We start from the raw sequence: 72,089 nt of genomic DNA on the forward strand, positions 1-72,089 counted from the left end.
TAAATAATGTTTACAGATTTAGAAAATAAAAATATATTAATAACTTCTGAATTAATATTAGGAATTAACGTTTCTCAGTAACAGAGAAAATTATAATTAGAAATAATTTTTTTCCACAAGAAATGCTTCTTCTTTCTTTCTTTTTTTTTTTTAAATAGCTGTCATTGTCATACCTACTGTTTAGTGCAAGATATCTTGCATTAAATATATTGAACAACATAAAGCAATTAATAAAATTTAGAATAAATCTAATAATAGCTCTTCAAAAACTGACTGTAATTGTCAAAAAGAATCAATTTTAAAATCTTAAAAATACGTCTTGTGACATACTTTTTTGCATCATTTTTTTTTTTTTCACAGAAAACAAAAAATTCAGATATCAAGTTCAAAAATATATTCTTTTAACAACTAATTAACATTAGATATTAATTGGAAAATTTCAAGGAGGAGGCAAAAAATATAAATGTAAGAAATATAAAGTATTGAAAAGATTTTTCTCCTTTTTCAAAATATTTGTAAAATAATGCTTCCAAATTAAAAAAATTAAACATTTCATGGCACAATTCTGAAATATTGAATTTTAGGAATTATTCATTCTGAATAATAATTCAATTCTCAATATTGAAATTACAAAGCATTATGTTGTTATTTAGTGCTCCTAATTTACACAGAAATGCCAAATTAAGTTGCAATTTTGCAAGCAGAAAAACATGATCAGATATAACAACAAATATCAATAACAAAGACAACACATATCTTGGAGATTTTTTTTTGTCTTTGTGACAAGTTTCATCTTTATCTCCCGATTTCTTAGTTTTCTAAATCAAAATAATTATAAAAATAAAAGAATTATATATAATTTCATATAATATAAATTTTTAAAATGTTAAAAAATAGAAAGTTATTTTAAATATGAATGTTCAGAGCATTAAATGTTTATCAACAGCAGAAAAAGTTAATAAAAATTAACTTCAATATTTAAATTGAAAATTATACAAGATAAATTAATTTAAAAAAATTAATTATTTATTTATTAAATACACAAAATTATTTGCCTTGTTTAACATATTCATATATTCACATTTCTTTTTTTAATTCATTTACACAAATTTTCTGTAAATGTTTAAATACTACAGATCACTGGGGAGTGATGAATTTGTCACAAGCATCAGTTATTTAACACAATAGAAAAAGATAATAAATGCAAATACTCATTGCCATCATGTACTTGTATCAAGTATTAATACTACAGAAGCTCGAAATACATACAGTTTCTCCCACTTAAATACTATGGGATCTCAAAATACAGTTTCTCCTGCTTAAGTAATGTTAGAAATACATTCTAAGTATTTCTGTCAGCAGGAGCAAGGTAACAAACATTTGAACAATGCAGACTGCAAGTCCTGAGTTAAATAACAAATAAGTGTTGTCTTTCATAATAAGTGTCCTTGCTTTTCAGGTAGTAAACTTAGAAAGGTACTGCTACGAAAACACACACAGTGAACTTACAAACTTAGGCAAATCACAGCTACAGTGATACTTCGCAGACATTCAAAGTGTTCCTTATGGAGTCTGAGAGTGAAAAGTATCTGATTTGCTATCTCTGTTGGGGGGGTATGAAAAATTAATATAGATAGGCAATTCTTCCATGTTTGCTCAGGAACTGTCCAGGCGAATCATTATTATGGAAATTGTGGACACCTTTACAGTTTTTTCTCGAAACAATTTGCCAAGTGAACACAATTTTACAGTCTCTAAAATTTTGCACAGAAAGTCCTAAATAGTGGAGATCCTGTAAACCAAAATTTTGGTCAAATTCCCTGTTTTTAAATTGTTTGACAAAGTTTGGCTCGATTTTCGGGAGTCGTTTCGATAAAAGTCCAAAACTCTAGCTTTCAGTTGAAGCTGGAATTTTCCTGCCTATGGCTGTGATGGAAAGGACATTTTGTAAAAGTCACCAATTTTGTCTGAGTTACGTTTTATGCAGGTATTCTGCATCTCCTGGGAACTTGCAAGTATATTATAAACAGTAAAGACATCCAGAATGTTTAGGGCATCCAGTTTGCATATGCCCAAAGTACTGACACCTGAAACAGCTGCTGGTTGTTTGCTTCCCTGATCTGTATTTTGCTTCTGGTGGAGTCAGAGTTTTCATCCACTGATTAAGTAAGCCACATACAAAAACCTTAAGTGGAAGTTGTTCTTTTGCACTGAAAGGCACTGACAGCCCGTTTTCTGCTGTGCCAGTCATGGAACATTCAGGAATATTCTCCTAAACATTTACGATTTTGTAGAGTCTCACCTTCTTTGGGAACATATAAAGGTGACACTGCAGAGGAATGGCAGCATCGATATTATTTTTGACGAAAACAGATTTCTTTCCACATGACTTGAGGTCGCAGGCACATTACGGGAAGCAGACAAAATTTCTTTTCCACGGGAGGTGGGACGCTGTATCCAATCAATCCATCTCCTCTAGGCAATAAAAGGAGTTCATAGAAATGTTGAAAGCTCGTGGTTAAGAAGTTCATTTTTGAGGTCCAAAAGATCTCTTTTGGAAAGAGAAGATTTAAAATCATATCACACAGTGTTGGCACTCAATAACTCTCATCCAGTTTTAAAAACGATGTTGAAGTCATAATTAGTAAACTGCTGGAGCTGGCAGTCCTGTGAGGTTGATGATTTCTAACATCAGAAAAAAAGTCAGAGACAAGAATTAGTGACTTAATTTTAATGCACCAGTAATATCTCTCATTTCTGGCTGAGCTTAAAAGTTTTTTTTTTTTCTCCTTGCGGTCCAAACTTGTGTATTACAGCTGATGAGTGTCTAATGCATATACGCGAGGCCATGAGCAGTGTGCCCTATTCAGTGACCCCCCCCACATGCTGGAGAAGCAGTAGTTCATAAACTGTAAACACAAATGGTAGAAAATTTATTCATTATTGTGATAGGTCGCTATTGTGAAAATATGAATAACAGTTCAAGTGCACAGAGGATCATTTAAAAGCAAAATGCTTAGATTTTATCCTCAAAATATAACAGAAGATGAAACTACAGAATTAAGCAGAATATACAGAGTTAACGTGTCAAACAAATACACAGAAATATAACCTAACATAGATGAAAGTTATAACAGTTTATGCCAGAATGGTTCAACATAGCCAAGAACTCTGTATAATTTATTCTTAATTACAAATGTTAAATAAAATGAGGAAGATGTATTAAAATACATAAAACAAAATATTTTTGCATGCAAATGTAGTTTGGCTCATCAATATATAAAGAAAAAACAATTTAAAAAAATACTCAGTTCTAATAAAATAGAACTTTTAGAAAGTTAGCATTTCTGATAAAATATTTTTAGTTGTAAGAGACACACAAAAAATAAAGATGGACATAACTATCTCAATAAAAAGTAAATTTGTTTTTTTTATATAAATATAATACAAATGCATGTTAAAATTTCAATCAAAAATTGTATTTATGCATCTTCATAATACAATAATTTCGCTAATTATTTCAAACAATAAAATCTGGTATATTCACAATTTTTTTATAAAAAACCAGATTTCCTTAAACAGTCATGTTTCAACTAAGTGCAGTCATGTTTTTATATTTTACAGAATTAGTACATTCTTGCACATAAAAATAAGAAAATGCACAAATTAAAGCATACAATTTTATTATTTCCCTCCTCATAATAAAATGACATTTTTTTTTCAACAAACATTGATATTATTAAATTGATTAAAATTTCCCCAGAAAAGGTTTACACATTTCTATATATTGTCCTAAGCAAATTTTCTTCCTCTAATAGCCTAATAACTGACTTCATGAACTACTTTGCATCTATTTAATAATTTTTTAAACATGAAGATTTTTTAAAACAAAAATATTCACTTAGAAATTATATGCATAAAAGAAAAGATTTTTACTAAATAATTATTGTATAGATTTTCAATAGCCTTAACACAATAATTTTTTTCTTTAAAAAATTTTCTATGATGAATTGTATTTAAACATAGTGTCAAGAATTATAACAGTGTGCTTTGACAACTGTTTTAATGCACACACAAATTTAAAATGCCTAAAATGTATAAATTATATAATTACAGTTTAAGCTTTACACAAAAGACATGTTAACATATAAAATTTAAATTAATTAAGGATAAAAGGATTACATTTATAAGTGACTGAATAGTATAAGAGGCTTTCAAATTAAAGTATTAGCTCAATACTCTGAGGTCAGCAAGACCATAGAGAAGGTAGTTTAATAATGTCATGAATAATATGAAATTTTTGTTCCACTTCATGTTTAATAAAGTGAAATAAACAGTTTGAAATAAAAATATATCATCAACCTTCATAAAATTTGTAATTTAATTCTCATAAAATTTGTAATAAATTCTCAGATGAATACTTTATTGGAGTAGAACTCAGACAGTCTTGCATATTATTACTATATTATTATTATATTAGTTTCTTATGATATTAAAAAAATATATAAGAATGCAATTTTACATGCACAATAAATTACTTAAACCAGACTTGAAAAATTTGACAGAAAGGTATTTTTTTATAAATTTTGTCAGTGTTTTAAAAGAAAGATTTTGGAGAAGGCAAAGATTTCCTACACAAAATTAAAAGTGTTCTGTTGCAAAGAAACCAGAACTTAGTATTAGTTCTGGTGAATTGGGGGGGAGGGAGTTTAAACATAATTTGTCTGTTTTTTGAATGACAATAATTTTGTCCCAGTCTTTTAGATGGTTTAGTGAAGCATGTGAATCTGATATAAAATAATTTTTTATGAAAAACTGGTTACACAATTATAATATTTTATTACAAAAAATAATAGTAGGACTGGAAGGGAATTAACTTTTTTCCCTTCCTAGGTATGTAGTGTGAATATGATCTGATTTGCATAATGTATTTAGCCACTGAGTGAATAAATTCCTACTAGTGTATGTAATTCTGCAAAACTCAGGAATCATGCAAACATGTGCCACAGAAAGTGGCCTAAAATGCTTGGTATGGGGATGAAGTAACTTCTTTTAGATATTTCACTTGTCACACAGAAAAAGAAAACTCAAAATAATTTTCAATTTTTTTTCTTAAATTTATCCACTTGCCTTATAAAATAAATATTTAATTAAACTAAATTTTAAAATTTACATTTCCATGTGCATATTATGAAATTATTATTATTTTACATATACATACTGTATATATAAAATATGTAGACCCAGATTAAGACTAAGCCTCATATACATTTACTTCTCCCCCCCCCATTTCTTCTTTCTAGGTCTTGGTTCATTCCACAATAAAACTGGCAATTTCCCCCCCCCATCCTTTCCTCGAGTTTCTAACGACGTTTTGTTCCTAATGACCATTTCCTTGTTGCCCTAAAACATGCTTATTTTGCTAAATGGTTAATCCAGTTCTAACTGTTTGCATATATCATATAATAACAGAGCTGTGACAAACACATATACTAGTGTTAAAATATTTTGTTCTTGATGTGAAATGCCATTCATGTTACAATACTGAGGATAATAATAAAATTTACATGTCTTTTTTTATTCTATGCTTGCCTACCTACTGAATTTAATTTTATATTATCATTTTTATTTTTCCAAATTGTATTTTAGAATGCCCCTCTCATTCTTTAACTTCATTTTTCTTTACTTTGAAATTCTTCTTTGAGACATATATAATTTCCTCCAATTTTAGTACAAAATGGAGAAAAAAAAAGTACCTGGAAAATCTCAGTAACAATGGCGAGGTCCAGATTAAGTTAGAAATTAAACAATTTATTTCACAACTGCAGTTTTAGCAGTGAAATTTCTTTTAAGGGAAACTCATAATTCACTTCTTTAAATCAACAGCTGACCTTCTATGTATAACATCACGAATAAAGAATTAAAATTAACTGTTATGTTTGCTTTAGTGAATAAGCTATTTTACTTTAGTGTATGTTTCTAGTTCCCAGCTTAGATGAAAATAATTTAAAAGACATTAAAGTTACTCATATCAGGTTCTAATTATTGTAATATTAAATCTGAGTATTCCATATAACACAAATTTCACAGATAGCATAAAGGAAATAAAATAAAATATAAAAACAAAGCCTATAATGGTAGCAGAAATTTTTGCAAAATAATACATATGAGGAAAATATATGATCACTGATATCACTATATTGGTGTCGCTAAGCACAGTTTTACTGCGATTATTAAATGCCCCTCTCTCTCGTCACTATGTAAAACAGACCTGGTACATTCCATACATAAATTCCATACGTAGATTTTCAGATACTGTTCTAAGATCTGGGATTCTAAGCCTCCTTACCTGCACATCACCTCCTAATATCACTAAACTCAGTTAAAGTATGATACCGACATAATTTTTTAAATTCATTGTCTCACTAAAAATCGTCATACTTTTTGTGGATAACTCTGCCACCACCATAAAATTTGATCAACGGAATCACCTGCATAAAAACTTCAATCTCACCTGGGATCCTTATGCGAAAACCAAAAATCTAATAATTAAGTCTCTTATCAGCGAACACAGATTCCAACCATGGCAATGTGAAGTCCATCAGCTTAACTTAGATGACAGTTCCTTTTGTAACTACGTTGGACAATTTAATTTGACCGAACATTACTCTCAGCCAATCAGAAACAAGAATACTGCTTGCACTGATTAAGAAAAAGCAGAGCTTTTTGCCAACTCTCTCGAAAATCAGTTCAAGCCAAACGTTTTTCCAGCTAACAACCCTCTGGATCAAGAAATTACGAACTTCATGACTGATGGGATTTCCTCCCCAAAGAATATCACACTTTACCTCACCACCTGAAGACCTCATGCAAATCATTAAGTTAGATAAATTAATTACTAATATATTCCCACATCTAATGATGAACTTGCAATGAGAAATTAATTTTCTCATAGCATGGACCTGCTGACAAAATTCCTGTGACTTCAACCTTCCTGATTCGCCACTATAATGCTTCTGATTCATCAGCTGAACATATCAGCATTGTTCTGGCCCCTTCTGCCCCATGATTATCTTCTCCTTTCCAATCAGCGGATGGAGCCACATGTGCCACCTGCTTCCAGTTCTCACCATTGTTTCCTATGTAGTGGATGGTTTTTGTGTTGTGGACGTTGATGGATAAAGTGTCCTTGCTTCCCACCTTATTTCTGTGATCTTTCCTGGGAAATTCTGTTAGCGAACTGGTGACCTTTTCTGGGAAATTCTGTTAGCGAACTATCACTTTTGTCATGGCCTTCGGTGACTCTCTAAAGAGCTTGTAAGAGGTATTTTATAATAGTTGCATGGCAGTATAACAACTAGTTCCAAGTTCCAGTTGTACTGCTGATGTTAATGGAAATTGCTTTTCGTTGGCATTACTTTCCATTAACTTGCACTACTTTCCATTTATTACTTTCCAATTTGAGTTTTACAAATTTCATTCCCCACTTTTAGAGGATTTCAGAACGATTTTCCCTTTTATTTCAACTGATTTTTTTTAACTGATTTTTTTTCTTACAATATATTTAAAATTTTTCGTAAATTTCATTTGATCTGAAAAGTCTCATTCTACAGTAGCTATTTATAGACTTTTATATGAAGATTCAAGCACTGTTCAATGTGTTAATATTCGCACTTTAATTTGTTTTGCTCCAATATAATGTACTTCAAAGAAGTTTACCCACATCAGCACTGTGTACATTCATTATTCATTTTATATTCCTCATTTTCTTACTCCTTCAGAAATTAATGCTTTCCTACCCTACTCACAATTTCCTCTGTATAAAAGTGCAAGAAATTGTATCCTTAGTGATAACCCAACAATATTTTTTAAAATATAGAATTTAATCATCATTCGTATTTTTATTAACTTTGAATAGTTGTACATATATTTAGCTACTTATCCATTTTTAATCTTGTATAATCCTTTTAGGTGCAATCAAAGATTATAAATATATCAAAGATTATAAATATAATAAAGATTATAAATATATATCAAAGATTATAAATACCTGAGTAAATTGGTTCATAAAATGCATAAATAAAATAAAATAAGAATGCTTAATCAAGCATGAACAAAAGTAAGAAATTATCACCGATGGCAGTATATTGGTGAAGATCAGCTCAATTTTACTGTTGTTACAGCAAGCACCACAGATGCTAACAGGTGTTTTACATGAAAAATTGGGAATTCTTGGTTGAGAAGGAGCCCACAGAAGAAGTTTCTCCACTATTCCAACAGGAATGGACTGGGAGCTGCGTCATTAGTTTTGCGAAAAATTTTGGAAGTTAATGGGAAATCCAGACAGAGGAGAAAATTAATACAGACAATAATTCCACCCTCTAAAAATTGAGCTTTGCCATTTTTACCCAATAAAGGATGTAGTACTGAGAATTTTCTCCCCTTAATTCTAATCCAAATGCTGGTTATACATTCATTGATTTATCCTGAATTTTAGAGATCAGCCTGTTTGTCCTGTGTATGATTATGTGCTCAGTTTCAAAGATCTCTTTAAATAACTAGAGAAGATAATTCTCATTCACATGCAGGGAAGGGGGAAAAAAACACAAATCGTGAACTTTTTACACTCTGTCAATGCTGTGTCTAGCTCGAAGGTACAACTCTTCATAGTTTTTCGCATTTTCATTGCAGAAGCACTGTCTGACATTGATGCAAAGTTCACCAGATTGTCTTTTTGCTTTAGAATGTCACGTACTGCTGTTTCTACGATTCCATAATCCAATTCCATCTCTTGCCTTGTAGCACCGTTTGCGACTTTGGTAATTAATTATAGTTTTTGCGCAATTCTCAACACAACCTTCTTTCCTTTTCCTGACATTTTAAATCGGTAGCGAAAAACGCAAAACCAAAAAGCACAAGCACTGAACACAATAAAAGATAAGAAATTAACTCTGACCGGTTCTCAAACACTATCAGGCTTAAACTAAAAATACCGAGTGGGAGGAAGTGGACGTGTCAGTAAGATTAAGACGACAGAAGGCTGTCGAGCGGGCACTGCAAGGGTGAGTAAGAAATAATTGACTCATCAGAGGGGAAGGTTCAGAGAAGGCCTGGGATATTTTTGCCATAAATAAACACGATGTTAGCAAATTTAACATTTCGTTCAGTTTTCTGGAACATTTTTATTTTCTTTGCTTTACGCTTGTTTAAAAAAAAAAAAAAAACTTTGTGCGGGAAGCGCTTATAATCGGGAGTCTACTGTATAATGTACCTTATTTCTTTCACATTATGCATATTGTTATTAATAAGAAAAATATTTTTAAATTGAGCAAATTATTCAAAATATAATGGAAACGAAGCAACATAAGTTTTTGGACACTAAAAGATGCCATTTGCATTTATGAAAACTCAAAAAAGAACACTGCCAGAATTTCTCACAATACCTCCAAACGTTATTCATTCTTTTATCATGATCAAATTCCCACGTTCCAGTTTTGCTTTTACCAGTTTCAGCAATCACACCAGAAGCTCCACTCATATTCTCATACACATACTTTTCCACAAAAACTCTTCCAATCCATGACACACATCTCCCAGACATCTCAAAAGAAATTAAATCACAAATGTCCAGATTTGTGCTGAGCTCTTTCAATGGAACTCCACAAATTCTCAACCAACTTTATGTGAGCCCCAGAAATAGGGTCTTTAAATGCCACACTATGACTGAAAGACAATTACATGCTTTCCAGCAATATCAGACAATTATAGCAACCTGCTTTATGTTCCTGTTCATAAATTCAAAGAAGTGGGGGACATCACACTCCCTTTTAGTGCCAACAAACACCCAAGCTCCATTCACTCTTTTATCACAATTTGAAATTTCCACTTTTCAAACTTGCTTTCATGAACTTCAACAATTACACCTGCACCTAAAATCATACTTTGATTTACACACAGTATGACTCATACTTCTCTGCTAAAACTTCTCCACTGTGTGATATATTTTGTGATGCTTCAAAGTAATCTACATCAAAACAAATAAAATCACACGAGGTGAGTTCCATGCACGATCTGACTGACTGAAAGACAATTACATGCCTTCCAGCAATGTCAGACAATTACAGGAACTTGCCTCTTCATACCGTTAAAGAAGAGAGGAAACAATCACCCTCCCTTTTAAGTGCCAACAAACACTCTTATCACTATGAAATTTCCACCGTTTTCAAACTTCCTTTCATAAATTTCAACAATCAAAACAGCACCTTCAATCATATTATTTTCACTCACATATATTTCTATTTTCATTTCTCTCCTTAATCTCTTGCATCTGTGTTACATATCACCAAAGCTTCATTATGAAATTAAATAATGCCTGCCCAGTTCTATGCAAAAGCTTTTAATGAAAATCCACAAGCCTTCCGTGAATTTTGTGTGAACCCTAAGAACAGAACCTTACATGTCACATTATCACAGCTTACATGTGACACAATGAAGAATGTCTTCTTCCTTGTAAGAATCCGAGACATTTATAGGACCTTGCCTCATATTTTTCTGTGTAACTTGAAAAACAGTTTTCAATTCTTTCCAGAACCTCAAAAAATATTTTTTTTAAAATTGTCAGTGCCCATTTACAGTTTACATCTTGTAACGGTTAAATTTTAGCTTTTCACACTTGCTTTCGTCAGTCTTAAAAATCCCACTACAACCTCCAATCATGCTGTTTTTCATCATTGCATACACATTCCTACACATAACTCTTTGGAAAACGTCATCCAGTCTGTGACAAAGTTTTCAAAGTAATCTACATCAAAATAAATTAAACCATCGATGGCTTTTGTACCCATGTATGGCATTACCAAATGCACTATCTCCAAAAAAGGCATATTTAATCATAGACATTCTCACATGATGCCCATTCATTTTGCTATTAGGAAACTTCCCAGAAGAACCATTATTTATTTCTTTTTTTCCCCCTACTAAGTACATCTCATTCTTCTATACATAATATTAGCTTTATTTGGAATGAAATCCAATTGCCATACGTGGCAAATAAATAAAGGTAACACACAAAACATTTAAAAAATTCCTATTGGGGCATAATGTAAAATCTGAAAGCTTTCAGATTTTTTTTATATTTCCTTTCATTATGTTTTTTTTTAAATTTTATTTCGTTATGCATGTTTTGTATTTTTATGCAAAACACGCATAAAAATTTTAATTAAATAAAGCATCTTTTTGTGCTCTTAAGGTCATATTAATCAATATAAATCATACTGTTACTTTTTTTTTATTCTCCAGACACCAGTTAATGCGTTATTTTCTTCTTTCACGTTCGTACGGGGTTCGTGAGGATTTGGAGTGACTGAGGATGAAGACACTTGATAAAGTATCGATACACACTTTATTGGCCAGTATTGTCAGGACAGCTCCAAAACACATTTAACAGTCATCGATGAACTACTATAAACATGATCAGCGACACAGCCTACAGGTTAACAGGCACAGTGTCACACAGCCTCACATACTCTCAAGACTCTCCACACTACAACTCACGATGCACTCGAGAACACACGAGCACAGCTCCCAACTCTTCGGTTTTGTCGTTCCTGGAGCTCAACACGCTCTCTCGACGATGCACTAACCACGATACACTAACAGACTCCTTTGGTGCACTTGCCGACACACTCGGCACACTCTGCTCGGCTGTCAACTCGATCGACTCCGCAGGGATTGACTCACTAGACGAGATACCAACTCGATACTAACTCACACTCTAGACGAGGCACACACTCGCCCTCTCGATGAAGCACACACTCACTGCAGACCAGCAGGTTTTATATAGCTTTCGGCTTGTGTTCGGGAACATTTTGGGCAAAACTGGTAAGAATTCGTTCCAGAAAGTTCTCCACCCGTCCATGATATATCGCCAAATTTGTCGCCAAATTGGGCGATTTCTCACCAAATGTGGCGACCCTGTCTTCCCTTGCCATTTTATGGCAATTTTAAAACTGCTTTGTGGGGAAGCCATCTTACCGCGCTTGTACATTTCGTAGCAATATTATTCATCTTAAGGTCACAAATATTTAGATTATTTCATAAATCACTATTTCATATTTTCAGATTTATAATTCCTATATGTCATCTTATCAGATTTAAACTGATGATGTAATATTGAGAAAAGTCTCAAATCTAGAATACCTGATGTTATGACAAATCCAGGTCTTGAACTTTCGAACCTGTATGATGCAGCAGCAAAATAAATTCAAAATGGTATGCATTTTCCAACATCTACAAATTCCACAATATTTAGCACATTTAGATTCAACAAAGATAATTTTGCTACCCAATGGTGGAGGCATAATAGTTTGGGTATCTTTTACTGCCTCCAAATTAAAAAACTTAAAATTTTCGTAACAAACACTATGGATATACAAAATACAAAAGTTTCCTAAATAAATATACAACATATATGAACATACAAATATGAATAAGAATATGAAAATACAAAAGTTTCCTAATGACCTAAGACCTAAAAATAACTGCACATTAACTCAAATAAAAAAATTCTTCCAGGTTAAATATCCAAATAAAAGTTCTATGTGCTCATTTATAGAATTGCATATATAGAAGAACTGCACACATGTTGGCAAAATTCCTCCATATTCTGTGCACTTAAATGAGTTGCCCAACATGTAAACACTTACCCAACATGTAAAATGAGTTGCAAAACAGAATAAGGAAAGAATATAACTCTTGAAAAGTAATTTTCAATGGGTAGAAAAACTGAACCTCATGCCAGAGCATACTTTAAAGTGCAATTTTAGCTAAAATATATGCATTTAATTAGTCCTTTATTTGTACATTCTTCTTAAATGTAAAATGCAGCCTCCAATGCCCAAACATTTAAGTTATATCTTTAATAAATTATACAACTTAAAAATTCTTTTATTATTTATAACAATAAGCAGTATGTGACAGAAATAAGCAATATTATATGTGTTGGAAAAGGAATCATTTACTTCTTTAACATTTTCTAGGGCTGTTTAGCAAGAAAAAAAGTAAACTTAAATATTTAAAAACAAAACAAGCCACTGCATGAATTCACTGTGGCTGCAGTTTCATTAACAATGAAATATAATATTTTTATAAGGCATTTTATTCTTGTTAATACATACCATAAAGTTCATGATTTGTGTTTTCCCCCTCCCTGCACGTTAACGAGAATTATCCATTCTAGTTATTTAAAGAGATCCTTGAAACTGAGCACATCACATAATCATACACAGGACAAACAGACAAATCTCTAAAATTCAGGATAAATTAATGAATGTAACAAGCATTTGGAATAGAATTGGAAGGGGATCCTCAATACTAACATCTTTTATTGGGTAAAAGTAGCAAAAGCTTAATTTTTAGAGGGCAGAATTATTGTCTGTATTAATTTTCTCCTCAGTCTGGATTTCACAGGAACTTCCAAAATTTTCCTCAATAATAATGCTAATGATTGCAGATTCTAGTCCATTCCTGCTGGATAGTGGAGAAATGTCTTCTGTGGGCCAAAGAATTTCAAACTTCCATGCAAAATACATGTTAACATCTGTGGTGCTTACAGTAACAACAGTAAAACTAAGCTGAGCTTCACCAATTTATTGCCATCAGGTGAACATCTCTTACATTTCTTCATGCTTAATTAAGCATTATTATTTATTTTGTTCATGCATATCATGAACCAATTTACTCAGGTATTTATAATCTTTGATTTTTGATCAGAATGCACCTAAAAGGATTAAAAATGGCTTAGTAGCTAAATATATGTACAAATGTTCAATGTTAATAAAAACCAATGATGAATAAATTCTATATTTTGAAAACTATCATTATCATTATGGTTGTCGATTTTCACAATCAGCATTTTTGTTCATAAAAAAATTTGCATCATTTGGTGTATGGAAATCAATAATTAAACCAATTAATTAAACCAAATAATTAGTTCAGTGTGCTTTTCAGGATACAATTACTTGCAATTTTATAATAGAAAAATATTTTCCTTGCTAAAAACATAAAAACTAAGGCATATGTTGTTTACCAAATCACCAAGTTTACCAAATCTGCAATTCTTACACCAATTCCGGTGTCAATGATGGCCTAGGTTCTATCCTCCTCGTTCGGAATGATTTTAACTCTTTACAGGTCCAGTTGGCTAGGATCTGTGAGACATTCACACCTGGTTTTGTCAAGTGCCTAAATAAAAAATTGATATCTTTAATTCAGATGCTAGTTTTTACATCACATTATATTTACTTATGTCATCCAAATGAACTAATTTTAAGCTATAAACTTGGTAGTTAAGATGTACTATATTACTCTAGCAGCAGTCATGCTAACAAAATTATTGAGGCCCTCGGTAAAACTGAAACAATCTATGACCAATAAAAATTTTTGCAATGAAATCAAATGATGGTCACAAGGGTCCTCCATTATTTCTTGACTTTGTATAGTACCTCATTTAGTTTGCAATCTTAACATGTTACAACACGTTAAATATACAACAGAATTACTTACATTCAATGAGTTTGAAATCAGTTCTCGAAGAAAGATTTCTTTATTGGAATAGAAGGTGTTGATGCTGATGCTCAATGAGTGGCCTTCTCAGCTTGGAATGCAAACTTTTCCGCATCACTGTGATCATCCTGCATACAAACTTCGTTCTTGTCTTGGCATCTAAAATAAAAATTAAAAATTTCAGCCATTTTGCCTCATGCAATTTTCTGATCATGTATCAGTTATTTTGTATCAGATATTAAATACTAATGAACATTCATCCACTAATTTATAAACTTTGTTGTACTTCTGTACATTTATCAGTGTACAGAAATAATTTTCTCAATATAATTGTTTTCACATTTATCTAAAAGCATTTGTTTGCTGATCATTAAAAATAAGTTAATACGTTTCAACTACAAGCAGTAAAAGAACAAAAACGAACATGACGTGAATGAATTATTTTCATCAACTGCACATATTGTGTTAACAGAAAAAAAAGCCAATGCTTTAAACTATGACAAATTTGGAATAATTGTAAAAAATATTGCAAAGTCATGTTAAAGACTTCAAACAGCCTCTGTTAGTAACATTAAGGGTAATATCGAACTTCCTACCAAACAACTGTATTCCCCAGTATCATGAGATTTTGTCCCTCAATTGATATTAACGCTCTTGCGTCATGCTTGTTTGCTCAATCGCTCTTCCATCATGCTTGTTTGCTGGTCACTCATAATCAGCTTGAGCTTTGAAAAGCTTCGTTCAGCAGACGCGACAGTTACTGGAAATGTCAAAGCTATAAGCAATGCAACAGAGACGTTTGGGAAAGAATTTAATGAACTGCAGATTTTTAAAAGCAGCAGTACTTTGTTGCACTAAACCTGTTAAGTTGCCCAATTCAGCACATGAATCATGAGCATCAACAACCGACCCAGAAATTTTATCTGTTAAGGTAACGCTCAGAACATCACAGGTCAGTTGCGCTCATTCCCGTAATGCATCGGAAATTGAGCAAGAAACCAAACTTGTCATAACTCTTTAGCTGCATCTTGGGCCAAATCGAAACCTGTTTCTTTGTAGGATTTCAGGAAGTTGATTGTGTTCTGAATACAATTCAAAGTGACATCAAATTGCATAGCCTTACTTTACAACATTTTGCTCACAATATTAACTTTCTCCAAGAGATAGTACCCTATTACTAACAATACCCAGAAAGGGTAGCATTTAATTTGGTTTGCCAAACTGGCAGCCTTCATTGTTACCTTTGGGTCGTTTCTCTCGGAGACCTCAATTAATAATGCACCATAAATCAATTCTATCTGAAACCTCACAGATTTAACGGAATCTCTTCGACACTGGCAGCATGTTTCTGAGGTTGGCTTCACTGTAAACAATTTAACATATCGCTTGAGCAAATACCATAACTGAGTTGTTGCAGCAAACAGCAAAAAATCCAAAAAAAGGTCGATAGTAGTAGTCGAAGATTTCACCATATCTAAGAACCGCATGGAAGGTAAAATGCTTTCGGATTTAGCTCAAGTATGCGTTTTTGTACCCCACTGTTCTGTCCTCTCGTATTGGATCCATTATCAAATCCTTGCCATCTGCAGTTTTGTATTTTCTGCAGCAAATTTAGTTCATCAAGCTTTTTCAAGCATGCTTCTGTCGAACCTGTGCTACTACCTACTGCCAAAAAGCCTACAAATCACAATTTTTGTCACATAAACATTGGCAATTCATATTATCATAGTCATTTGCTCCTGATGGCTTGCATCAGGAGTATAATCTACCATGATGGAGACATATTTGATAGTGTGAGCATCTGCAATTATTTTCTTGAGAACCACTTCACCCATCAGATGAAGGTGTTCATTTTGGATGTGATTCCGTAGATAATGGTCATGTATCTCAGCGTTTTTGATATGTTCTGTCAGCCTTTTTGATAACACAAATCCAGCAAAATTCCTTCCCCGGCCTTTACCTGCACAACTGTTTGTCTGTTTATCACAGATATACATACTTCCAGTTACAAAAATGTTTTAATTGACCCAAATACTTTTATTTTGGTATTTTTAAATTTAAGAGATTATAAATTACAAAATCTAACATTTCATTCATTTCTTCGCACTACATTCATTTACATTTTCTTCCTCCCAAAAATTAAGTACATAGCATTATTAACATTATTATTGCCCATATCATTATTAACAAAGTGCCACATATGAGACTGACCACCGATACCCACTGAATGAAATGCTGCTTCCAAAATTTTAACTTTCAGAAACTATAAATATTTCATAGCAAAATCAACTAACAATAATTGTATTCGTAACATTAATGACATCCCTACTAACAACGGGACTCAGCCCCTGCCACTCTTCCAGCCCTTCAATGGATTTAAATAAGCAATCTTGCTGGTTTTTCAATCTGGCTGAGGATTTGTAGTGTAACGTTAATAGGAACAGAATTTTAAAAAATCATTCTTTGGAGAATTCCTAAAATACTTAGCTTTGGAACTTAGTTGTCTAGTAAACCTAAGAATGGCTAAGACTGGGGCAGGTTCACACTATTGGAGAAAACCTCACATTACCAGCAGCTAAAGATATCGTTTTAAAATTATTAAACGAAAAAGGAGCTAATGAAATTAATAATAACACGTTATCAAATGATCTAGTAAAGTTGATGAATTCATGAAATGGCAAATTCATACCAAAGACACTTGTTCAGAAAGTAAAACACAGCAAGTATTTCGCATTACAGTTGGATGAAAATACTGATATAACGTACTCTGTTCAATTATTAGCTTAAATACGTTTCGAAGAAGATAAATGAATTGCCGAAGAGTATTTATTTTGAGAATATCTTCATTACAGAGCAACTGTAAATGATATTTTCAAAATACAGTACAAAGTCTTTAATTTAGACATCCATAATCCAGAATGATCTTAATACTCAAAGCTGCAAACTTCCTGTGCATGCCTAAATGCATTATGCGTAAACGTATAATGCATTTACGAATGCGCTTAATACATTTACACATGCACGTTTAATGTATAACGGACGGTATAAGCTAGGCTAAAATTATCTAATTATCTATTTCAGGTAATGTTGCAGATTGTGTTGTTCCTTAATCTTCAAATTGATCCAGCTTATTATTTTTTTGCAGACTTTTCGAGCAATTTATAAAAGTAAGCTTGAACTTTCGATTATCTCAAAAAGAGTTTCTGATTCTGGAGCTGCCAAAGGATCTACAAAGTGAAAGCATGTTTCGATGTCCATCAAACAAAAATTGGAATTGCTGCAAAACATGGATAAAGGCATATCCTTTGTTTTCTCTAACCATTCCGAAATCTGTTTATCAATTTCACGCTGCTCTGCGGGGAGGAAACGTTGCTTTTTGCAAATTTTGATACCCTTTAGATCATAATTGTTCTTTATTTCATCAATTACGGTTTCATATTTTTAATTTTGGAATTTCTGCATGCCATCTTACGAGATTTAAACTGATGATCTATAATCCGGAAAAATCGATAATCCGGAATCGCCGAAGTCCCGACGAGTCCGGATTAACGACTTTTGACTGTATATATTTTTTGTGTTCTTCGCAACATAGTGGTAACCTCAAACAGGACCGGGTGCTATGAATTGGAATTTTCCGATTGAACTTTTGATTTTGACCTTTTTGAATATACTTTGAAGATGGATTTGATCGCTTTAAAGGCTCAAAGAATGTCCCAATTTTGAGAGGTGTGGTCTTCAGGAATTAGTCCCTCTGAACCCCGACATGTTTCTTATCGAGAACAGAAATTCCAATGTTGAAGATCTTGATGAATTAAATTCGTCAAGTCTTAATAAGAGATTAAAGTATAGAACTAAATGGTTAAATGATCTGAGACAACGATTTAGAAAAGAATACCTTAGTCAACTGATTCAAAAGCATAATGAAAATTGATCTTGGGAACCTGTAGTAGGAGAAAAAGTACTGATGGAGGATGATAACAGAAAACGTTTATTTTGGTCCTTAGCCCGAATTACAGAATTGACCCCTGGACGTGATGGAAAGATTTGTACGGTTAAACTTAAGACCCGGCATGGAACAGCTGTACGACCAATACAATGCATCTTTCCTCTGGAGATACAGGCCAATCATAGAAACATAATTCCTGATAAAAAAACTGGGTGCAGAGGAATCTAATTCTAGTGCTGGATGTATGTTAAAAAGGGGAATTGCACCTGATAAAATGGTGATGCAACAATATTCCTCCTCTGGACGACATGTGAAAGCTACAAAAAAAACTTGATCTTTTAAGTAATGTTTGTTATGAGCTTGAAACTTAACCTGAGTCTCAAAGGGAGGGGGGGATGTTGTGAAATGGACTGAAGTAATAAATGGTGCGAAGCGCTGCTGTTTGTGAAGTCAGCCTGCGTGCTGAGTTTTTCGAATGTTTTGCTTTTAGACAGAACGAAAGCTGATCTCGGAAGAGTGAGAATGTTGTGATGAAAGAAAAAAAGAATGGCTTATAACCCCTTCGAGCCGGGTAGCGAAAACGCGCGCTTATCGCTGAGGCCGGCAGTTTCTTACGAGAGCGTCTCTCCAGGGACGGGGGCTTGTTTGCTACTAAGCCTAAATCCATGAAATTTCCGAAGTATCAACGCATTGTTTAAAAATGCTCTATAGAGTATTTAAACGGCTTATGCTTTATAGATACTTTTTTTTATATGCATATTTTAATTACCTTATTTCTTGTTTAAATGCATATTTTACACATTTTATTTTAATTACTCACCATTTTATGAATTTTAACATTATACATCTGAAAACTAAATATATTACTTAAAATTCTCTTTTCGTATGAAAAATTTGAAAACAGGGATCTACACACAGTCCTACATTACATTCCTTGCACTTCACACTGACAAAGATATCTGGAGAATACATCACTCCAGACACTTTATCAAACATTCAATATCTGAGTCACTTCTACAGCATCTGCCATTCATGCTGCCAGAGGCATTTACTTTGGACATTACTGGGTGGTCTTAACTACATAAATTACAATATTGAATCAAGTTATCATATATTTTTTGTCCATTTATATTTTGTGATTAAAATTAACTTTAAAAAATTTCTATCGCAATAACTTGCAAATATTTTTATTGGGAAATATAATGACAAAAATCCAAGAAATGACTAACCATACACAGAATAATTAAACAACATATATATCAATAATTCATTTCTCTTTTTCTTTAAATTCAGAAATTTCAAAAATTTAGAAAATTACTCATTTGAATGATGCGAATATTAATACCATGTTTGATTAAAGGTAAATTCATATTTTTATTCTCTGAAAAGCAAAAACTGCTTTCATAAATAAATTTTACTTTTATAATTATAGAGCATCTTACCAAGAATTGTTACTTACTTGTTCTTTTCCTTCTCTAAATCTATTGAGAATGGCTATTCAACTAACCAAGATGCAGTCTTCCTGGTATAGCAAAATATAATAGCCTGTCCTATTGACACAGTACCATATATATGTTACACAAAGCTTGATATTTCTTTATCTCTGCATACTATGTAATACTGATCTATATTATCCAAACTGTCTTCTTCCTTTTTCATTATAATAGGATCAGAAAAAATCAATTCTGCAAATTCCATGACTTCTTCAGAACAAGTAGCTGAGAACAGCAGCATCTGACAGTCTTTCAGTAGCTGCTTATGAATGCGAATAGACTGGTCTTGATATCCTTGAGTCGAGATCATAACATCTGCTTCATCTAAAACAAATACTTTTATTTTCCTGAGATCAAAAAACTTATAGCGCATTGCCCAATCATAAACTTTACCAGGAGTTCCAATCATAAAATGAGCAGTAATTTTTTCTCCTCTTTGCAAAACCTCACCTCTAACAGCAAAACAAAATTCAATGTTAAGACAAAATTTTGCCATTTGTTTTGTCATTTTTGCTGTCTGCATGGCTAACTCATATGTTGGGGACAAAATAAGCACGTGAGGATATTTCAAATTTGTGTCCACTCTGCTCAAACTTCCCTAAAGAAAAGCAGCAGTTTTCAGGGTACCACTCTGAGACTGAGCAATCATCTTTTGTGGAGGATCTGCAATAAGAGTAGGAAGAGCAATCTCTTGTATTTTTGAGGGTGAATTAAATCCCATACCACACACACCTTTAAGAAGTTCAGGTTGCAAATTCAATTCTTCAAAACATTTCACAGAATAAAGAGGTGAATTCGGGTTTGTCTGGATATCTATATCATGAGAAACTTCAATTAAATGAGATCTTATAAGTTTTTTCATCAGAGATATCTCAGCAGGATTTAATTCAAGTCATCATCTTCTTCATCATCGTCTTTCGATGCTTCATCAGGAATCTTTGGATGAGGTATTGGAGGTGACACGGGTGGTGGAATAGGATCGTCCAAATTTAAATTGTCAACTAATTTTGAAATTCCTTTCTCTTGTATATCAGAAGAAAGACCCCAATCATCAACATCTGCCTTCATAAAGCCTATCAAAAATGTAAATTTCAAAATTTAGATTTCTGTAAATTCTAACATATGCAAAGACAAAGACATACTTAGAAAAACTGAAATCATAACAAATATAATGAAATTTAGATTTCTGTAAATTCTAACATATGCAAAGACAAAGACATACTTAGAAAAACTGAAATCATAACAAATATAATGCCTGTGTCCCAAATAATTAAAATGTATGAAGATCATAAAAAGTAGTTATTTTACTTATGTCAAATTACTTTAAAGTGATAACTCTATTGCTGCACGAAAAAGTCTCATTGTAGTCATTGTACTCATAGTGTAGTCATTGTACGACCAATACAATGCATCTTTCCTCTGGAGATACAGGCCAATGATAGAAACATGATTCCTGATAAGAAACTGGGTGCAGAGGAATCTAATTCTAGTGCTGGATGTATGTTAAAAAGGGGAATTGCACCTGATAAAATGGTGATGCAACAATATTCCTCCTCTGGACGACATGTGAAAGCTCCAAAAAAAACTTGATCTTTTAAGTAATGTTTGTTATGAGCTTGAAACTTAACCTGAGTCTCAAAGGGGGGGGAGGATATTGTGAAATGGACTGAAGTAAAAAATGGTGCGAAGCGCTGCTGTTTCTGAAGTCAGCCTGCGTGCTGAGTTTTTCGAATGATTTGCTTGTAGACAGAACGAAAGCTGATCTCGGAAGAGAAAGACTGTTTTGATGAAAATAAAGAATGGCTTATTAAGAATTTTTTGTCTTTATTCATAACGCACCCAGCCTCGGGTAGAGGCAGCCTGCAACTGAATGAACTGTTTTGAATATATTTGATTGATACAGTCAAAAGTCGTTAATTCGGACACCCATAATTCGGAATGATCTATAATCCGGACATCAAAACTAAAAACTTTCTGCGCATGCGCCGCGTTGACACATGCGCAGAGGCGTTCACGCGTGCGCGTAAGACCTTTTACGACTGCACATATGAGTGTGCGCAAGTGCAGAATACGTTTTCGCGTGCGCATTTTATGTATAATGGGCGTATAAGCTAAATAATTATCTATTTCAGTTAATGTTGATGATTGCGTTGTTCCTTAATTTTCGAATTGCATCCGGCTTATTATTTTTTGCAGACTGTAAGAGCAATTTTATAAAAGTAAGCTTAAACTTTCGATTATATCAAATAGAATTTCCGATATATATTTGTTAATATGTAAAGGATCTAAAGTGAAAGTATGTTTTGAAATCCGAAATCTGTTTATCATTTTCATGCCCCCTGGCGCTGGCGCGTAATGAATTGGAAGTTGATTTGTCAGCACTATCCTTATCTTCAGCGCAGATGTTTTTATTTTATTTGGCTTATAATTCCTTACCAAATGTAGTATTTCATCTCGATATGCTCTGTCTTTGATATGATTTAAAACGTCTTTGATATGATTTAAAACAAGTCGCTTCCCATAGGGAAGAAAAGTGACAGAGGTTATTGAAAACAAAAAAAGTTCGATTGACAAATTAGTCGGTGTTCTTGACACAGCAATTATAGGACTTGAACGGCGGAACTTTGAAACTGAACAAGAAATTATGTCTGTTTAATAGAATTAAAGAGAAAGTATTATCACATGAAACGAAGCAAAACTTAAACAACTTACATTGAAAGAAATGTTTAATAAAGTAAACAAATAAATATTAAGCTTTTTCTTTTTGCAAATTTTGATACCCTTTAGATCATAATTGTTCTTTATTTCATAAATTACAGTTTCATATTTTTAATTTTGGAATTTCTGCATGCCATCTTACGAGATTTAAACTGATGATCTATAATCCGGAAAAATCGATAATCCGGAATCGCCGAAGTCCCGACGAGTCCGGATTAACGACTTTTGACTGTATATATTTTTTGTGTTCTTCGCAACATAGTGGTAACCTCAAACAGGACCGGGTGCTATGAATTGGAATTTTCCGATTGAACTTTTGATTTTGACCTTTTTGAATATACTTTGAAGATGGATTTGATCGCTTTAAAGGCTCAAAGAATGTCCCAATTTTGAGAGGTGTGGTCTTCAGGAATTAGTCCCTCTGAACCCCGCCATGTTTCTTATCGAGAACAGAAATTCCAATGTTGAAGATCTTGATGAATTAAATTCGTCAAGTCTTAATAAGAGATTAAAGTATAGAACTAAATGGTTAAATGATCTGAGACAACGATTTAGAAAAGAATACCTTAGTCAACTGATTCAAAAGCATAATGAAAATTGATCTTGGGAACCTGTAGTAGGAGAAAAAGTACTGATGGAGGATGATAACAGAAAACGTTTATTTTGGTCCTTAGCCCGAATTACAGAATTGACCCCTGGACGTGATGGAAAGATTTGTACGGTTAAATTTAAGACCCGGCATGGAACAGCTGTACGACCAATACAATGCATCTTTCCTCTGGAGATACAGGCCAATCATAGAAACATAATTCCTGATAAAAAACTGGGTGCAGAGGAATCTAATTCTAGTGCTGGATGTATGTTAAAAAGGGGAATTGCACCTGATAAAATGGTGATGCAACAATATTCCTCCTCTGGACGACTTGTGAAAGCTCCAAAAAAAAAAAAAACTTGATCTTTTAAATAATGTTTGTTATGAGCTTGAGACTCAACCTGAGTCTCAAAGGGGGAGGGAGTATGTTAGGAAATGAACTGAAGTAATAACTGGCGCAAGGCGCTGCTGTTTGTGACGTCAGCCTGCGTGCTGAGATTTTCGAATGTTTTGCTTTTAGACAGAACGAAAGCTGATCTCGGAAGAGTGAGAATGTTGTAATGAAAAAAAAAAGAATGGCTTATTAAGCCCTTCGAGCCGGGTAGCGAAAACGCGTGCTTATCGCTGAGGCCGGCAGTGTCTTACGCGAGCGTCTCTCCAGGGACGGGGGCTTTTTTGCTACTAAGCCTAAATCCATGAAATTTCCGAAGTATCAACGCATTGTTTAAAAATGCTCTATAGAGTATATAAACGGCTTATGCTTTATAGATACTTTTATATACATATTTTAATTACCTTATTTCTTGTTTAAATGCATATTTTACACATTTTATTTTAATTACTCACAATTTTATGAATTTTAACATTATACATCTGAAAACTATTTATATTACTTAAAATTCTCTTTTCGTATGAAAAATTTGAAAACAGGGATCTACACACAGTCCTACATTACATTCCTTGCACTTCACACTGACAAAGATATCTGGAGAATACATCACTCCAGACACTTTATCAAACATTCAATATCTGAGTCACTTCCACAGCATCTGCCATTCATGCTGCCAGAGGCATTTACTTTGGACATTACTGGGTGGTCTTAACTACATAAATTACAATATTGAATCAAGTTATCATATATATTTGTCCATTTATATTTTGTGATTAAAATTAACTTTAAAAAATTTCTATCGCAATAACTTGCAAATATTTTTATTGGGAAATATAATGACAAAAATCCAAGAAATTACTAACCATACACAGAATAATTAAACAAGATATATATCAATAATTCATTTCTCTTTTTCTTTAAATTCAGAAATTTCAAAAATTTAGAAAATTACTCATTTGAATGATGTGAATATTAATACCATGTTTGATTAAAGGTAAATTAATATTTTTATTCTTTGAAAAGCAAAAACTGCTTTCATAAATAAATTTTACTTTTATAATTATAGAGCATCTTACCAAGAATTGTTACTTACTTTTTCTTTTCCTTCTCTAAATCTATTGAGAATGGCTATTCAACTAACCAAGATGCAGTCTTCCTGGTATGACAAAATATAATAGCCTGTCCTATTGACACAGTACCATATATATGTTACACAAAGCTTGATATTTCTTTATCTTTGCATACTATGTAATACTGATCTATATTATCCAAACTGTCTTCTTCCCTTTTCAGTTTAATTATAATAGGATCATAAAAATTCAATTCTGCAAATTCCATGACTTCTTCAGAACAAGTAGCTGAGAACAGCAGCATCTGACAGTCTTTCGGTAGCTGCTTATGAATGCGAATAGACTGGTCTTGATATCCTTGAGTCGAGATCATAACATCTGCTTCATCTAAAACAAATACTTTTATTTTCCTGAGATCAAAAAACTTATAGCACATTGCCCAATCATAAACTTTACCAGGAGTTCCAATCATAAAATTAGCAGTAATTTTTTCTCCTCTTTGCAAAACCTTCCTCTAACAGCAAAACAAAATTCAATGTTAGGACAAAATTTTGCCTTCTTTTTTTTTTTTTTTTTTTTTTTTTTTTTTTGTCACTTTTCCTGTCTGCATGGCTAACTCATATGTTGGGTACAAAATAAGCACGTGAGGATATTTAAAATTTGTGTCCACTCTGCTCAAACTTGCCAAAAGAAAAGCAGCAGTTTTAAGCGTACCACTCTGAGACTGATATTTTGTGGAGGATCTGCAATAAGAGTATGAAGAGCAGTCTCTTGTATTTTTGAGGGTGAATTAAATCCAATACCACACACAACTTTAAGAAGTTCAGGTCGCAGATTCAATTCTTCAAAATATTTCACAGAATAGAGAGTTGAATTAGGATTTCTCTGGATATCTATATCATGAGAAACTTCATTTAAATGAGATCTTACAAGTTTTTTCATCACAGATATGTCAGCAGGATTTAATTCAGGTTCATCATCTTTTTCATCATAGTCTTTTGATGCTTCATCAGGAATCTTTGGAGGAGGTATTGGAGGTGGCACAGGTGGTGAAATAGGATCATCCAAATTTAAATTGTCAATTAATTTCGAAGTTCCTTTCTCTTGTATATCAGCAGAAAGACTCCAATCATCAACATCTGCCATGATAAAGCCTATTGAAAATGTAAATGTCAAAATATAGATTTCTGTAAATTCTAACATATGCAAAGACAAAGACATACTTAGAAAAACTGAAATTATAACAAATATAATGCATGTGTCCCAAATAATTAAAATGTATGAACATCATAAAAAGCAGTTATTTTACTTATGTCACATTACTTTAAAGTTATAACTCTATTGCTGCACAAAAAAAAAAAAAAAAAAAAAAAAAAAAAAAAAAAAAAAACTGATTATTATGCCTTTTATTAAATGGTATTCAAATCCATGTCCAAAAACTCATGAATATACAAGTTACTTACTAACTATGTAAGGATCTTAAGTTTTACTAACGTTTATTTTATTTTAAATATTTACTATCACTTCTTATTTTCTACTTCCGGCCAGAATTATAAGCGTGAAGGTTTTTATGCAAAGTTTGTCTGGCGAACACCAAGTATTTAAGTGTGGCCTTTTTGCCAAGCGAAAGAGAGGAAGCAGTGAGTTCGAAGCAGGCCGCTTACCTTAGAAGTTACGCAGTTGCTATTTGCCTTCCAGGCCAGAGGTTTTAATCCTCTTAATAAATTAAACATATTGTAATGTTCACAGTCTCTGTGCTACATACGCTTCCTGTTATTATAAGGCCAATCTTCCACGTGTGTTATTCTAAAGTTAAATTAGAGTTTAGTTTTATTTTTTATACCTTTTACGTTAGACCCCGAGCGGAGGGTCATTGCATTCCGAAGTACGGAAGTCATTGTATATAAAGAAAAATAAAGGGTTTTGTATACCCTTCGTCTGTATCCTGTCTACTTACTACAATTAGTGAACATAGCTTTAGTAAGCTCTCTGTTCCTAGTCAGGTCATTGTATGTTTACGAAGAAGGTTAGAAGAAACATTGAACCAGATAGTGGCGCCCGACGAAGAACAACCATGGCCGAATTTCAAGAAGAACCTGTGCTGCCTGCAGAAACGGCTCAGAATCCAGAAATGCCAGCTGCCGCCCTGGAAGGATTTGGGTACATCGTCCAGACCATGCGCGCTTCGATGAAACCAGAAGCAACATTTAATGGAAACTCACCGGTAACCAGTTTTTTGGAAAACTTGGATGACCACTTCATGCTCTACCCCGTGCACGAGTTTCAAAAAGTTACCTTAGCTACCAGCGCTTTGAGGGGCCAAGCGCTTAACTGGTTCAAATGTATCGGCAGAAGTCTCTTGGGTCAAGCAGGAAGTCCCACCTATACTTATGAAAATTTCAAGACTGCCCTACTAAAAGCCTTCCCTGTTGTAAGGGATCGTGCGAAATTAGAAACGGAACTTTTTAGCATATATCAACAAAGAATCGAAAACCTGTCGAGCTTTATTTTAAGAAAAATTCATGTTTTCAAGCTCTTGTTTGGAAACCGTCCGGATCCTGAAATAATTCAAGTGATTTTGCCGAGGTTACTACGCCAAGTGCAAGACTTTATTGAATTAAGAAATCCCACTACACTGGAAAAGTTATTTGAGCTAGCAATCCAGTTTGAAAGTAGAAGAACGGCGGACGTTGAAAGAAGACGCCAATATCAACAGCGAAACCAATTTGGTACGCCAAGACTACAACAAACTCAAGCACATGGCTACGGAGAAAAAGCGAATCAGTGGGCAAGGAAACCCGAGCATTCAAAAACAGCCGGCGAACGTCGACAGTTCAATAGCAACCCAGGAAAAAAGTCTCAAGGCCAGGGGAAAAAGAAGGAAAGCACGGAAAGGAAAAATAATTTAAACTAAAACGGATTTCTGCTGACGAGAGGGTGCGGAAATCCGAAGGCCACGAAAACCCCTCTTCCTTCAAGTTAAATACAGTAATGGTGAAAAATTTGACTCTTCCGAAGATTGAAGTGTTGGTAAATAATATCCCGGCCACCGCACTCCTGGATACCGGCGCGCAGTGTTCCTGTGTGGCAGAAGTCTTTTTTAGAAAGTATTTTCGCAAATACCGCATATATAATGCGGATAATACGACAGTATTAGCAGCGCAAGGAAAAGAATGTAAGTGCGTAGGTAAAGTACCTTTATATATCCGTATCAAGGACGAACAAGTAAAGGTGATGTTTTTTATAGTAAAGAATTTGCAAGCACATTTAATCTTAGGAATAGACTTTCTTTCAGACGCACAAGCTACACTGGATTTTAATGAAGCATCCCTTAGGCTGACAATGAAACCAGTGCGTGTAAAAAGGTTGAACCGCCAAGGTTAAATTTTGACCACCTGCCTAATGACGAGCAAGATAGAATCCGACAAGTGGTAAGTGAATTTGCTTCCTTATTTAGTGATATTCCAGGATTTACTCAGGTTACTAACCATAGTATTGACACCGGAGATGCATTGCCGGTTCGTCAAAAACCATACCGGTATGATAAGAATAAGGAAAAATTATAGAATGGCATATTACCGATATGCTACGTAAAAAGATCATAACGCCCATCTCAAGTAGTTATGCTAGCCCGGTGGTTTTATATAAGAAAAATAATGATTATCCTTTGGAGCATCCAAAAAGGTGGAGATTCGCTATTGATTACCATAAATTAAATTCCATAACAAAATATCCGGTATATCCGTTACCGATCATAGAAGAAATTTTAAGGAACATAAAATCAACCAAATTTATGACGACTTTAGACTTAACGAATGGTTATTTTCAAATAGGGGTCAGGCCTGAGGACGTGCCTAAGACTGCTTTTATAACCAAGTCTGGCACTTATGCATTTTTGTGTATGCCGTTTGGCCTTTCTGGGGCCCCAGCAACATTTCAGCGATGCATGGACATTGTGTTAAGACCTGTTCTTGGAAAGTCCACATTTATCTATTTAGACGATATCATTATTACTAGTGATAATCTCGACCAACATATACAGGATTTAAAACAGGTGTTTTCTTTATTAAATGAGGCCGGTCTAAAAGTTAATGTCGAAAAGTGCAAATTTGCAGCCCCTGAATTAAAATATTTAGGTTACAAAATATCGCAAAAAGGGATCGAGACAGATGAATCAAAAATAATCGCTGTACAAAAGTATCCGACTCCAAACACGGCAAAGAAGCTCTCTTCTTTTCTAGGACGTTGTTCATATTATAGGTCCTTTATAAAAGATTTTGCGGCTATCGCTGAGCCATTGTTAAAATTAAAAAGGAAAAAGGCAAGATTATCGTGGACGGCCGAAGCCAATAGTGCTTTCGAAAAATTAAAACAAGCATTAACGCAAGCCCCTGTGTTGAAATTTCCTGAAAAATATGAAAATTTAGAAATTTCAGCGGATGCTTCGGATTATGCGGTAGGAGCGGTACTTTCACAAAATCAGCAGCCCGTGGCATTTTTTAGCCGAACTTTAAATCAAACACAAAGAAACTATTCCGCGACCGAGAGAGAGGCACTTGCAGTTCTGTTAGCAGTGCAAAAGTTCCGAGTCTATTTTGGAAAGGCGCCGATAACAGTATATTCTGATCACGCGGCGGTAACTAGATTGTACTCAGGGAAAAATTTATCCCCAAGGTTAATAAGATGGGCACTCAAGCTGCAAGAATATAATCTGGTAATCAAGCATACCCCCGGAAAGGAAAATATCGTAGCAGATGCCCTATCACGAATTAAATTAGACGAACAGGGTAATACCGTATAAGTTGCAATGCTTACAGCGTGTACAATAAATTCCCGAGAAACTGTAATAACCGAACTGGGTAAGGATCCTGAGTTTGGAAGTATTTATGAGTATTTGAAGGATCCTGAAAATTTTAGCCACCAAGATATTGTGGCGATAAGAAATAGGGCGGCCCATTACGAACTAATAGATGGTCTATTATTCTACACAAAAACTACGAATTCCAACGACGAATTTCGACCTGTTATCCCAGCTAGTCTTAGATTAAATATCCTGCAAGAGCTCCATGACAGCCCTTTAGCTTCTCATGCTGGTATTCGAAAAACTAACCAACGCGTACGCGAGTCTACTTTCCTGAACTGCAAAAGTTAACAAGGGCGTATGTCCAGTCCTGCCCAACATGTCAAGCCATTAATTATATTAATTTCCGCCCGGCCGGGTTTCTAAATAGTATTAAATCCGAATTTCCAAATGAAATAATTGGCATCGATTTATTGGGCCCTTTCCCAAAAAGTCAGTTAAATAAAAGTCGCTATCTCCTTGTTATGGTTGATCATTTTAGTAAATGGACCGAAATTGTTCCATTAAAACGAGCCTCCGCGAAATTAGTTACTGATTCTATTTTAAATAAATATATTTTAAAATACGGGGCGCCCCTAAAAGTTATATCGGATAATGGTCCTCAATTTGTAAGTAATATATTTGAAGACATGTGCCAAAAACTGGGCATACGTCATTTAAAAATGGTCCCGTATCGGCCGCAATCAAATATAGCGGAACAGGTCAACAGAAATATAGTGAAAATTATCCGTAGTTATGTTAAAAATTTTCATAAAAGCTGGGATAACTATGTCAATGAATTTGCTTTCGCCCTTAGGACCGCAAAACATGATACAACGGGAAAAACTCCTGCTGAGTTATTTCTAGGCAGAAAGATTATAACACAGTTAGATAAATTATTTTAAGTGCAACAAAGAGCCCCAGAGTTTAAAATGGGTGATATAGAAAAACTAATAAAAGAAGCAAAAAAGAATACGGAAGTAGCACAAAGAAAACAGAAGTTATATTACGATCTGAAACGACGGGGAGTAACTTATAAAGTAGGGGATGAAGTACTAAAAATTAAGCATTCACTTTCTTCAGCACCAGAAGATAAAACTGCCAAATTTTTTCCACGATTTGAAGGACCATATGTTATAGAAAAAATAACTCACGCTGTTGTAGTGTTAAAGGCCAGAAATGGTGAAACTTTTTCCGCAAATATTGATCAAATTAAGTCCTACTTCGATCGTAATAAAATGCAAACCTTTTCAGATCTTTTGCAGGATCCGGCACGGCAGACACCGCAGGTACAAGTTCCAGAGGTGGGAAAACGACAAGTACAAGGGCAAGCCAATGAGAGACAGAAGCAAGTGAAAAGAAAATTGCCCCGCGGAAAAATTGAAGGTAAAAAGAAAAAGAAGCCGTTCCACCGTCGAGAAAACAGAGTTCACGAACACCCCCAGAATGAAGAAGGGAGAAGAATGACGTATGTGAAGAGGACCAGGAGAAAGGACGGCAACTATAACCCGGCTTTAAAACGGAGGATCGACTCATCCGACAGAACTCTCCGCAGCAAAAGTCGCCGAACTGCGGAAGGGCCATCAGCGGCGGAGGAAAAAGTACAAGAAAAATTTGAACGGCCAACAATGAGGTCCAAGCAGGATCACGACAGAAGTTTCCCGGTTCTGCCAAGACCAGCTGCCTTCAAACGGCCAAGACCACAAGCAGAGGGGAAAAGGAAGGTGTTCAAGGGTGGCCGTACTGGTGAAAAACGGAAGCTTCCAGAGGAAAGCACTGAAGGGCGAGCCCGTACAAGAAGGAGGATAAACCAGGCTACGGTCTGCAGTACCTTTGTCCGAATATTACAAAGATAAGTAAAATTTTATGTTACGTTGCAAACTTAAGTTAATCTTTCATTCTTACTGCAAGTGGCAGATTTCAAGAAGTTTTACCTCATGCGAGGTCTACCTTTATCGCCAAAAGGGCGAGAAATGAGTTGTGACCAATTTTCTTATTATGTTTTTCAATTACTCGCGCGTAAAACTAAAGTTGATGTATAATAGCGTTGTGTAAAGACTTAAATATTGTAAAAAGTTATTGTATAAATTTTATTTAAAACATTCTAGCAAGAAAGAAGTTTTAGTCTGAAAGACTTTTTGAAATGTAGTATTATTTCAATGTAAAAAGAATTGGCACTTGCTTTGATAAGAATAGAAGTTAACTGTACTACTAATGTATGTTTTCAAATGTGTAAAATTAACGGCATGTTGATATGTTCTTATATACATGTGTTCTGTTATTTTAAATGTTAAGAAATACCGTGATATGGTAAAAGTGAAAGTAATGTTAAAAATTTGTTATTCGTGTGACTGTAAAGACTAAATCATGGCGAATATATGTTAAAGGTTGAATGATGTAGTTAGGCTCTCTGACGCTACACTTTAGAGTTAGCCACTTTTAGAATAGTACCTCAGGGTTTAGAGTTGAAAGTAGGGTGTGTTAAGAGGTCTCGTTATGTTGAATTTTAACAGTTAGTGTTTTGATTTTAGGAGGAAGTGTTGAACACATAGACATAAACACATTCGTGTTTGGTGTTCTTTTACAACACATGTCAGAGAGCAAGGGGAGAGATAATTAAAATAGTCATGAATGAAATAAGAATGTTAAGAGAAGTATATTCTATATGTTATTTGCAATGTCATTGTGTAACATTTCATTAAACTAGTTTTCCTTCCAGATCTCTGGAAGGAACCAGAATTGAATAAAGCTCTTGTTTAGATGCAGTACAGATGAAAAAAAAAGATTGTTGTAGATCCTGGGAGCTGCTATTGTAACAAATTTCTTTCTTTTAAATTTTCTAGTTTCTAACGAAGTTATGATTGTAAAAGGTTGGCCTCGCGTTATATTCTAGAGCTAAAAGTTTTCAACAAGGTCGTTTTAGACCTCAGTTTCAAACTAATTAACTCTGGCGGGAAGTATGTAAGGATCTTAAGTTTTACTAACGTTTATTTTATTTTAAATCTTTACTATCACTTCTTATTTTCTACTTCTAGCCAGAATTATAAGCGTGAAGGTTTTTATGCAAAATTTGTCTGGCGAACGCCAAGTATTTAAGTGTGGCCTTCTTGCCAAGCAAAAGAGAGGAAGCAGTGAGTTCGAAGCAGGCCGCTTACCTTAGAAGTTACGCAGTTGCTATTTGCCTTCCAGGCCAGAGGTTTTAATCCTCTTAATAAATTAAACGTATTGTAGTGTTCACAGTCTCTGTGCTACATACGCTTCCTGTTATTATAAGGCCAATCTTCCACGTGTGTTATTCTAAAGTTAAATTAGAGTTTAGTTTTATTTTTTATACCTTTTACGTTAGACCCCGAGTGGAGGGTCATTGTATTCCGAAGTACGGAAGTCATTGTATATAAAGAAAAATAAAGGGTTTTGTATACCCTTCGTCTGTATCCTGTCTACCTACTACAATTAGTGAACATAGCTTTAGTAAGCTCTCTGTTCCTAGTCAGGTCATTGTATGTTTCCGAAGAAGGTTAGAAGAAACATTGAACCTGATAACTAAATGTAGAAAATGGTTCCCAGTGGAGAAATAGTATCTATTTCAATTTGGAACCATCTTGTTTAGTTACCATCTAGACTTTGGTTTGTAAACATGACAGACTAAATAATCATATTTTGTGAAGTTTTTACATCAAGAATATGTTTGTATCAACAGAGCCAGGTTGAAGAAAGGCCAGCACCTGGGTAATCATGTAGCATGTGATCTAATCACTTAGCTATTTATTTTCAGAGGGTGACCCTAAAATTTGCTGTCTTCTCACCTTTATTTTATTGCGTGCTCAAATTTAAAAAGAGTGTTTTAGTCTAAGAAATAAATAACTAACTAAACGCAGTAGATCACATACTATATGATTACCGGAACCTGTACATTCTCGCAAGTATACTTCCAACCTGGCTTTCTGTCCCAATTTTGAGAGGTGCGGTCTTCACGAATTAGTCCCTCTGAAACCCACCATGTTTCTTATTGAGAACAGAAATTCCAATGTTGAAGATCTTGATGAATTAAATACGTCAAGTCTTAATAAGAGATTAAAGTATAGAACTAAACTGTTAAATGATCTGAGACAACGATTTAGAAAAGAATACCTTAGTCAACTGGTTGAAACATAATGAAAAATGAACTCGGGAACCTGTAGTATGAGAAAAAGTACTGATGGAGGATGATAACAGAAAACGTTTATTTTGGTCCTTAGCCCGAATTACAGAATTGATCCCTGGATGTGATGGAGAGATTTGTACGGTTAAACTTAAGACCCGGCATGGAACAGTTGTACGACCAATACAATGCATCTTTCCTCTGGAGATACAGGCCAATGATAGAAACATGATTCCTGATAAGAAACTGGGTGCAGAGGAATCTAATTCTAGTGCTGGATGTATGTTAAAAAGGGGAACTGCACCTGATAAAATGGTGATGCAACAATATTCCTCCTCTGGACAACTTGTGAAAGCTCCAAAAAAAAAAAAAAACTTGATCTTTTAAATAATGTTTGTTATGAGCTTGAGACTCAACCTGAGTCTCAAAGGGGGAGGGAGTATGTTGTGAAATGAACTGAAGTAATAACTGGCGCAAGGCGCTGCTGTTTGTGACGTCAGCCTGCGTGCTGAGTTTTTCGAATGTTTTGCTTGTAGACAGAATGAAAGCTGATCTCGGAAGAGTGAGAATGTTGTGATGAAAATAAAGAATGGCTTATTAAGAATTTTTTGTCTTTATTCATAATGCACCCAGCCTCGGGTAGAGGCAGCCCGCAACTGAACAAACTGTTTTGAATATATTTGATTTATATATTTTATGTGTTCTTCGTTAACAGTAGCTCTAAATGGCACTTTAAACTAATTTGGTGTCCATCCTTGACAATCAAGTACATTCATGCAAGCTGACAATTAATATATGTAATCTTTCCATAAGATAACACAGCCACAATCGAAGATATGATTTTTGCCATCCCATGTCTCCTAAAATGCTACTGGTATAGCTGCATTGGCTCTGGCCTTGAATATAGCATGTCATACCATCTGAATTGCTTTCAAATAGTCTCCCTGCAAGAACACTACTTCCAGGTAAGTCCTCACACTAAGTGCGAAAAACGTTTGAGATTACTACAAGTTCAATAACCGGATTCTCTAAAAAAACACCAAATGTCATGTTGCACAAAATGTGAGCAATTTTCACACTGCCAAAGATATCTGGAGAATACATCACTCCAGACACTTTATCAAACATTCAATATCTGAGTCACTTCCACAGCATCTGCCATTCATGCTGCCAGAGGCATTTACTTTGGACATTACTGGGTGGTCTTAACTACATAAATTACAATATTGAATCAAGTTATCATATATATTTGTCCATTTATATTTTGTGATTAAAATTAACTTTAAAAAATTTCTATCGCAATAACTTGCAAATATTTTTATTGGGAAATATAATGACAAAAATCCAAGAAATGACTAACCATACACAGAATAATTAAACAACATATATATCAATAATTCATTTCTCTTTTTCTTTAAATTCAGAAATTTCAAAAATTTAGAAAATTACTCATTTGAATGATGCGAATATTAATACCATGTTTGATTAAAGGTAAATTCATATTTTTATTCTTTGAAAAGCAAAAAATGCTTTCATAAATAAATTTCACTTTTATAATTATAGAGCATCTTACCAAGAATTGTTACTTACTTGTTCTTTTCCTTCTCTAAATCTATTGAGAATGGCTATTCAACTAACCAAGATGCAGTCTTCCTGGTATGGCAAAATATAATAGCCTGTCCTATTGACACAGTACCATATATATGTTACACAAAGCTTGATATTTCTTTATCTCTGCATACTATGTAATACTGATCTATATTATCCAAACCGTCTTCTTCCCTTTTCAGTTTAATTATAATAGGATCAGAAAAAATCAATTCTGCAAATTCCATGACTTCTTCAGAACAAGTAGCTGAGAACAGCAGCATCTGACAGTCTTTCAGTAGCTGCTTATGAATGCGAATAGACTGGTCTTGATATCCTTGAGTCGAGATCATAACATCTGCTTCATCTAAAACAAATACTTTTATTTTCCTGAGATCAAAAAACTTATAGCGCATTGCCCAATCATAAACTTTACCAGGAGTTCCAATCATAAAATGAGCAGTAATTTTTTCTCCTCTTTGCAAAACCCCACCTCTAACAGCAAAACAAAATTCAATGTTAGGACAAAATTTTGCCATTTGTTTTGTCACTTTTCCTGTCTGCATGGCTAACTCATATGTTGGGGACAAAATAAACACGTGAGGATATTTCAAATTTGTGTCCACTCTGCTCAAACTTGTCAAAAGAAAAGCAGCAGTTTTCAGGGTACCACTCTGAGACTGAGCAATCATATTTTGTGGAGGATCTGCAATAAGAGTAGGAAGAGCAGTCTCTTGTATTTTTGAGGGTGAATTAAATCCCATACCAAACACACCTTTAAGAAGTTCAGGTTGCAGATTCAATTCTTCAAAACATTTCACAGAATAAAGAGGTGAATTCGAATTTGTCTGGATATCTATATTATGAGAAACTTCAGTTAAATGAGATCTCACAAGTTTTTTCATCAGAGATATCTCAGCAGGATTTAATTCAGGTTCATCATCGTCTTTCGATGCTTCATCAGGAATCTTTGGAGGACGTATTGGAGGTGGCACAGGTGGTGGAATAGGATCGTCCAAATTTAAATTGTCAACTGATTTTGAAATTCCTTTCTCTTGTATATCAGAAGAAAGACCCCAATCATCAACATCTGCCATCATAAAGCCTATCAAAAATGTAAATTTCAAAATTTAGATTTCTGTAAATTCTAACATATGCAAAGACAAAGACATACTTAGAAAACCTGAAATCATAACAAATATAATGAAATTTATATTTCTGTAAATTCTAACATATGCAAAGACAAAGACATACTTAGAAAAACTGAAATCATAATAAATATAATGCCTGTGTCCCAAATAATTAAAATGTATGAAGATCATAAAAAGCAGTTATTTTACTTATCTCACATTACTTTAAAGTGATAACTCTATTGCTGCACGAAAAAGTCTCATTGTACTCATAGTGTAGTCATTGTACGACCAATACAATGCATCTTTCCTCTGGAGATACAGGCCAATGATAGAAACATGATTCCTGAAAAGAAACTGGGTGCAGAGGAATCTAATTCTAGTGCTGGATGTATGTTAAAAAGGGGAACTGCACCTGATAAAATGGTGATGCAACAATATTCCTCCTCTGGACGACTTGTGAAAGCTCCAAAAAAAAACTTGATCTTTTAAATAATGTTTGTTATGAGCTTGAGACTCAACCTGAGTCTCAAAGGGGGAGGGAGGATGTTGTGAAATGAACTGAAGAAATAAATGGCGCGAAGCTCTGCTGTTTGTGAAGTGAGCCTGCGTGCTGAGTTTTTTGAATGTTTTCCTTGTAGACAGAACGAAAGGTGATCCCGGAAGAGTGAGAATGTTGTGATGAAAAAAAAAAGAATGGCTTATTAACCCTTTCGAGCCGGGTAGCGAAAACGCGCGCTTATAGCTGAGGCCGGCAGTGTCTTACGCGAGCGTCTCTCCAGGGACGGGGGCTTTTTTGCTACTAAGCCTAAATCCATGAAATTTCCGAAGTATCAACGCATTGTTTAAAAATGCTCTATAGAGTATTTAAACGGCTTATGCTTTATAGATATTTATATATATATACTTTAATTACCTTATTTCTTGTTTAAATGCATATTTTACACATTTTATTTTAATTAATCACCATTTTATGAATTTTAACATTATACATCTGAAAACTAAATATATTACTTAAAATTCTCTTTTCGTATGAAAAATTTGAAAACAGGGATCTACACACAGTCCTACGTTACATTCCTTGCACTCGTAGTAACTCATTTGCCGTTTTGGAGGATTTTTCCAGGAATGTGAACAAACGAAGCATCGTCGTCTCATTTTCTTATCAGTCTCTTCTGAACAAAGTTTTGGAAAATGTCTTTCATTTAAAATTTCAGAATCAATATCAGAATATCAGAATCAATATCTGAAACATTTTGCATCATTTCTGCTATTTCATGCTCTGTTAAACATTTTCGACGCTTCGACATTGCAACGGGTCTAACAAGATCTAATTATTTTCTAAAACCTGAACTGCAAACCGTAGAGCAAATAAAACTTCTCTACTTACAGTAAACAACTACCACCTGCGATTTAAAGAGACCTAATAAATCACCCCATTCAGAAACATTTATTTCCCCATTTGTTTATATAATCAAAAAACATGTGTATGTGAGTCATGCTTCTCTCATTTCGAGAAGAAGGTCTAATGTACATGTAGTGCCATCTTGTGGCAGAGATTATAGTTTGAAAAACGTTCCAAAGTACTGGCACAAATACGTGACAGTCGGTAGAGAACGGTAGAATCGTCTGGTGCGACTGCGTGTCGGCCGGTTGGTAAGTGTGTTCGTTGCTGGCACGTATACGTGACAGTCAGCGTGAAGGAGTTAAGAATTTTTTGTCTTTATTCATAATGCACCCAGCCTCGGGTAGAGGCAGCCCGCTACTGAACAAACTGTTTTGAATATATTTCATTTATATATTTTCTGTGTTCTTCGTTAACAGTAGCTCTAAACGGCACTTTAAACTAATTTGGTGTCCATCCTTGACAATCAAGTACATTCATGCAAACTGACAATTATCTATGTAATCTTTCCACAAGATAACACAGCCACAATCGAAGATATGATTTTTGCCATCCCATGTCTCCTAAAATGCTACTGGTATAGCTGCATTGGCTCTGGCCTTGAATACAGCATGTCATACAATCAGAATTGCTTTCAAATAGTCGCACTGCAAGAACACTACTTCCAGGTAAGTGCTCACACTAAGTGTGAAAACTTTTGAGATTACTACAAGTTCAATAACCGGACTCTCTAAAAAAACACCAAATGTCATGTTGCACAAAATGTGAGCAATTTTCACACTGCCAAAGATATCTGGAGAATACATCACTCCAGACACTTTATCAGACATTCAATATCTGAGTCACTTCCACAGCATCTGCCATTCATTCTGCCAGAGGCATTTACTTTGGACATTACTGGGTGGTCTTAACTACATAAATTACAATATTGAATCAAGTTATCATATATTTTTTGTCCATTTATATTTTGTGATTAAAATTAACTTTAAAAAATTTATATCGCAATAACTTGCAAATATTTTTATTGGGAAATATAATGACTAACCATACACAGAATAATTAAACAGCATATATATCAATAATTCATTTCTCTTTTTCTTTAAATTCAGAAATTTCAAAAATTTAGAAAATTACTTATTTGAATGATGCGAATATTAGTACCATGTTTGATTAAAGGTAAATTAATATTTTTATTCTTTGAAAAGCAAAAACTGCTTTCATAAATAAATTTTACTTTTATAATTATAGAGCATCTTACCAAGAATTGTTACTTACTTTTTCTTTTAGTTCTCTAAATCTATTGAGAATGGCTATTCAACTAACCAAGATGCAGTCTTCCTGGTATAGCAAAATATAATAGCCTGTCCTATTAACACAGTACCATATATGTTACACAAAGCTTGAAATGTCTCTTCTTTATCTCTGCATACTATGTAATACTGATCTATATTATCCAAACTGTCTTCTTCCCTTTTCAGTTTAATTATAATAGGATCAGAAACAATCAATTCTGCAAACTGCATGACTTCTTCAGAACAAGTAGCTGAGAACAGCAGCATCTGACAGTCTTTCGGTAGCTGCTTATGAATGTGAATAGACTGGTCTTGATATCCTTGAGTCGAGATCATAACATCTGCTTCATCTAAAACAAATACTTTTATTTTCCTGAGATCAAAAAAACTTATAGCGCATTGCCCAATCATAAACTTTGCCAGGAGTTCCAATCATAAAATGAGCAGTAATTTTTTCTCCTCTTTGCAAAACCTCACCTCTAACAGCAAAACAAAATTCAATGTTAAGACAAAATTTTGCCATTTGTTTTGCCACTTTTCCTGTCTGCATGGCTATCTCATATGTGGGGGACAAAATAAGCACGTGAGGATATTTCCAATTTGTGTCCACTCTGCTCAAACTTTCCAAAAGAAAAGCAGTAGTTTTAAGCATACCACTCTGAGACTGAGCAATCATATTTTGTGGAGAATCTGCGATAAGAGTAGGAAGAGCAGTCTCTTGTATTTTTGAGGGTGAATTAAATCCCATACCACACAACACCTTTAAGAAGTTCAGGTCGCAGATTCAATTCTTCAAACGATTTCACAGAATAAAGAGATGAATTAGGATTTCTCTAGATATCTATATCATGAGAAACTTCAATTAAATGAGATCTTACAAGTTTTTTCATCAGACATATCTCAGCAGGATTTAATTCAGGTTCATCATCTTTTTCATCATCGTCTTTTGATGCTTCATCAGGAATCTTTGGAGGAGGTATTGGAGGTGGCACAGGTGGTGTAATAGGATTGTCCAAATTTAAATTGTCAACTAATTTCGAAATTCCTTTTTCTTGTATATGAGGAGAAAGACCCCAATCATCAACATCTGCCATGATAAAGCCTATCGAAAATGTAAATGTCAAAATATAGATTTCTGTAAATTCTAACATATGCAAAGACAAAGATATACTTAGAAAAACTGAAATCATAACAAATATAATGCATGTGTTCAAATAATTAAAATGTATGAAGATCATAAAAAGCAGTTATTTTACTTATGTCACATTACTTTAAAGTGATAACTCTATTGCTGCACTTAAAAAAAATAATAAATAAATAAAAATAAATCTGATTATTATGCCTTTCATTAAATGGTATTCAATTCTATGTCTAAAAACTCATGAATACACAAGTTACCTACTAACTAAATGTAGAAAATGGTTCCCAGTGGAGAAATAGTATCTATATCAATTTGGAACCATCTTGTTTTGTTACCATCTAGACTTTGGTTTGTAAACAGGACAGAATAAATAATCATATTTTGTGAAGTTTTTACATCATGAATATGTTTGTGTCAACAGAGCCAGGTTGAAGAAAGGCCAGCACCTGGGTAATCATGTAATATGTGATCTAATTACTTAGCTATTTATTTTTAGAGGGTGATCCTAAAATTTGCTGTCTTCTCACCTTTATTTTATTACATGCTCAAATTTAAAAAGAATGTTTTAGTCTAAGAAATAAATCACTAACTAAAAGCAGTAGATTACATACTATATGATTACTGGAACCTGTACATTCTCGCAAGTATACCTCCAACCTGGCTTTCTGTCTCAATTTTGAGAGGTGTGGTGGTACAAGAGACTCGCACCCTTCTCCCTCTATCACCAATCTCTTGAAAAGACTTCAGGTTTGCTGTATATTTTCAGTGTCCCTTGCTGGAGACACTATATGCTTACATACATCCATGCTTTCTCCAGGATTTAAAGACAGACCCATCAATATGTATCACTAATCATTACAGTAACTGGACTCATCAACAGGTTAAAACAAGGCAAATATTCAAGTAGGCATATTAGATATCATAAAGCCTAACTGCTGATGAAATTCCGAAGGTTGCTAAACCTTCTCCTACCATTAAACTCTCAAAAAGGTGTCAGCTAGCTGCATATTTTGAGTGCCCCCTTGCCAACAAAACACTTACAAACACACATGCCTTCTCTGAGAATTGAACCTGGGCTCTCTGGGGCAGCAATCACCATCTCTAACCATTATCCCATCTTTATGTCAACAGCAGGAGTATGAACCAGTCCTTAATTAAAAATTAGAGGAACAAATTAGTTATTTCACCAACAATTTTTTTTAAATTCTAAAGATGACAAAGATTATTATTATTATAATAATTGACAAAGATTATTTGCCATAGAGATGTATATAGCATGAAGAAGGTAAAATTAAATGTTAAATCACTATCAGAGCACACAATGCAATTTCTCAATATTTCACTAAATGCAACTTTTCAAGTAATCTTTACTTCAATTTTCCCAATAAGGCCTAGTGATCTTTTCTTCCTTCCTTCCATGAGGTTAACAAACATAAAACATGCAGTTGAACTTCTCTCCCATCATCATAAAAAACTGCAGATAGAAACCTACTATTCAAACTACCACTTGTAAAGCACTTTTCTAGGTGAAGTTAGCATTGTGCTTCATGTTCATAGGTGGTTTAAAAAAAAAAAATCTGGATAGTTAATTGCTCCCTTGGATTTCATGAGAGATCCAAATGGTGACCTTGAGAGAGCAGCAGGCACAATAAATCCCTAATGACCATGTCATAAATGAATACATCTTCCAGATTCTGTAAAACAGTTGTTCCAGAATTTAGCTTTGGTAGGGTCACTGGTAAGACTGAATTAATTTAATGACCAGTGACCTATACTGGTGACTCTTCTAAACATAAAAAGTAATAATTACTGTACGCAGTCCAAAATATAGATATTGAAACCCTCAGCAAATTTTTCTTTTCTTTACAAAGGTTTAGAAATGAGAAATATAATACTCAAAGCATGTGTGCTGTTAAAATGATTTTCTCCCTACTAATTAAAAACTCCGCCAGTCACATTTGATCTGCTAGGCACACATCGAGCACTTTTGTTTGCTCTGCCTCCTTCTCTCCAGCCAATTAGCTTGCCAAAAAGAAATAAAGAAGCTCATTTTTTTAAATGGCTCATTACTGGAGACATGAAGTGGATGCTATGCAATAATGTTACAAAAAAAGATTACAGGATACACTAAATGAACCTCCTTTTGTAGAGGATAGCATCCCAAAAAAGTAATGCTTTGTGTATGGTGGGACAACAAAGAAATTGTGTAACATAAATTATTGCTACCAAGTCAGGCAATATACTTTTTCAAATGATAGTTCTAAAAGCAGAAACCGAAGCTAATTGCTCAGAACTGACCAATAGTCGAGGTGTTATCTTTCACCATGACAATGCTCGGACCTACACTTTAAAGAGTATCAGGCAAAGACCTATTCAGCATGGCTGAGATGTTTTGTGTCATCCTTAATGTTCACCAGACCTTGATCCCCCTCACATTTCCATCTCTTTGAAAGTCTCTGAGAGATTGTCAAGCAGGGCCTCAGTAACTTCTTTATGAAGAACCTAATAACATTTTTATGAAAGAAATTTCTCAGCAGCCAAAAGGAAAGCAAAAAGTCATAGAACAAAATGATACTTATGTAACACCAAATGTGGCGATATGTGCCTGCCACTGGTTTCTGTCACGAGATGTGGTTGTAAGAGGGTCTGGGACATTTTAGGCATAAAGTTCGAAATGTACACAAAAATTTAGATAGTAATGTGCCACCGTGGCGAGAAATTTTTCGCAACATTTGGCGACCTGACGGCGCATATAAGAGTAGTTCCAAATTTTCTTATGTTTTTTTTATTGCTTCATTAGTATTTATCATCAAAAACTTTTAAGATGATCCAATAAACGTATATGCTGAAACATTTGCCTAGCACTTACCATCTCCCTATGAAGGGGAAGCTTTGAGATGAATTTTGAAAGGGTATTTAGTACTGCAAGTGCAAACACACATAATGAAAAAAACCCAGACTGTATCCCGAAGACAAAAATTTCACATGATGTGAAAAAATACCAAAATCCAGAGAGATTTAGTATGCATTTAGGTAAAATATTGATTTATATAATTTTTATAGAAATGACACAATTAGCAGGAAATAATCACAAATTGGGTATTTTGGGTTTTATTGATGATTTAAGCTTAAAAAAATCAAGAAAGGAGAAGCACACTTAAACAAAGGAGTTTTAACTGAAATGTTTTTTTAAAAGAAAATAAATTCCAAACTTTTTACTTAAAAAAAAAGTTATTTATGATACTTTTCAGTTATGTGCCTGCTATGCATTTTGGCAGGTTTTTTTATGGGTAAATAATTTTAAGTTGTAAGATTAGTTTACATAAGGATGCATACACACATGCTGTATTTTTCCATTAGATACACACTTTCCAAAATGTGTGGCAGGAGCATAACAGAAAAGTATCTAATTTATTTTTCATGTAGCCATAGAATGACCACTATCAAGAATGTGACCTTTAACCAGAAAATAACCTGAAAATAACATGAAAGCCTCTTCCCTCCTGGCTATTTTACACACTGCATCTTCATATCATTTCCATGGATTTACATAACTCTATTTTATGCATATTTTCACAAATTTGGGCGTTATGTCAACTATGCTTTCATTCTCACTTTATGATAAATCGACAGTTCTCAGAAATTATTCATTTCTTAGTATCTGGGTTTGCTTATCTTTGGTGACAAATGCCACCAGAAAAACCAATTAGGCCCCATATTTGGTAATTCTACTAATTAAGCATATAGATTGCTTGTTTCTTACTGTATCAAAAAAATTAATTATAAAATGAAAATAAATTTTAAAAGTTTTAATCATATTACACTAAAAGAGAGTATTTAACATGTGGCAATGAGAAAATCTGATAAAGAATTCACAAACACTAAATATTTTTTCTGCATTTACTAATATTTTTCCTCTTAAAAAGCAAAACATATTATACATGTATGTAAGATAGACAACTAAAAATAACAGACCTCTTACTCTCTCTTAAGGAAACCATATTTAATTTTAAAATATAGACCAAAAATGTAAAATGCCACATGCGTAAATATCATCAACTTCACTTATTGCAAATATATATATACATATATATGTATACAGTCAAAAGTCGTTAATCCGGACTCGTGGGGACTTCAGCGACTCCGGTTTATCGATTTTTCCGGATTATAGATCATCAGTTTAAATCTGGTAAAATGGCATGCAGGAATTATAAAATTAAAAATATGAAACCGTAATTTATGAAATAAAGAACAATTATGATCTAAAGGGTATCAAAATTTACAAAAAAAAAGCTTAATACTTATTTGTTTACTTTATTAAACATTTCTTTCAATGTAAGTTGTTTAAGTTGCTTCGTTTTTTATGTTATAATACATTCTCTTTAATTCTATAAACAGACATAATTTCTTGTTCAGTTACAAAGTTCCGCTGTTCAAGTCCTATAATTGCTGTGTCGAGAATACCGACTAATTTGTCAATCGAAATTTTTTCATTTTCAATAACCTCTGTCACTTTCTTCCCTATCGGACGAGGCATTTGATTTAAATCATATCAAAGCCAAGTAAGCAATTATAAGCCAAATAAAATAAAAACATCTGCCCTTAGCTTTTAGCTTACACCGTCCGTTATACATTTGATGCGCAGGCGAAAACGTATTCTGCACTTGCGCACACGCATATGCGCTGTAGTCAAGGTCTTACGCACACGTGTAAAACTTTCTGCGCATGTGCCAACACGGCGCATGCGCAGAAAGTTTTTTAGCTTTAAGGTCCGAATTATGGGTTTCCGAATTAACGACTTTTGACTGTATAATACATTTTTAAATGAATTTACCAAATGTCAAGACATTTCTCCCACTGTGATAACCAATTTTCCGAAAATAAGAAAAATAATTATTAGATGGATTCACTGTGCTCCAAGTTCTATAACTGAACCACCTGCAGAAAGAGGAAAAAAAATCGGTTAAATATTTCAGCAATTTATATTACATTGTGTCAAGAAAACTTTGGAAGAAATGCGTAATCATAATTAAACTTGACAATTCTAATAAAAGAATTCGCAAGAGCATCTTATGATTTTTAATTACTTATGTCTGAAATGCATCAAAAAAGGAGCAATGGAGCACAGCAAAACATGTAAAGCTTTAAGTGCATAAATTTAAATTTAACTCATTAATTTTTAAAAAATTGTGAAATTTCTCAAGATCTCTCATGCTCTAGTGCTGCACAATTGGTATTAAAAATGAATGACAAGAGATCATGTTAGGATTACTTGAAATGAGAAACTTAATACACAAAATATTTTGCAACAATATAAGTTAACTTGTTTCTTTGTTTTTTTGAACTGAAAAAACAAAGGCAAAACCAAAATAATGATAAGCTTGCTTGCTATTAATTGCACAAGTATAATACATTTTTAAATGAATTTACCAAATGTCAAGACATTTCTCCCACTGCGATAACCAATTTTCCGAAAATAAGGAAAATTAATTATTAGATTAGAATTAAACGTAAAATTAAATAAACTACTCATATATTCTAAGCATTCACAAACTGCAATTAAAGTAACTGTATTCCTAAATAAAGTTAATGTTAAGATGTGTAGTTATTGCATGAGTAATAATTATTTTTTATTTCAAGTATTTTATATTTTTGCATGTGTTTAATTATTTTGTAAAACTAACTTTAATGTTTTGTTAATATTCATATTTATATTTCTTTTATGGTGAATGGCAACAAGTAGTTATTCATATTTATATTTATTTTACACTGAATAGGAACTAATAATGATTTGTGATTATTCCGTTTTCTAATGTTGATTCTATTGTTATTCAAGCAGCGGCTCATTTAATAGCAAAAAGATAAAAACACTAACTTAGCTATTCGTTAGTGATTCTTGCTGTTTCTAATTATAATGCAGTTTGAATATCAGTAGTCAAGACTACATACTGCTGACCCTGTTTTATTTTTGAAATGACAACACATGACTCATGGAGAAGAATTGGTGCAGGTGCAGTGGCTGGAACTTCATAAGAGGAGTGTAAAAATACCTCCTCTTTGGGAATGATAAGCCAGAAATATTTTTTTTTTTTTTTTTTTTTTTTTTTTTTTCTCCAAGGTGCAGTTCAAAATCAGTAATATTGTTTCAGAAGAAACGAAATTAAATTATTTAATTTCACAACTTGAACCTAAGTTAGTCGGAAGTATCTGGGATATTGTAACGAACAAAAGTGCCACAAAATATTCAGATGCTAAAATTACATGTATTTAAGGAAAGTGAAAATGTACAGATTAAATGTTTGATTACTGATATTGAGCTTGGAGACAAGACAACTTTTGCAAAAATTGAGATCAGTTGCTACTACAGATGTGTCTGAAAATTTAATCAAATCATTTTGGCTTGAGAAGCTACCTAAATAAAGAATATATTATTAGTTAGTGATAAAGATATACGCAAGTTAGCGTGTATGGCAGATAAAATTAGTGATATGAATCAGAAATCAGAAGTATTATCCTGCAGGGAGGGGGGGACGCCGCAGCATGCAATGAATTGGAAGTTGATCTGTCAGCACTATCCTTATCTTCGGGGCAGATGTTTTCATTTTATTTGGCTTATAATTCCTTACTAAATGTAGTATTTCATCTCGATGTATTCCATCTATGATATGATTTAAATCAAATTCCTCGTCATTATAATTTGCTTCCGGTAGTAAAGAAAGTGACACAAAGGTTATTGAAATCGAAAAAATTTTGATTGCGGTATTCTCGACACAGCAATTATAGGACTTGAACAGGGGAACTTTGTCACTGAACAAGAAATTATCTCTGTTTATAGAATTAAAGAGAAAGTATTATCACATAAAACGAAGCAACTTAAACAACTTACATTGAAAGAAATGTTTAATAAAGTAAACAATTAAATATTAAGCTTTTTCTTTTTGTAAATTTCGATACCCTCTAGATCATAATTGTTCTTTATTTTATAAATTATGGTTTCATATTTTTAATTTTATAATTTCTGCATGCCATCTTTACCAGATTCAAACTGATGATCTATAAATCCGGAACAATCGATAATCCGGAAGCGCCGAAGTCCCGACGAGTCCGGATTAACGACTTTTGACTGTATAAATAAATAAAAATAAAGTACAATTCACAAAGCAAAATTAGGTACGTAATTAATTAAAAATGTATTTGGTTAATCTTTGGATTATGGTAACTTTGCGATTTTTTGGTGAAAATTTGGCGACCAACTGTGCTACAGCAACCTGCCAGGTGGGTTTTTTTTTTTTTTTTTTTTAAATACGCCATTTTGTTTTTCACGAATAAAGGCATGTTTTTATTTATTTATTAATTTTTTTACTCAACATTTTTTTCAAACAATCTGCTAGCCGAATTACGCATATGCTAGAACTTTTATGGAACAAAAGTGCTTAATCATGACGAAGATTAGGTGCGAAATTCGGACAAAATGCAGAATCGCAAACTGCTTGCTGCATTTTTAAGAATTGCACATACACGGTATCCATGTACACGTCGACCTATTTTCACTTAAAAAAAATCCCAGAATTGCACAAAAATGGCATTGCGCACACTCTTGACTTTATCCATGTACACTGCTAAAGTCCTAGCTAGTAACCTTTATCGCCTTACCAAAATTTCGCCAAACTACCTGTTACCATATTCCAAAGATTAATTTTTTCATAGTAAGAGTTTTTCCTGTGTAATTGTCTCAGAATGTGCATCAGTTTTCTCTATAAAATTAATTTTACATTTTTCCCTTTTTTTCCCCAAACTATGGCTTTTTGCTGTTACAGAAATTGTAGGGATAATTTTTCTTTAGGATTTTAGACATTGCAGCTTGGAAAGTGGAAAAGGATTTGAAGGCAACCCATGATTCTAGAAGATTCGAGAAATATGTGACAAAATGAAAAATGCATGGTATCAACACATAATGGATGTATTTTCTAGAAAGTGTGCAATGAATTTCTTACTTTTTGGAGAATGTCTGGAAGAACAATGAAAACGGAATATTTGAATGTCTTACTTCTGATACTTGAATCTTAACATGTTTATCTTCCCATTATTTTCTCTAGACACAAGCATGGAAAATATAAAAAAATGCTTCTAATCCTATCACATGGGCAGGCATTATAAAAAGGATTTTTTTCATTAATAAAGAAATTGAAAACTTACAATTTAAAAGATTCATCTAATAGGTCTTAATGCATCATTCACAGCTGGCACTAAGCATTTTCCCGCCTGATGCAATCTCTGTGAATCCTAAATTCTGCTGCCTAGTACCTTTCTAAATTCTGCTTCCAATGCTTGCTCTAAATTCTAAAAGTTTTGCCTTTTCTAGATTTTGTTGGTCGGTGAGTAACTAAATTCTAAAAATTCTGCCACGTCAGCACGTTACCATATATATTTCATATTTCTTTTGAATGTTCATATTACTAAAGAAATATAATTAGTCACTTTTTCTGTACATTCTAAATGCATTTAGTGTTTTTTAGAAAAAAACAGAAATCCTTAATTAAAGCAAAAAATTATAAAATAAAAAGGAAACATGTTGAAGAAAGAAACAATACTTAAGGAAAATTATTCTTCAAAGATATGTGCAGTTCTTAGTCCAAAGGGATTTGAGTCCCGAAGGACTATTACTTTCATTTTGGCATTTTGCGTCTGACTTCTATAAATGTCGGTTCACTTTTCAAATGTTGCCACAAAATGTTATGAGTCCTGCATTATATTTGAAGAAATTAAATAATGAAAAATCTCCATAAGTATATGTATATTTCTCGTATTGTAATAAAACAAAGGTATCTAGAGCCATCCAATTTTGAATCACGTAATCCTACTGCGAATATAGGCATTTGGAATTTGTTTTATTATCGATTTCATATTTTGTAAAACTTTTAACGAATTTTTGAATAACAAACTCAATGATTTAAAAGCGAGCAATGGCAACACACTAGGGGGGGAGACTTTTTATCTCCAGCACGTCGAACTGTGTATCGGAAATTCTAAAGAAATGCTCATATTTGCGACATTGCTATTAAACTATGTTTTATGGTTTAAGTGCAAAGAACATGACATTTAATAAATAAAGGTAACGCAAAAAAAAAAACATAAAACACCGGTTAATGTGTTTTAAAAAAAAAACATAAAACACCGGTTTAAAGAAACACCGGTTAATCTTTGGATTATGGTAACTTGGCGAAAATTTGGCAACCAACCCTGCTACAGCAACCTGCTAGTTTTGTTTTGGACGCCATTTTGTTTTCCCGAAGTAAAGGCATTTTTTTTTTTCACTCAACATTTTTTCCACCAATCTGCTAGCCGAATTACGCTTATACTATCATTACGCTTATACTATAAATAAAATCAGAACTTTTATGGAACAAAAATGCTTAATCATGACAAAGATTAGGTGCGAAACTGGGAGAAAGTGCAGAATCGCAAACTGCTTGCCGCATTTTTAAGAATTGCACATACACGGAATCATCCATGTACATGTCAACCTATTTTCACTTAAAAAAACAACCCAGAATTGCACAAAAATGGCATTGCGCACACTTGACTTTATCCATGTACACTACTAAAGTAATTGCTAGTAACTTTTATCGCCTTACCAAAATGTTGCCAAACTACCTGTTACCATATTCCAAAGATTAGCCGAAATGCCCTATGGATGTAATTTAAAATCTGAAACATTTCAGATTTTTTAAAATATTTTATTATTATGTAAATTAGCCAATTGTTTGCGACTTTAGCCTTTACTATAACTTCCCATTTCTATTTCCTCATATGATAGAGAAATAAATATTAAGCTTTTTTTCTTTGTAAATTTTGATACCCTCTAGATCATAATTGTTCTTTATTTTATAAATTACGGTTTTTATATTTTTAATTTTATAATTTCTGCATGCCATCTTACCAGATTCAAACTGATAATCTATAATCTGGAATCACCGAAGTCCCGACGAGTCCGGATTAACGACTTTTGACTGTATAAATAAATAAAAATAAAGCACAATTCACAAAGCAAAATTAGCTACATAATTAATTAAAAATGTATTTGGTTAATCTTTGAATTTTTGTAACTTCGCGATTTTTTGGTGAAAATTTGGCGACCAACCGTGCTACAGCAACCTGCTAGGTGCTTTTTTTTTTTTTTTTTTTTTTTGACGCCATTTTGTTTTCACGAAGTAAAGGCATATTTTTATTTATTTATTTATTTTTTACTCAAAATTTTTTTCCAACAATCTGCTAGCCGAATTACGCATATGGAACTTTTATGGAACAAAAGTGGTTAATCATGACTAAGATTAGGTGCGAAATTGGGAGAAAGTGCAGAATCGCAAACTGCTTTCCGCGTTTTTAAGAACTGCACATACACGGTATCCACGTATGCACAAAAATGGCATTGCGCACTCTCTTGACTTGTAGTAGACTACAAAGACACAGTTAATGATTTGAATTCTACAGAGTGGCAGTGGACAACAAAAACAGAAGATATTCGAGATACAAGAAGTATAAATATATATGTCTTATTAGATATTGGTATGCTCTTGCCAAGCTTGTAGTCTATCTGAGCCAGATTAAATTTAAATTAAATTGTTAGTCTTTGGACCACTAGTCCACATTATTACTAGACTCTTGACTAGTTGTAGTAGACTACAAAGACGCAGTTAATTATTTGAATTCTATAGAGCGGCAGTGGACAACAAAAACAGAAAATATTCGAGATACAAGAAGTGGAAATATATATGTTTTATTAGATATTGGTAAAGTTTTGTAATCTTTTGGTAATTTAATTATTCACATAGTTTATCCTCTGAATTTTCATAGAAAAAGTAAAAGAAACTGAAAGGTTTTGGGTATTAACAGTCACCTAGAAAGGTTTTTAATGCTCTTGCCAAGCTTGCAGTCTTATCAGTCTGCTGTAATCAGAAATTTTGCCCAGTGCTGCTAGCGCAGACATCCTTTACAGAACTTTTTTATTAAGCACTGTTTTCTTTGCCTTTACACCTCATACAGAACAACAGCAAAAACATTTTGAAAGCTGCATAGCAGTATGCTTAGAATTCACGATGAAGTGTCAGGCGTTCACATACACTTTTATATTTTTTCAGTCTCCTCATATGTCATATCAATATTCAATTATCTTAGTCAGATGGCTAACAAATTTTTGTCTTTTTATTTATCACTTTTATGCATTATTTGTTAAATATCATGTTCTTTGTTTTTATGCCACATAAAATTCAATTCAACAGCAAAACTACAAAAAATTTAAAAACAGTGTAAAAATATATTTCAGGGTCAGCCTCCCCAAAAGTTGCCGATTTTTGGCGATTGGCCAGAAAGGGACACTTTCAAGATAGCCGCTATACAAAACCAAAATAACAAGTCAAAGGATTGCACTAACTCGATGTCCATGTACACATGGATCTATTCTCACTTTTAAAAAAATCTGAAAATTGCACAAACTCAGTCAATGTACACATTGATCTATTTACACTTTTAAAAAATTCAGAAGAATTATGATGTCATATAATGTTAAAATAAAATTACTCATCACCAAAATTGAACACAATTCCTAGCTAATCAAAGCTCAATAAACTGCATTGTAAATCACACAATGAAATAACATAAAAAAAGAAATACATCTTATTGCATATATGCACTACAAAAAGGAAATATCGACTTAGCATATTTAGAAATTTCTGTGTCTTCAGTCTGTGGCACACAGAATTCCTTAACAGCTTCCAAAAACTTTCTTAACTGATCTGAACTAAAATATGCATACTGCTGTCACCACAAATTCACAAAAATAAGAGTAAAAAAATATCCTCCATAGTGACAGACTGTCGGTGGCATTCCTTGCATGAATCTTTCTTGCGACAAACCCATTCAAAGCTAGCTGAATGATATTTATGTTTCTTTGTACAAATAGGGAACTTATAATGACTAAGTAAACCTTTATTTACATACCAGTCAATTAATGCTTTCCCCCCTTTCATTTCAAATCATACAAAACTTCACATTAATCTCATCACATACAGCCATTTTATGGTGTACAACGCAAAATAAACAACATACTTCCTAACTGACATCCAATGCTGAAATAAACCCTTACAAATATTTTCCCATCTGTTAAATTCACTGCAGTCTGCAACCAATCACGTCAAAATAGGTTTTCCAGAACATTCAACTACTCAGGTTAACATAATGAAACAACAATTTGGTGATAAATGAAACAACTTAGTGATAATATATTTGGCACCCTAAAATATAGACTAACCCTTGTTTTTTATCAAGTGCTTTATATTATTTCATCCTTGAACAAGACGTTCATTGCAACGGGCGCCTGGACTGGAGTCCTATCCGGATCGATGTTACGTCACTCATCGTAATGCATAATAAATAATGATCATCGATCATTATTTACATATGGTGAGTGAAGGCATATCGTAATGAAAAGCAATAATTAAAGGCAATAATCCTTGATAAACATATCGAAATGTAGCATCGGGAATACGTGCAAGTAATGCGTGATGAGAGAAGTAACGTCTATCATTGAAGACATCAGTGCTGGAAATGGGCGGAGAATAGGCTGAACTATCTGAAGTTGAGGAAGGTCAGGTGACACTGAAACGTCCAATGGCAGGTTGAGAAGGAGTTACAATTTGAGAGGCTGAGGAAGATCACATGCAAGCCATGATTTTTGTAAATTTAAAGTGTATTAATTAACTTGGAATAAAGATGTTTGCTTCTTCACATATATTGAAGAGTAGGAATAGCTTTCCCATAGGAGTTTCTGCCTTTCTTAGCTGATCCATGTTGGATCTTAATAGATTGAATAATTTTGATACATTGCTGTTTCCAAAAATAGTGTACAATTCTTTTAAAGTAGAGAATACATCTGAAAAATTATTATTATTATCCTGGTTACTGTTGTTCTGGTATTTAACTGTTTGCATGTGTTTTGACGTGGTTTGGGCGTAACTTTTTCCTTTAGTGATTATAACTGAGTGAGTAGTAGTGTTTTTTTTTTTTTTTTTTTTTTTTTTTTTTTTTAATAATTAAACTTGGTGTACCAGTATTATTTCTGGGTGTATTTTTAGGAAATTTTTTGCAACCGCGCGGACATTGGATGATTTTTTAGACAATTTGCACAGACTGGTTTATCTATTTGTCCTGGTGTAGGGCACTCTGAAGTTTTATGGTTTTGTGCACATTTCACACATCGAGGCAAAAAGAAGCAATTATCTGATGAGTGATGGAATCTTTGACAATTGTGACATTGTGGAACTATGCTTTTGTTGATGTATCTTTCAATAGTGATCATGAAAAATCCTAAGTGTGTTTCATTATAGATATTTTTAATATTGGCAGTTTGAATTAGTTGGGCTTGAAATAAAGGCAAAGGTTGTTTAGTTTTAAAACGAGGTCTTTGTACTACTTTGTAAATTGAGTATCCTAAGTTCGTTAATTCTGCTATTATTTCATCTCTATCTGTCGTGATGGGCAGTCCTCTGATAACAACTCTTACTGGTCTTTTATGTCTAGGTGTAATTACATAGTGTTCAATGTTATGCGTTTCTAAATTGTCCGTGACCATCATTCTCCACTGTGCCATAGAATACTGCTTTTGAAAGGTTTGAGATTTTTTTAGATATGGGTTATATCTGGCGCCATCTTCCCATTGTTTACCATTGTTTGATTTTTCCTATTTTCTTGATTATCGTTAACTCTTTTGAGTGCTATTAATTATTTGCGATGGTTGATTATCATTTCTAGTGTCTGAATGAGTGGTAGAATTCAATAATGCACTCAAACTATTCTGAGTAGCAATTGAATTAGGAGGTGAGGTTTTTGGCAGTTTAGCTGTTTTGGTTAGCTTAATCCATCAGAATCCTTATCATTATCCGAATTTTCATCCTTTTGTTTTTGTTTAGTATTAGTGTGTGGGTGAGTGTAGCTTGCATGCTCATCAAAAAGCCATTACAAACTGTATAATAATAACCTAATTATTTACAAAAGCAAACCTGCAAAAACAGCATAACTTTTAAGCTCACGAATTAACTTCTAATGGCTGGAGATGCAAATAAACATATAGAGTACAAAGTCTGAAATCTAGACCACCAAATCAGCAGCAAATGTTTTTTTGGAGGTGCATGTCCCGATTTTTGATTTTACTTCAGCACTGAATTAAATACCTTCCTATTGAAGAAATAATCATTTATAGGCATAGTTCTATATGGTCAAAATAATTTAACTCTGTAGGCAGAATTTAAGACCCACAGAGTCTGAACCAGATTGCAAAATATCTATTGCCTGCCTGGATAATCCTGAAGTATATGTGGAAATTTATTTGTTCAGGACTACCAAAAATCATGTGCAGGAAATAGATCTAAGTATACTAAATGACTAAATATAATTCCAGCTTAAATTCATCAGGGTGCAGTAGAAGCAAGGCAGAATTTAACAGAACAATATATCTTTTAATTACAAGTGCTGTAGAAGTAACGAGAAATTGTGTACCCGTATGTATTCATTACTCAGTGAACCAGTACTCGTTACTATCGTATCGTTACTCATTACTTTCGGTAAAGTCGATCGGTATTTGTATCCTGAGACTATTTTATCAGTATACGGCCCTAGGGATGCCGCCCTAGGGATCAGTATACGGCCCTATGCGATACTGAGTTTTGCGTCGTATTTTTGAATACAAATAATTCACCTCTTTTTGTGGTGTCTCAGAAGTCAGAAGCGCCTACGGAAGGCCGTCAGGAAAATAGGAAAAAATAAAATAAAAAATAAAACACGAAATAAAATAAATATTACAATAATAACATTAATTAGTAATTAAAATAATAAAAAATTACTTATTAAAAACTTAATAATTAAAATAATAAAAAATAGTGATTAAAATAATGAATAATTAAAGTAACATAATAATTAGCAACTGAAATATAAAATACTTATAAGTAAAATTTAACAAAAATGTAAAGACAAATAAAAATTAAAATAATTCTTAAATTTATGATGAATACTTAAATTATAAAGTAAAATACCAGACCTTGTCTTGTTGGCTTAGTACCTTCTCGTCCTTTCTCATTTCATCCCAGCTCCAAAAAGTGTCATTTTGTTCGCTGCCTTCCCCCACCAATTCCCCCTTTTCCGTTTTATCCGCTGTTTGAAAAATAGGTGTTTACGATAAGACGAACGTCTGTTTACTTCAATTAAAATGGTTTAGAACGTCTGTTTCTACTTCGACTTAGCTTTTGATTTCTAATACTATTTATTATTTTATGCAGACGAATTATGCTGAGCGGAAGAATGAATTTCAGACATGTTCAAAAGTTGTATCTGAATATAATAACATTTTTGTTATATAGTATCCATTTTTTAAATTTCACACATTTCTAAAGCAACAGAACCACGGTATCACTATTTTGGCACACAACACACCAAACACATGTATAATTAACATTAATGTTACACTCTTTATTAAAAGTAATGGGTCCTCTTTAAATGCAACCATTCATGCTTTTTAGAGTATTTTACATGTCGTGGTCTTAAAAAGGTGATGTTCACTACCAATGTTTGTTTATGTTCTCAAAAATACAGATCTCTTATAAAGTGACCTCTTAAAGATGTCATAATTAGATGATTTGCTATAATTATTTTCTAATAGATAACGGAATTAATGTAATTTAATGTCAATAACTCGAAGAAGCAAGTTTAAATACGGTGCAACAAAAATAGAAGTATTTTAAATGACGAAAATATTCATATTTTGTCAATGTCAAATTTTAAAAAGAAATTATTTTGGACAAATTATGAAATCTAACTTTTAATGTTTTGTCTTCTGGTTCCTATATTTATAGCTGGCAAAGTTTTATACTCATTATGAAAGAAAAAAAAATACAAGAAGTTTGAGTCCTGTAAACAGAGATTGACCGGGAAATTTAATTTCAAAATTTGCAGTGTTTGATGCCATTTGTAATTTGCCTTCGGGTATCGCTTAATTAAGTTAGAATAATTCAAGGAAATAAATTTAAATGAAGTGCAGCAAAAATAAGCATAATTTTAAAAGTTATGCGTTACCCATATCAAATTTCACTTTTCATAATGACAATAAAACTTTCCCAAATACAAATAAAGAAACTGGGTTGGTATTGGTGTATTTAATTATGGCAAAGCACACTAGAGCTATCTGTCTAAGGGGAGGGATGCCTTCGTGGAGGACTTTCTAAGGGAAATGGCTCGCATACACGTTACACATGGCGAAAACCACGAAAACACCCATGCAGCCAGCCCGTTCTCGGGATTCGAACTGCAGACCGAACTACCAATGTTCAACGACGTTACCGCTCGGCCGCTGGTGGGCTAAAGAAACTATGAGACTGCATTAAAGATTAGATTTCGTTATTTGTCCATTATTCATTATTTCGTTTGCTGCTGCTCCCCATTCCTTTCATCAGAACTGCTAATGATGAAAGGGTGAATTTCTAGTAAAGCATGTATATTAATGTTCATTATACATTTGTCACATTTTTGCTTTCTTTCAAAACAGCGATAATGTGGTTCTCTTGCTTTAGAAATTAATAAAATGGGCCCTATGTTATAAAAACCTAATTATATTCAGATACACACCTTTTGATCCATTATTCTAATCAGAAAATATTGAATCAATATTAGAAATCGAAAGCTAAGTGAGATTGAAATAGTAAGAGTCATATCGTCTAACCAGTTTTAATTGAAGAAAACAGGTGCTTGCTTTATCGTAAAGTGAACACCTATTTTTCAAACAGCGAAGAGCCCACCAGCGCTCGAGCGGTAAAGTCGCTGAAGACTAATAGTTCGGTCCAAGGTTCATTTCCCAGCTAACGGCTGGCTGCACGGGCGTTTTCATGGTTTTCCCCATGTGTAACTTGTATATGAGCGTCACCACCGGAAAAACAAGGCCTCCCTTCTGCTGCGAGTGACGTCAGTCAGCCAGGGACTAGTAGGCATAACAAACCGTCACCGCTCCTTTCGGTAGTAACGTCAACATGCAAGCATGCTTGTAGTTTTAGTGGGAAATTTCTATATTTCATAAAACATTTAATAATATTTCACTTGTTAATAATCTGTTGAAGGATGGTTTATACTTGTTGTGTTCCTAACTGCAGAGGAAACTATCCAAACACTGAAAAAGTACAGATGTTTTCTATACCCAAATCGGATTCGTTGAGCAGAAAACGGCTCCGTGCAATTCACCGGCAGAATTTCATCCCATCCAATCATTCTAAGGTACGTACAATCAATTTTTTTAAATTAATTATTTATTTCTCGATCAAAAATTAGGCCTTATTGTTGCTTTTTTTATACTAATTAAAATTCTATATATGATATTGTTATTATAAACTTAATTTGAATTATATAAAATCTGAAATTAATTATCCTGATACATAAATCAACAAATAATACAGTTCGTCATTAATTCTAAAGCATTTAAATCTGTAATGAAATTTAGTGAGATATTATTTAAAGTACAATATTTAAGTTAATATTAGGTAAGCAAAAACTTTCTAGAATATCAGCTGAATTTCAGTATACATACACATCATTCCAGTACATAATGTGTAGAGTATGTCTTGAAGTACTAGGTAGATGAATTTTAGCTAGTATTTTTCAGGTTCCAAAATTTATTTCTGAATGGAAATCTGTATTTTCATTTTACATTTAAATTATTTGTAAGATTTTTCTTATGAATCTACAATGATACTCAATACTGAATTTTTCATTCTTTTTAGGTTTGTGAGAAACATTTTGTCGAATCAGATATTGAAAGAACAGTCGAACATTTTGATGAGAAAAAAGGAACTTCAATAAAAATTAATTTAATTCGTCCAAGGCTTCGAAAGGATGCTGTACCTTCACAGCTGCCTGGCTGTCCAAAATATTTATCAGGTAAATCTTCAACATCAAGAGAAAGTGCCGATGATAGAAGAGTTTGAATTGATAGAAACAATATACAGAGTGCTCTTGCTGCAAGCATAACCAGTAAAGAAATTTATGACAGAAAAAAATGTTTTTACTCGTTTTCTGAATTTTTATCGTGCATAAAGTCTGAGAATGTCCTGATGCTTGGACAGTTATTTTCAAAGACGGTAAAGTTGTTTTTCTTATTATTGATACTGAGTCTGTACCGATTATTGAAGCTTCAGTAGTAGTGGCAGAAAATTTAATGTGTCATGTTTTTATCGGTAAATCAGAATTAAAAATAATAGATAACGAAGTGTTTCCTAAAGTAATAAATAATATAAATAGCTTGTTTGAAGTTTTAGACTTTGTATTGAATATTTCTAAACCACAAAATGAAAATTTATTTTCCAATGTTATAAAAACAGCTATTACTCTATTGAAAACTGTTAAGACTGATGATAGTGATAAACAACAAACTGTTGAATTCATTACAGAACAACTGTCCAATCTTATTTGTAAAAAGAAACGCATACGTTATTCATCACATATGTATGTTTTCTTCGTTATTTTATATTCCATTTCTCCCCATGCATATAAATTTTTTAGAAGTTCATGCAATATCATTATGCCACATCCAAGAACAATGTACAGAATATTTTCTGGATTTAATACTAATCCCATTAAAGAGCAGTCTGATGAAAACTTCTTATCTTTCATAAAACAAAAAGCAGATGGCTTGAATTCAGAAGACCTTATAATTACATTAATGTTGGATGAAATACACATAAAACCATACATAGACTATAAGGGAGGAAATGTTGTTGGTATGGCATATAACAGTAATAGTGTTGCAAATACAGCATATGTATTCATGATACAAAGTTTATTATCATCATTTAAAGAAGTTGTACATATACTGCCCATTAAAAGAATCCAAGCTGAAGACCTTTTTTCAGTTTTAAAGAAAACAATAATTGGTTTACATAGTTTAGGGTTTAAAGTTGTGTGTGTTGTCAGTGATAATAATGCTATAAACAGAAAAGCAATGTCTTTTTTTTCTTCCCCACCCCAGTTAAGTATTGTTTATCAACACCCATGTAATAAAAGTGATCCTTTGTTTTTTATCATCGATTCTGTTCATATCTTTAAAAGTATAAGAAATAACTGGTTGAAACAAAAAAATTGTGAACAAGCATTTTATTATCCTGATTTTATGATTTTGAGAAATTACCATTATCCACTGCCTCATTTAAATCACTAAAACAGCTTTATGAAATTGAGTCAAATTCTTTAGTAAAATATGCATATGGATTATCCTTAAAATCCATCAACCCATCAAACTTGGAGAGACAAAATGTCAAACTTGTTAACAGTATTTTCAACAATTATGTTATTGTTGCTCTTTCTACCATTGGCAAGGAGAATAATATTTTAAATTATGCTAGTACCGCAAGTTTCATAAAACTAATTTATAACTGGTGGAATATTGTCAATGTTAAAACACCTTTGAAAGGTCAGAGGCTAAATGATCCATTGCAAATGCCAATATTGCCTAATAATTCTTTGAATGAAAAGTTTTTAAAAAGATTTCTGTTATGGTTAGATGTTTGGAAAGCTAATGCTCCCACAACTGGGACCTTTACAAAAGAAACGCATTTAGCTGTTTCTCACACCACACATGGGTTATTAGAATTATCTAAGTATTGTTTTCATGAGTTAGGATTTAAATATTTTCTTGCAGGAAAGATACAGACAGATGCATTAGAAGAGCGATTTAGTGAATATCGCATGCTTGCTGGATCTCAGTACCTAATATCAGTAAGACAAATTTTTGAAAGTGAATCAAAATTAAGAATGCAAAATTTTCAACCTTTATCTCTGAGATCAGTAGCACATGGGAACATTTTAATCGACTGTATTGGAGAAGACTGTGTTACAGATGATAACTCAAATGTTTTAGACTTATGCTCAGAGTTCAATATTAATATTTCTGAAAATGATTTTCAAAATATTCAAAATGTGTTACCAGTCTTAACTTATATATCCGGTTATTGCTCATATATGGCTGCAAAAACACTCAGATGTAATTCCTGCTTTAAATTAATTGCCCTTGACAAAAATCTAAAATTAAGTGCAAATTATAATTTTATACGAAATTTAGACAGAAATGAATTACTCTTCCCCTCAACAGATGTTTTTACTGCAGTAACTTATAATTATGTCGTAATACAAAAATTATTAAGCGAAGAAAATGAAAAAAAGTTTTTGAAGCAAAATAATCAAAGAAATGTTGTTATTGAATTATTGTCTACTATTATTGATGAATGTGATTTTTTCTTAGTCGATGAAACTTGTGATAATGGCCATTCCAATGACACTTTATTAAATATAATTTTAAGAACATCTACAAATTGTTTTTTAAAAAATTATTCTACTAAAAAAAATGATCACGTGCCTGTAACAAAAAAGCGAAAACTGCAAACTGTGAGTCTTAATGCTAATTAAATTTTCCTTAAAAAACCATTTTCTATGTTAATGGCTTTTTTTAAATGAGTATATATTATTGCAAATATCAGTTATGAATTCATTCTATATTACATGTACATAAAGTGCATTTATTATTCATTGCTCTGAGAAGCTGCAGTGCATTAAATAAAATATTATTAAAATTTTGTATATTTTTTTAAACTTATTTTAATAATTAATACATTTATTAGCTTTTTCTCCATTCAATTTCTGTTCAGCTGGTTTCAAAATAATCAATTTTTTTTACTGCTTTCAGTAGAATCAGTTTTATATGCTATGTTCTGTACACATGAATAGTGCACAAAATTTTACTCGCCCTTTTAAATTATTTTATGAAAAGCCTAATAATTCCTGTAAATGTTTATCAATGCTAAAAACAACAAAATTCTTAATAGATTTGTTAACAAATCTTTTATGACCAGTGTTAAAACTTATAAATTTAATGTGGAAACAGTTTGATAATAATTAAAATGCAAGGGACATTTTAAATACCCAAAATTTTCAAAGATCATAAACGCAAGGAAATTGAACATAATTTCTCCTAGTTGCATAACTTGAAAATTGACTTATAAATGCTTCTATATTGTAGTATATCATTACACCATCACTAGCTTTTTCTAGGTTCTCTTGTTTTTGCTCAATTGGTTTCAACAGAATTAATTTTATATGCTGTGTCAAATTCTGTAGACAAATGAAAGTGCATAAATGTCACTTGCCATTACATTTCATATACTGCTAACCTAATTTAACTTACATTTCATATGCTAGACAATAACTTATAAATGCTTTGACACTATTAGATTCTAATTATTAGTTCTTTCTGAATTCTATATAATTAATTTTATATGGTATGCTATGTAAATAAACAACACAAGATACATCACCTTCTATTATTATTTCAAATATTGTTTATCTCATGTAGCTTAAACTTATATGGTAGAGAATAATTTAAGCATCCTCATGCATTATAATATACCACTACTTCATTTATTAGCTTTTGCTGAATTAAGTTTTTTGTTTAATTGGTTTCAAAAGTAATAAATGCCGTACACAAACATTATTTTTCACGTTACTGCCTAAAAACTTGTTACTTTAGTTATTCTATATAGCAGTGTCAATAAAATATTATGTGTAAATAATATACATCAAAACTTATATTTATTAAATTTTATACAGCTTCTAATTTTCATTACTACATCATTTTGAATATGTTTTAATATTTAAGAAAAATGTTGTAATTAAATCAATAAAATATATTTTTGTTATACTGTATAATATTTCATGTAAGAAAATGATTAAATTTTAGTCAGAAAAAATATAGCTAATTAAATATCTGAGTTTTCCATATCATCACCACCATAATGTAAAACTTACATTAGATGATCTATTGCTTGCAGATTTTTCTTGTTATGATTATGTCTAAGGACATGAATTTGTTTCATCTATATGCATATTTTGATTTAGATTTAACCATAGATTTTAAACATACAGCAAGCAAACTTCCTTACAGCACTAATATAAACAAAGTTGAAAGCAGATGTTCTTGTCATTCAAGGGGAAAATAATGTACATATTGTCGTTCTTACAGTAAAAACAAAATGAATTTGTTGGCTAACATGGTGGGAAAATGTATGGAAACCATTATGTGTCAGTCTTTTAAATATTCATGCATACAGCGAAAATTCACCTGAACTTAACTTGTTTGAAGAATTTTATTTACTTACATTATTTTTTATTTTGGGGAATAAAAAATGAAATTTCTAATTTTTGAAGAAAATTCGCGCTGCCTAGAAGCTGCGAGCCCGTTTATTCCTTTACCCGCTACTAGTGACGTCACAATCGCAGTGACGATATGAGCCAAAAGTCCTCCACGAAGGCATCCCTTCCCTTAGGCAATAGCCCTAGTGTGCATTGCTGTAACCAAATAATCCGAAACCGAAAAAGAGGGAGTTGGTTGGTGAAGGCAGCGAAGCGACGAAACATCATTTTAGAAGAATAGGCTACATAACCAAATTTCTATCTATACTCTGGTAAACAGTACATTATTTGCTCATCAAGGGCCTAAATTTAGCTAATGCCTGGCTTGGTTCTTAAATTGCAATTTCAGCAACAGCCCCCAAACCAGACGATGTCTGGTATTTTATTTCATTACTTAGTTGTTCATCATTAATTTAAGAATTAATTAAATTTTCATTTGTCTTTACATTTTTCTTGAATTATAATAATAATCATTTAATATTCTAGTTGTTAATTATTTTATTTATTTTTTATTTTTATTTATTTATTTATTTATTCATCTTTCCTGATAGCCTTCCAGAGCTCCAGCACTTCTAATTTCAAAAATTAAGTCCTGATTACAACCAACGAAATAATAAAAATAAAATATAAGCGAAATAAAAAGCCAAGTAACTTACTTAGTGATAAATAAATAAAATAAAAACCAAGGCTTTTATTTTTGCCTTACTTGGCTTTTATTTTATATTTATATACATATATATATATGTGTGTGTGTGTGTGTGTGTGTACTTTACATTTAATTATAAGGATATATATATATGTACTTTACATTTAATTATAATTTATTTAAAATATACATATTTACGTTTTGTAGTATTACCGATTGCAATAAAAAGAAAGGTGCACATCTAGATGTTAAAACAGGCCCATATACAAAATTTCAACGTTCTAGAACTTCAACGTTTTTGAGTTATGCGAAATGCATATATACGTACTTACACATAACGAAAAAATCCCTTTCAAGTATCAACTTGAGGCCATAATCATTACTCATAAGTATCAACTTAGAGTAAATGGGATTACATTTAACAATCCGTTTCTGGAAAAAAAAAAAGTGTTTGTACGCACAGAATATGATACCCAAAAATTTTTCTCGATTACAATACTTACTTCCTTTTTATTTCGTACAAGGAAGTAAAGAACTAATATTAACCTACATATTCTTATTTAAACCATACCTAAATGCAGTATAGTGTCAAAAGTCGTTAATTCGGACACCCATAATCCAGAATGATCCTATTCAGACTTCGTACTGAACCAGAATCTGTATCCAAAACAAATATTAACAATATTTGCAGTATGCAATATTTCCAAATTTCTCGTTATTTAATACATTTAGATCCAGCATATGTATTGCTGTGTAGCAAAAACCCAACAAATAATTCCATTAGAAAACTCTGTTGCCTTGTTACTGAAAAGTAGATATATAATTTGGTATCTGTGGCTCCCTTCAAATTCAAAATCTTCATAAGACACACTATGGATTAATCAGTATGAAAATATGAAAAGTTTCTGAACAAAGACCTGAAAGCATGTGCACAAAATCTGGAATAAAAATTCCTCCAAGATAAAGATCCCAAACAAACAGTAATTTGAGTGCAGTTAGTTCTACAAACAGTAGATTGAATACAGTTCTTGAGTACAGTAAAAATTACTCCATATTCTGCATTTGACCATACCCAAAATGCAAAATTAGCTGTAAAACAAAAAAAGGAAACAATATAATTCTTAAAAAGTAATTTTCAATGGAAATGAGAAGAAAAATTAACATTCATGCAGAAGCATTAGAAAAATGTAATTTTAACTAAGTTTTAGCCATTAATTAGTCTTTTACTTGTACATTTTTAATAAAAATGCATCCGACAGTGCCCAGAAATTTAAGTAATTGCATTTACATTATACCTCCCACAAGGTACACCTCTACTCAACACTTTTGTTGCTGATCTCACACCAGCATGGGACATGGTGTCGATGGTAAAAAGCAAATCGTGCCAGCGTGGAGTGTCGAGTGATATCTCGATAGCCAGCCGTCCATTCGCGCAGAAAGAGCTGCAACTCAACGTTAAGTCTCCATTTTAGTCGGCATTATATGTTAAGTATGTCTGCTGGTATTGGGTGGATTATAGGTTAGAAGTAATTTTAAAAGCATATGGTTTAAAATTTTAGCCTTATTATTAATGAAAAAAAGAATCTTTAATGAGTTTTACAGGGCCTTCATGCCCTCCCCCAAAAAAAAGCTATCCAAGAAGCCTCTAACAGGTGATGAAATAGCAAATTTGTTGGCTGAACTTTTGGATGAGTACTTGAATGATGTTAGATATGACGGCGATGATTATTTAATTTCTCCCCAAGATACCCATGATATTTTGGATTCTGAACTAGATGAAGAGTTGAAAGCTGTGCAAGAGTCGACATGACATCAGCTTGATTCTTCTATGGTACGAATTTGGGAAAATTCCCGAACAACAATGGAACAAAATCACAAAATCTTTCACAAAATCAGAGTGTTTGTTGCTGCCTATTTAGGGTTACAATCCAAATCATTATTTTGTCATTTACTTACTGAAAATATTTTGGATGAAGTAAGTACTCATGACTAGAATCATAAAGTACTTTGTTGCCGTGAAACAAATGCTTGGAAGGAATCCACAAAAGATGAAATGTTGGTAGTTGTGGGATTAATTTTGCATACGAGAACTATAAGAATAAACCACATTCAAGATTACAAGAAAACTGATACAATATTTGAGATACACACTTGAATGCACTATGAGCAGGAATTGTTTTCTTTTATTGGTGGAGCACTGCACTTTGTGAAACTACAAAATTTAGAAGCCCCAGAGGATTCATTACGTAAAATTAGAAATATGGTGAATTTGCTCAAAATGCGGCTGGCTGAAATACACTACCCAGGACAAGAGAATAATTAGATGGTGGTTGGCATGAAAAACTGAAGATAGAGGTAACGGTCGTGAAGTATGCTAATGGTGTATAATCAACAAATGAAAAGATAAAAGAAATGTAATTTATATTTCTAATGAATACAAAAACGATATTGTAGACATGAGAAACAAGAGGCAAAAGGAAAACCATTTCCTGTCATTCAATGTAATAAATTTATGACAGGGATTGATAAGCAAGATCAGATGATCATGGCGGAGGAGGGGCTCTAGATGGCCTACCAAAATATTTGTGCATATTTTGAAATTAATGATTTTCAAATTCTCACTTTCTCTATAACAAATATTCCACAGAAAATATCACTTTGACTTTTGTTCATTGGTGATATGCAGTTTATTGAAACCACAACTTGTCCCTCATGATTCCATGCCTAATTCAGCTAACTAGAACATATGATCAATCAACAAGAAAAAAAGTGGAAAGATAGTTTGAAAGCAGTGCTAAAGTTGTTATTCCCAGGAAAAAATATAGATATTATTTATATATGCAAAATTTAACTTATAATAATTCACGTATATTAAATATCTGCCAGTGATAAAATATCATACAAAAAACAATTTTTGCATTTTATCACTTATTTTCATTATTTCGTTTCATTTTTACACATATGTACCAATGCGTAATGTGGCTTTTAGGAAATAATTTTACCCCTACTGCCTATTGTTCACTAGCACGTTGTCAAAATATTCTATTAACAAAGGCCTAAATAAAGTATAAGCAGTATGATACACATAATCCCGTTTTATTACCACTTTTTTCAATCATATTTGCATAAAATATAAGTGGCCTTCTGCGAAACTTTTCCATTTAAAAAAAAATTCATGATGATCATTGCTCATAGTGAAGGATTCAAAGATCAATCATCAGCAACTTTAATATCCATGTGGGAAAAATGGTTGCAATGCACACACTTTTAAATAACCAGTGCAAAGGATTATTATTTACATGTTCTGCCCTTCGGCACTACATGGAAAGAGGAATGCTTTCGTGGAGGACTTTCTAAGGAAAACTGTATTTCTAAGGGGAGCTTCTAAGGGGATTTAAGCACGTTACATATGGGGAAAACCACAAAAATGCCCTTGCAGTCAGCCTGTTCGCGAGATTCGAACCTCAGACTTTTGCAATAAAGGACGAAATTTGGCATGCAAAAACATCTTGATCGAACATGCAAATGAACAGGAATTGGGATCATAGCGCACATTTCTAGTGCGCAATTCACAAAGTATAAAACCAGTAACAGAGGTGAAAAATTTACCCTCTTAATCTACTCTCAACTACATGACTCTGAATGTGGTTGCATTGTAAGGATGCATGAAGCTGGGTTGTAGTACCGAGCAATAGGTAAATTTAATTAAATTCAATAAGTTAGCAGGGGAAAATGCGTATAATTTAATATTCTGTACGAGGAAGTCATTTGATGTACGCATAGAATTTTGAATTTGATGTTTTCAAATAAAGCATTATAAATATTTACATACTGTAGTATGATTATTTCAAAAAAAATTTCAGACAAACTAATGCATCGCGTGGCTTATGTGTTAAAAAGGATCACTTCATTCATTCATCTATTTACTTTTAATATCATCAAGAAATTTTAATTCACAATAACTATATATTATGGCCAAAGGGGCAGTTATAAAACTTTTAATGTAACTTAACTGATCATCACTAATGTGACAGTTTGCACTCATTATCACTATTGTGTCAACCTGTAGTAATGAATCAGATGTGCTGAGTAACAGAAATCCTAGATTTGTGTATCTAATAGCTTCTTGGCCATGGATTCATCACACTCATCTAAAGTCATCAATTTTTACAACTACAATGATATCCTTAAATTGTATATTTATCTGAACATTAATATTCCATTAACTTACTACTAAAGAAATTTCAGCTATTCTTAATATAGTAAAATTAATACTGCCATATTCCACTAAATAACTTACCATGATCAGGTTGAGCCATGAAGAATCCACCATCTGATGATTCTTAAGTATACTGCTCATCATCGTTATGTTTTGATGTACCAGTTAGTTTGTCTGCAACTAAATAAGCTGAGCAGAAACCTACACCAAACTGTCCAATCATAGAGATATCAGCACCAGCCTGCACTGCTTCCATAAATGCTTTGGCACTAGACTTTGCCATTCTTCCCAAGTTGTTTACCAGATCCCGCACCAGCCTGCACTGCTTCCATAAATGCTTTGGCACTAGACTTTCCAATTGTCCCCAAGTTGTTTACCAGATCTGCTTTCGTCGTACATACCCCCAATTTTGTCAAATGCCTAAAGAAAAAAATTTATATCTTTAATTAAGATGCTAATTTTTAATCACATTATATTTATTCATATCTTCCAATGAACTAATTTTAAACCATAAACTTGCTAGTTAAGACATACTATATTACTGTAGCTGCAGTCATGCTAACGAAATTATTGAGGCCCTCGGTAAAACTGAAATAATCTATGACCAATACACATTTTTGCAACGAAATCAAATTATGGTCCCACGGCCATAATGGTACTTCTTCACTTCGTATACAACCTCATTTAGTTTGCAATCTTAACATGTTACAACATGTCAAATATCCATCAGAATTACTTATATCCGATGAGTTTGAAATCATTTCTCGAAGAAAGATTTCTTTTTTGGAATAGAAGGTGTTGATGATCAGGCTCATCAATTGAGCTATCTCACTGCAAGTTATAGCAGGTTGTCCAATATTTATTCTTATGGATAATTATGAATGTCCGCATAAACTAAAATTTCTGAATAAGTACATCAAACATCAAAACACTGCTCACAGGAAGTGGCCATCCAATTCACCTAACTTGAATCCCCATTAAAAATCTTTATGATGAGTTAGATGCACTGCTTTTATTATAGTCCCCCTCTAACTAAGCTCAAGAAGACTTAAAATTGAACTATTAGAAAAATAGCTCTTATTGCCTTATGGCAGCTCCATATAGACAGGGCCAGATAAAAGGCGATTGGGCCCCGCATTTGAAAGGGGGTTACCATCAAAATAAACAAAAAAAATTTTGAAATTTAAAGCAAATTGCTTTTGACAATAATGGCTAAGTTATGAATTATTCAAATAATTAAAAATATATTTATTTTAAGTTCGCATTGCTGGATGAGATTTATTAATGTGTTTATTATTATATAATATATGCTTTATAATATAGAAAACTCATACCCGTAAAAGTTCATGTCAAATGTATTGAATTTAATCAAGATAGTCCTATATTAGAGAGATTTTGCACTACGTACGCGAACAACTTTACGTACATTAACTACTATGCACGTATATATGCACAAGCAATTATTTGCACAAACATACCAGCCATTGGTATAGTATCAAACGTCAATTGTTTCTTGCATTTGTAGTTCGCTATTCTTCTAATCGTTATAATTATTAGAGTCGTATTTTCTGACTACAATTACTAATTGTTGAATAAGGTAAGTACTAATTGTATTACATAATTTTATTGACAAAACAAGTGTTTTTTTTAATTAAAAATTTAAGTATAGTATTTGATAAAAAATGGATACCTAATCTATCATTTTATCATTAGATGTCGAATCCACTAAAACGAGAAAGAGATGTAGGAAGAAAATTTAAAACTGATAGTCTAAAAAGGAAATTAAGTGCAAAAAGGAAAACGGAAAGTGAAAAACTCAGAGGAGCTTTAAACAAATTTTTTTTTAATAGAAAATGATGACAAAGGAGAAGGAGAAACTAATGACAAAGTTGAAGAAGAAAGTACTGATAAAAATGAAGAGGAAAATGACAAAAATGCAGAATTTCATGATAAAGATGAAGAAGATAAAGAACAATTAAAGAATGAAGAAGAAACATAATTGCACATAATGGAGCCGGAACAGGAAGAAGCAAATATTGGAATGAAAATGGAATCACAGAACATAACTGATGATCCTGCGTCTTGGCCTGAGATTATTATTAAAAAAATAAGAGATTTAGTTATAACAGAATCACTAAAAGATCATTTTGAACAATTAAAAAATCATAATGAATCTTTTGAGTTTTTGTGAAAACTTCAAAATATGGAAAAAGAAGTACTTCAAAAACATGCAGCTGAATTAAAAATTTCTCTAACAGATTCTAAGTTAACAGAAAATGATGTACCAAAAGTGAAAGAAGCTGATATAGATGGGAAAATGTTAGTTGAAGAACTGGAAGCTTTGAAACCTATTTTTCCTTCAGAATTTTTTGAAAATCCGTTTAAAATGTTCAAAGTTTTATCAGACAATGATAGACCACTGGCATTTCTAATCTTGTTTATTGCTCTCCGAGCTTCTGGAGAGGGATCATTTTTCAGAACAAAAAAACTATCTGAGAGCGACAATGAATCAGGATAGATTAAATAGTTTAGCAATTATGTCGATTGAAAGTGAAGATGCAAGGTAATTAGATTTTTAAACTATTTTAGAATTTACAGAACAAAAACTTAGAAATATGTAAATTCATGCATTCATATCCGGTGATGTAAATTTATATTCAATAAATGTTTTTGTATTTTGAACATTTTTATTTTTTAATTTATGTAGAAGTTTACATGTCTGATGATCCATGACATTTGATATATTCATATATATATACTGAATTTGAATTTTATTTAAATATTTAATTTCAGAGAGAGGTCTCCGCAAAAAAAAAAAAAAAAATCCAATCGGGCCCCGCACCCTATTCGATCCGGGCCTGCATATAGATTACCATATCAAAACTTAAATGAAGGTCAGAAGTGAGTGACATCCTTTATTATTAGTTTTACTTGTTTGCATTCTCTCTAATTTTTTTAGCTTCACAACATAATATACAAATAGAAATAAATAGTCACAAATGTACCTAATTATTCACTATTTATTACAACAGGTTAGCAATAATGAAAAAATTGCATAAAATAAAATGCATAAATTAAATGAAGCTTACCTCAGAGAGAGAGGTCTTAAAAATAAGGCCTTGGGCCCCCCTTCTCTTTAGCCTGTGACCTAGTCACCGGCTGGTACTGAGTCATGATCCTAGTCCACGGCCGGCGCTGTAATAAAATGTTTAAATTAGAAATAAAATATTTTAACATGAAATTCAATCAAAACGTTGCATTCAGGAACATTAAAAAATTTAACACTAGCACATTAAAAACATAGATACAAGCATAAAGAACAATGTATGAATTGATTTAATGCCACAAAAATTTGGCAATATACAATAAATAAGACTGGAGAAAGTTTTTTGAATGCAGGACATCTCTCTAGTAATTCAAAGTGCCAATCGTTTCGATGGCATGGAAAGGGTAGCATTTAATTTGATTTGCCAAACCGGCAACCTCCGTTCTTGCCTTTCTATCATTTGCACTCTCGGAGACCTCAATCAATGCACCATAAACTGATCCTAGCTGAAACCTCACAGCTTTAACGGAATCTATTCGACATTTACAACGTGTTTCTGAGATTGGCTTCACTGTAAACAATTTCACATATCACTTGAGCATATCCCAGCAAACACCAAGTAAATCTGATGAAAAATCCCTGGTCGACAGCCGCAGTCAAACAATTTGCCATATCGCTGTGCACTAAGCTGTTATAACCACATGGAATGTAAAATGCTTTTGGATTTAGCTCGAGTATGAGTTTTTGTACACCACTGTTCCGTCCCTACATACTGGATCCATTATCATATCCTTGCCTTCTGCAGTTTTGTATTTGAAAATATCATTTATCAAGCTTTTTTAAGCATTCTTTTGTCAAACTCAAACCTGTGCTACGACAACAAAATGCTCACAAATCTCAACTGTTGTCACATAAACATTGACAATTTGTATTATCATAGACATTTGCTCCTGAAGACTTGCATCAGGAGTCCAATCTAGCATGATGGACCAATATTTGCCAGTCTGAGCATCTGCAATTATTTTCTCGAGAACCACTTTGCCCATCAGATGGAGGTGTTCATTTTGGATGTGATTCCGTAGATAATGGTCATGTATCTCAGTGTTTTTGATATGTTCTGTCAGCCTTTTTTATAACACAAATCCAGCAAAATTCCTTCCCCGGCCTTTACCTGCACAACTGTTTGTCTGTTTATCACAGATATACATACTTCCAGTTACAAAAATGTTTTAATTGACCCAAATACTTTTATTTTGGTATTTTTAAATTTAAGAGATTATAAATTACAAAATCTATAACATTTCATTCATTTCTTTGCATTACATTCATTTACATTTTCTTCCTAGCAAAATTTAAGTACAAAAAGTCCAAAGCAGCCCATATCATTATTAACAAAGTGTCACATATGAGACTGACCACTGATACCCACTGAATGAAATGGTGCTTCGAAAATTTTCGTAACTTTCAGTAACCATAAATATTTCATAGGAAAATCAACTAACAATAATCGTATTCTTAACATTAATGACATCACTACTACCAAGGGGACTCAGTCCCTGCCACTCTTCCAGCCCTACCACCTTCAATTGATTTAAATAAGCACT

General features: G+C 32.9%; 4 pseudogenes; all 4 read right to left on the minus strand.

Annotated features, from left to right (window-relative positions):
- Positions 1-20,002: 20,002 nt before the first annotated feature.
- Positions 20,003-24,333, minus strand: LOC146996652 (DEAD-box helicase Dbp80 pseudogene; annotated as a pseudogene).
- Positions 24,334-24,911: 578 nt separating this feature from the next.
- Positions 24,912-25,918, minus strand: LOC146996653 (ATP-dependent RNA helicase DDX19B pseudogene; annotated as a pseudogene).
- A 9,419-nt stretch (positions 25,919-35,337) lies between these two features.
- Positions 35,338-36,124, minus strand: LOC146996654 (DEAD-box helicase Dbp80 pseudogene; annotated as a pseudogene).
- Positions 36,125-39,159: 3,035 nt separating this feature from the next.
- Positions 39,160-40,261, minus strand: LOC118201529 (ATP-dependent RNA helicase DDX19A pseudogene; annotated as a pseudogene).
- Between the last annotated feature and the right edge of the window lie 31,828 nt (positions 40,262-72,089).

This window comes from Stegodyphus dumicola, chromosome 6 (assembly GCF_044657685.1).
Source record: "Stegodyphus dumicola isolate Sdum_Otavi_A_Nest chromosome 6, ASM4465768v1".
Taxonomy (NCBI): domain Eukaryota; kingdom Metazoa; phylum Arthropoda; class Arachnida; order Araneae; family Eresidae; genus Stegodyphus; species Stegodyphus dumicola.